The following is a 72,089-nucleotide window of genomic DNA, read 5'->3' as shown; positions in this document are numbered from 1 at the left end:
GAGGTCACTTTTCCTATGTACTTGGAGACGTTAAAGAAAAGATCTGGACATGCTCGTGAATTCCTCACAGCCGAAACGTATGAAGCAATTCTGTTAACCACCTATTCGACAGTGGCGTGCGTCAGATATCTGTTGACAGAAGAGAAGTTTTCTTTTGTGCTCACTCGAAAATTCAACAGCGATCCAATTGAATCGCTCTTTGGAAGTTTGCGAATGTCATCCGGGTGCAACGACATGTTGGACGTTCGGGCTGCACTGTCAGGCCTCGAAAAGCTACTGAAGACAGGGATTGCTGTGTCCAATGCAGCCTCCAATATTGCCCACAAAGAATGTGGTGCAATGTCGGGACACATACTGTGTGATGCACATTCCTCTGCACAACCAACTTCTGCTTCAGCTTCAATGCCTCCCCTGCCGTCGACTGTGCAAGCAGTGCCCCAGCTCTCGAGAGCAAGATTGCCGTTGCAGAGACTTAATACCACAATTTTGCCACAGCAGCTGTCATCGCTACAGATTTCGGCTACCGCCTATGTGGGGGGCTACATTGCAAGTGTTGTAGGCGAGCATATTGACTGCGAGAACTGTGTTACTTTGTGTACGAAGCCGGTGAGCAACAAGCCGCTCTTTCAGCTCACTCGGAGCCAAGATCGAGGTAGGCTGCTCTACCCGTCGGACCAACTTCTCTTTGTCCTGGACTGTTTAAGAGATTTTGCTGACCGTGCACTGCAGGAGCACCAGACCTTGCAGAAGCCACTGACTACCTTAGTGGAGTACGCCGTCCCAGCTCTTTGTTCTTTAAAGTTGCTAAAGTGCAAGAGCAATGACAGCAACGAGCACAGGCTTAAGCTCATGAACCTCATATCGGTTCGTTTCCTGAGGCCGCTCCTCTGCAACTACGCCTTCAATGTTACTGATAGGCACGACGCAGTTAAACATTTTGTAAGAAAGCCCCTTTCGCGAAAGCACGCGAAACTGTGAGTGGTATACGCTTCAATGACATGTGGTAGTTTCTTTCCGCAATAAATGCTTTTAATTCCACCATTTGTAATGGTAAAATCAATGTGAGCCATGACTCGTAACACATTGATATTGAAGACATGAACCTCCCTATTTGCGGAGTAATGTCTGCATGCAGGTTCTGCAGAGCTTCATGTGTTGCAGAACCGCGCGGCAGAACGCGCTTTTTGTTTGTTTTTGCACCGTTACGATTCAACAGCTTTTATTTCCTAAATGACACGGCACAGCTCCTCATTTTCTGACGCCAGCTGTGGCTTCCTTGCGGTGGCAACAAATGTAACTCTCAAAAACTTTAAGAAGGAAACGTGGCATCACGTTTTGTCGTAGAGCAGTCTCACGACATTACGTGCCATTTAGCGCGTGAACCCCCGGCTTGCGTGCACCCTGCTACACGAGTAGACGTTAGGGGCTCTTTCAGCGCCCAAGCGTTCCCATTATATGGTGGCAAGCACTGCTTTCCAATATCGACTTTCATATAAGCGAACATAACGGCGACAGAACATTTTTCCACGCATTGGATTTCAACTGGCGCGCGTTCTCGTATCGGCGCAGCAGACGACGCGCGAGCGCATCGGACAGCAATAGCCGCGAACGACACATGCCTCTAAAATAGGCTGGTTGCCCAGAGCGACAAGTGCTTCAGGGTTCGTGTTTACAAAGGTCTTGCTTGTACTTGAAACAATGCGAATACAGTCGAAAGCTCAACCATTTAACAACTGCGTATACAGTTGCGCCCTGCGTTTCCGTGAGCGACGATGATCCTACCACGGCGGCGGCGCGTGGCGGCGAAAAGCCGTACTAGAGCCGACGGCCGGTTCCCTTGGTTCTCCGCTCCATTTCCCAGGCGCCGAAAAATAGCGGAGGCACTGATAAAGTTTATCTATCTATCTATCTCTGAAACTAAGTCTTATTGCCCCCTAAAACAATATGTTTACAGGAAAATATGAAATGGGATCAAGTATAATTAGTCAGTACATAGGGGCATCTATAGCCATTGTTCTCATCAATTTTTTTTCATTTTTGAAGCCATGTCAGAAGCAAGTAATGACTCCATGACAAACGAATTTTTATTGTGGCTGAGATAAGCTACTAAGAGAAATACAAATGAGTATTTGGAGCAGTGAGGGTGTGGAGATTTTGAACAAAATTGAACCATGATGCTATAAGGAAGAGCTTACATCCTAGAATTTTTAAATATTCTACCCCCTTTGTTTACGGCAGAATTTCTTCAGGTATACTATAATAATAGCTTCATATGTTGTAACATCAATGTACTTTACAGTAGTTTTGAAAAAAACTGAAAAATATTTAGATTAGCAAATATTGCCTTTAGAGGAAATAAAAGAAAACGCCTTGCTTGCTTGTTTTTTAAATATGACGAGTAACCCTCCTGAGTCGTAAGGAAGTGCTAAATATAAAACATAAAACGAACATTGAGTAATTTTATCTATGCGAACGACAAACGCCAGAGCTTCGTCCTTAGCAAGATTAGGCACCTATAAAAAACAACCCTACAACCTACGCCCCCTCCCCCCCGAACCATTTTCACTGAGTAACATATGGCTCTCTCTCTGTGAAGTCTTCTTGATGTACATAGATTGTACTAAACAGAAGCACACTCGCAAAGCAAACTATAACTGACTTCGAGCATACTTCGATCTCGCCTTACTGACTGAATATTGTGTTATATGGTTCATCTTCTGCTATAAGTTATTAACCTGGTATCAGCGATCACACTCTACTTACCGTTTACTTCATTGTGGAATTCCCTTGTCTGAAATCAAAAATAATTTGAGACTTCGAAAAAGCTATTCAGAAAGTTATTATTAATGAGTTATCCACTTTCATCGACTCATTTTCTCATAATTTCGGTGACTTTTCTGTTCAATGTAAGTGGGATGTATTTGCAGCAAAAATAGATCAATCCATCAAAAAACGCATTCGTAATCGTATTATCATCACAAATTGGCAAGCACCGTGGTGCAACCCCCACACTGCGCGTTTATCTAACCGTAACAAACGGCTTAACCGATCTGCTAGGACTGTGCCATCGTACGCTCTGTGGGTGACTTATAAAACTGGACAGATCTCATGTAGCAGCCCTGAAACCTTTTAAATTAAACTTCCTTTTTTACACGCTACCAGACAAGCTGAAAACTAAAGTATGGTACATTTGGTGCGTTATGAACCCCTTGCCGGAAGACTACGTAGCTCTGCTGGCCGATTTCGGTTACTCAGTTCGTCCTAACATGGGCGCATACTGTCTGAATAACACTTTTCAGTACAACTCTTGTTTATATAGAAATGACATTTGGGTCCTTGCAGAGAGCTCAGAGTAAGTTGCCATGTCTCTAGTTGCTACTGGTATTGCTAAGTTAATAAACACGTTGCCGCTTTCCTCTTCTCCCGGTCATGATAATATTACCAGTGTATTAAAATATCCGAAACCTATAATTCAATGATACTAACAAAAACTTTCGAACAAGCTTTGGATATATTCCCCGTTCCAGCACAATACGAAATTTGGGAAGGTACTTCCACTCTACAAATCGGGCCACAAGCATACCCCGACTAAGTATCGGCCTATCTATCTTGCGAGTACTTGTTGCAAGCAACTAAAACGCGTCATATGTACTAGCTTGGTTACTTCTTTTTAAATCAAACTCACACTTCCTCACCCAATCGTGGTTTGTGTACATAATTTTCATGTTGGATCCAGCTTATATCTTTCACGCATAAGTTAAATCGCATTTTACACCGTTCATAATATGCCGACAGCATCGTTTTAGTTTTCAACTAAGACTTCGACGCCTGTCATGAACTGCTATTGTACAAGTTGAGTTTACAAATATAGACAGCAGTTAGCTTCAGTGGATTGAATGTTTCCTTACTAATGGCGTGCGATATATAACAGCTAATGATCATAAGTATTCACCTACTGTGGTACATTCGGGTATAACAGAAGGGTCCGCGCTTGGACCGCTCATCATCATCATCATCATCATCATCATCATCAGCCTGGTTACGCCCACTGCAGGGCAAAGGTCTCTCCCATACTTCTCCAACAACCCCGGTCATGTACTAATTGTGGCCATGCCATGCCTGCAAACTTCTTAATCTCATCCGCCCACCTAACTTTCTGCCGCCCCCTGCTACGCTTCCCTTCCCTTGGGATCCAGTCCGTAACCCTTAATGACCATCGGTTATCTTCCCTCCTCATTACATGTCCTGCCCATGCCCATTTCTTTTTCTTGATTTCAACTAAGATGTCATTAACTCGCGTTTGTTCCCTCACCCAATCTGCTCTTTTCTTATCCCTTAACGTTACACCTATCATTCTTCTTTCCATAGCTCGTTGCGTCGTCCTCAATTTGAGTAGAACCCTTTTCGTAAGCCTCCAGGTCTCTGCCCCGTAGGTGAGTACTGGTAAGACACAGCTATTATATACTTTTCTCTTGAGGGATAATGGCAACCTGCTGTTCATGATCTGAGAATGCCTGCCAAACGCACCCCAGCCCATTCTTATTCTTCTGATTATTTCCGTCTCATGATCCGGATCCACCGTCACTACCTGCCCTAAGTAGATGTATTCCCTTACGACTTCCAGTGCCTCGCTGCCTATTGTAAATTGCTGTCCTCTTCCGAGACTGTTAAGCATTACTTTAGTTTTCTGCAGATTAATTTTTAGACCCACTCTTCTGCTCTACCTCTGCAGTTCAGTGAGCATGCGTTGCAATTGGTCCCCTGAGTTACTAAGCAAGGCAATATAATCAGCGAACCGCAAGTTACTAAGGTATTCTCCATTAACTTTTATCCCCTATTCTTCCCAATCCAGGTCTCTGAATACCTCCTGTAAACACGCTGAGAATAGGATTGGAGATATCGTATCTCCCTGCCTGACGCCTTTCTTTATTGGGATTTTGTTGCTTGCTTTATGGAGGACTACGGTGGCTGTGGAGCCGCTATAGATATCTTTCAGTATTTTTACATACGGCTCGTCTACACCCTGATTCCGTAATGCCTCTATGACTGCTGAGGTTTCGACAGAATCAAACGCTTTTTCGTAATCAATGAAAGCTATATATAAGGGTTGGTTATATTCCGCACATTTCTCTATCACCTGATTGATAGTGTGAATATGATCTATTGTTGAGAAGGCTTTACGGAATCCTGCCTAGTCCTTTGCTTGACAGAAGTCTAAGGTGTTCCTGATTCTATTTGCGATTACCTTAGTAAATAGTTTGTAAGCAACGGACAGTAAGCTGGACCGCTCGTGTTCCTAATATTGCTATACGCGTGTGGTATCTGATTGTTTGAACGAGGCGCGTGGGCGCCATCAGTTGACAAAAGAGGAGGAAGAACGACTGGGCTCGCGCTGTGAATCTAACCGGTCAGCGCTGCAACCGCTGTTGTAAACCGCTGTTGTTGTAGGTGGGCTCGGTTGCTGTACCACAATGGAGGCAACTAACCCGTTTCTCTTCGCTGCGCAGGTGCCCGTACCTATCGTTACCCACGAGCAGCGGATACCTCCGGTTATCAAGACGCCAGTGGAATGTGCGCTGCTGTCCCTCCTCAATGAAACCGGCACGTGGTCACCTTGTACGCTATCTGGCGCCTACGCCATTGGAATCGCCTATGCAATCTCATCTGTGTCAGCGCTACCATGCGACATCTGGATGCTAGATTCCCTGTGGAAGGCCCCATCGGCACTGACACTAGGGCTCCCGCCAAGTATAAGGAAGCCGCGATTGTCGACACCGCTCTGTGGCCTCGGTTGCTGTACCACAATGCAGACAACTAACCCGTTGCTCTTCGCTACGCAGGTTGGTAACAGGTATTCTCTTTTTGCGAAGAAGTCTAGAAATCATCTTCTGGTGCAGCTGCCGAGCCCCCTGTGCTGTTCACTATTGCTGTTCAGAGAGTTTGTGCCATTCGGTCCTTGCTTCTCTTGTCAGGAGACATCGTGTCTAACCCGGGTCCCGATAGTGCTGACCTTGTACTAAAAGAGCTGCAAAGACTATCAGCCGGCCAAAAATAAATAATCACAGAAATGAAAGACATTAAGAACCAAGTACTGGCAACGAATAAGATGGTGTCCGATTTGACTTCCCGAGTGAAAGTAGTCGAAAAACTTTGCGGAAGTACCATCCCGTTGCCAAATGAAATTGAAGCCGTAAAAGCAGAAACTGCTAAAATTACTGACCTGGCCACTTGCTTGGAACGGCGTATGGGTGACGCTGAAAACCGATCACGTAGAAATAGCCTAATCTTTTATGGTGTTCCTGATACTAATCCCTCAGAACCATTCGCCCAGTCTAAAGAAGCCGTAACCCAGCTGTGCTCTCAGCACCTTAACATTAAAATAGATACAAAAGATATTGAACAAGCACATCGTCTCGGGAGGTATACCGCTGGGTGCCGTCACCCTATAATTGTTAAATTTACGTACTTTAAGACAAAATAGATTGTCCTATCAAATGGCCGTAAGCTCAAAGGCACTGAACACAGTGTCGGCGAACATTTTTCGAAGGCTGTGCACAACGCCCGCAGGCAGCTTGTTGCTTTTGCGAAAGCAAAAGCTGCTCGCTTTTCATTGCGTTGCAAAACATTGCACATAGGTACTAAACGCTATACATTTGACGAGACATCACAGACCGTCAAAGAAACAGCATAGCAGTCGCATTATCCCACGAATATAAGAACTCGCCCCCCCATCCCACGTAATAATCTGTCTTCTTCAGTAATTTTCATGAACACACGCAGCTTTCAGACAAAGCGTGAACACGTATCAAATCTTATGACATCATCCGCCAGTAACTTACTGATGCTAACAGAAATATGGCTCACAAGAGAAGTCAGTGACTCAGAAGTCCTGGCCTATCTTCCCAACTTCGACGTTTGTCGATGCGATCGGAGAGACGCACGTTGCGGAGGTGTTCTGATTACCGTGAACCAACAATTGCCGTGCATACGAATTAAAATTGACAGCCACTTGGTAACACTGTGGTTAAAATGTCAATGTTCCCCACAAACAGTACTGCTAGGCGTTTGTTATCAACCCCCTCACCATCAACCGGACTTTTGTAATCTTTTAAATAACATATTAAATGAAATTATTTCAAAGCATCGGAATGTTATTATTCTCCTTTTTTGGAGACTTTAATTTTCCCGACATTAACTGTCAGAATGGCACTGCTTTAATAACAAATCAAATTGAAGCGAGCGACTTTATGGAAATGTGTTGAAATTACAATGTAACACAGCTTGTAGTGGAGCCAACCCGTGTGTCGGGGACATCTGCCAATATTTTAGATCTTATACTAACCAGTCATCCTGAAAGCTTAACATCCCTTACATATCTTCGTGTGATTAGTGATCACAAAGTTATTCATGCTGCCTTCACTTTCGCTCCCCCACCCCGCGACATGCACGAGAAGACATTTTGTTTATATGACGAAGGTAACTATGAGGCTATAAATACTGAATTAAACGCATTCTTTTCTACCTTTGCAGATTAATTTAACAACTATTCGATTTATGATAATTGTCCGTTGTTTAAAAAGAAACTGTGTAAACTAAAGAACCAATTTATTCCCAGGCTAACTATTCGATCCAATCGACAAAAACCATGGTTTACGAGATCCTTAAAACGACTAGAAAATAAAAAAAGCGCCTTTATCGCCATGCTAAAGCTAAGGCAAGCTCAGTTGCGTGGGAGAAATATTACGCTGCTGAAGCTGCGTATTTAATCGGAATTCGTGATGCCAAGCAAGCCTTTTTTCACTATGACCTGCCAAACATTTTACTTACTAATCCAAGAAAATTCTGGCAGGTGATAAACCCCAAAGAAGCGCGTATCAATAATCTTACTAACGAGTTGGGTGAATCGGTGACAGGTTTAACCTGCGCTAATATGTTCAACAACGCATTTTCTTCAGTCTTCACTAATGAAATGGACACACTTCCTCCCCCGCCAACCACAAATATACAATGCAACATGTCAACCATCACATTTAGAGTACGCGGGCTCCTATCTGTGATAGAAAATATTAAGTTGTCTTCAACATCTGGCATCGATGACATTAACTCTAAATTACTAAAAACACGATAAACATTTCTGCAGAATTTCTCTATTTATTATTTTCACAGTCGCTTTCCACAGGCACCATGCCAGACGAGTGGAAGATGGGGAAGGTTACTCCAGTCTACAAATCGTGCAACGAAAATTCTCCCCTAAATTACCGCCCTATCTCATTGACAAGTGTTCCCTGCAAGATCACGGAGCATGTATTCTACTCTCATATTATGAAGTTTCTAGGCACTAACTTCTTTCATCCTTCACACCACGGGTTCCGCAGAGGCCGTTCTTGCGAGACCCAGCTTGCACTATTTCTTCATGACGTTCATGCTAATCTCGACCGTAACATACAAACAGACGCCGTATTTTTGGATTACGCGAAAGCGTTTGACAGAATAGCTCATCAACGCCTATTACTAAAGCTTTATCGTTTGAATTTGCATCCTGATATCCTAAAATGGCTTGAACAATTTTAACTAAACGCTCACAGTATGTCTCATTTATAACCACGCTTAAAACATCACACTCGTCACATCAGGCGTACCACAGGTGTCTGTCCTTGGCCCCCTTTTCTTTATTTACATTAGCGACTTGCCCTTGCATGTGTCCTGCCATATCCGTATGTTTGCCGATGACTGCGTTATTTATCGCGCAGTCAATACCATCACTGACCAAATAACTCATCAGTCTGACCTTAACCGCGTACAAGAGTGGTGTGATGTTTGGCGGATGACACTCAACTCTAATAAATGCGAACTTGTCTCATTTAACCGTCGTCATCATCCTCTTCATTTTTATTATCGGATTGGGGACGTCACCGTGGAATCAGTGGAATCCTACAAATACGTAGGTATCACCTTGACTAATGATCTAACCTGGAATGCGCATGTTACTAATGTTATTTCATCGGCTAACAAAACATTGGGATTTCTAAGAAGTCACCTTCGCCTCGCTCCATTGCATGTACTGTTAGCCTATAGATCATTGGTAAGAAAGAAACTCGAATACGCATCTGCCATCTGCGATCCGCATCGAGCATATCTCGCGAATGCCCTCGAGGCAGTTCAAAATTGCACCACCAGGTATATTCATTCCACATATTCTTACAATGTCAGCATATCATCTTTAAAAAAAGAATCTTCCTTATCGCTTCTATCCCTTCGTTGCTGCACTGCCACCCTCTCCCTCTTCCACAGGTTCTACTATTCGACGCTTAATCGACCACCGAACATTGTTCCTCCAACGCGCCGGTCATGACGCATTGGCCATCCCCAGCAGGTAGCACAACAACAATCACGCACAAATACATTTACAGCCTCATTTCTCTACCGAGTATCTAAAGACTGGAATGGCCTTCCTCATCAAATTGCTGCCATCACCTGCTCTTCACAATTTGTTCAAGATGTAACAACTTTTTATCAGCAGAATTGAATGTATTATAACACTTGTTTGCATATGTGGTATCAACACCCCTTATGTAATACCCCTACTACGGGTTCTTTAAGGAAATAAAATGAAATGAAAATGAAACGTAACCTGTAAATAGTTGCTCGTCTTACTGACTCGTCCTTCGCGTAACATTGTGGTGGAGGGGAACGTTCCCGGTGCTCGCCACGGAGCTCCGACGCGCACGCATTATCGCCTTCTCAGCCATGACTTCCGATGGAACCACTCTGTCGCCACCTACACCTGCGGGGCCAAACACAACGAACGATACGGTTGCTAGTCTCCGCGATCCTGTGTCATTCACCTCCCAAAATGGCATTGACGTCGACGACTGGCTCAGCATGTATGAGCCTGTTAGCCAAAGCCACCACTTGGACCCTACCAGAATGGTTACAATGTGATCTTTTATGGGGACAGTAAACTGCGTGTCGGGTTTCGCCCCCATGAAATTGACCTCTCCAGCTGGGTTATTTTAAATGATCGGCTTCGCGACCTATTTGGCAACCCGTCAGGTCGCCAACAGGCTGCGCGAAAAGAGCTTGCCACCCGTATCCAGTCGTCGATCGAATCGTATGTCTCCTACATACATTTGGCAGCCGTGACAGCGGCGGAGCAGAAGGCATAATCCCTGACTGTTGCACATTGCAGATTTGCACCTGGCGTCACTGGCGTCACTGCGACAGCTTCATCCGACGGGCAGGTGGGACTGCGCAAGAAGACAGCGCAAGTCTACAACAAAGAGCAGCTGCGCACAGGCTTCGTTCATCGAGTCCTGACTGCGCAGGCTGGACGACGGAACACGTGGCCACCCCCTGGCTATAAAGCTACCGCTGTTTCGCGGACGCATCATTTGGCAGCGGTGACAGCGGCGGAGCAGAAGGCATAATCCCTGACTGTTGCACATTGCAGGTTAGCGAACTTTTCAGATATTCTAGAAGTCTAATAAGTATAGTTTTGCTATCACCGCTGCCACAAAGTGTGACACTTTTGTTCGTTGCTGCAGTCATTGGAAATGGCTAGGGATCTTTCAAAACAGCTACATGAACTCAAAGACGAGCTAAGGAATGAATTCAAAAACTTAAAAGAATCACTTGAAAGAAACATGCGTGCGTAAGAAAGAGGGCTCCGGGCCGATATTGATGACATGAAGCAAAGCATGAATTTCATAAGTAAAAGCCTTGACGATGCTAACCAGCGACTTGATGCTACCTTGACTGAGAATAATTCTCTTAAGAAAGAGAATGAAGTGCTCCAGCAGCAGCAAGTTCGATCATTGGAGAGGGAGGGATCTGGCTGAATGTCAAACCACTCTTGTGAAATCGGAGCAGTACTCGCGCAACAGAAACCTTGAGATTAAGGGCGTTGCGGAAACTCTGAATGAGTGTTTAACCGATATCCTCGCTAAAATAGGTGCGGCCATCAGTGAACCCGTCTCCGCCAACGATATAGACGTAATTCACAGGGTGGCAACGAAAGTCTTAGAGAAGGCAAAGAAAACAAAACTTACGAACAGAAACCAGGGTTTGTCACTGGAAGCTTCCGAAACAGAGGCAAATTTGCCTGTCTTTGTAAATGAACAACTGTGCCAATTTTTGAAGAGATTGCTTGGTATGGCAGTTGCGCGCAAGCGCGAACATGGCTGGCAGTTTGTATGGGTCAAAAAAGGTGGCATTTTTGCCCGTCGCGATGAAGCGTCAGCCGTTGTGGCAATAAGACGCGAGAGCGATCTGGACAAGTTTGCTGCGACAGGATAAGAGTGCGCATGCTTGGTGCGAGCACTAAGATTTCCCAGCATGTGCAAACATGCTACCGATTGTGTGGTACCTCAGGACATACGCGGTATCACAACTCAGAATCCAGGCAGGCTTTTTAAGCTTTTTCATTTAAACGTAAGATCCATTCAGTATAAATTTGACGAAATTATCACCCTTTTAGAATCATGCAGTGTTAGATTTGATGCACTCATGTTCACTGAGACTTGGTATCGTGAAAACTCGGATCACTTTATTTTACCGTGTTACAATCATTTCTGTTTAAATCGGAAAAATTGCAGAGGCGGCGCAGTCTCCATTCAGGTCGCTGTACCAGGTTTTGAAATGCTACACGAATTTAGCACCGTTACCAGTGATATTGAAATAATTTGTATTAAGAAAAATAAGAATGTGTTCGCTGTGCTGTACAGACCGCCAAGCGGCAATCTCGTCACGTTCTTAAACTTCCTTGATTCTTTACTTTCTTGTGCCAATGAAAATGGATGGTTACTAACAATAGGCGGGGATATGAATATCGATGTTCAAAAGGTCTCAAGTCGGGTCAATGACTTTTTGTTTATGTTGCAGAGTAATGGTTTTCAGAATGTCATAGCAACGCCAACACGCGTTACTCTTTCAACTGCATCTGTGCTGGATTTATTCATTACTAACTTAAATCCTAATAACGTTTTCTCTGGTGTCATAAACAGTGACATCAGTGATCACTTACGTACATTTTGTATGCTTCAGCGTAACTGCGCATTGAAACAAAAGGAGTGGCCTGAACTCACGTACCGGGAAATATCATCTATCACGTTAGAAAATTTTAGGGATAAGATCGCTCAAACAGACTGGAAGGAAACATTTACTTTTGAAAACAGCAACAAGTGCTATGACTGATTTTTAAGAATCTTCAAGAAACATTATTTCGAGTCTTTCCCATTACGCACATACCATAAACAAAAAAGTTTGCGTAAACCATGGATCACACATGAACATATCAAGCTTATTAAGCATAAGAACAAACTTTTTGACAACTTTCTTAAGTCACGTAGCATGAAAAAATTACAAGAATTTAGAATGTTTCGAAATAGGTTGAATAAAGATATAAAAAGATCAAAAAGTGAATATTACAAGCGTGTATTTGACAACAATTGCTTGCGTGATAGCTGCAAAGTGTGGAGGAAAATTAACGAGGTTTTAAACAAGAGCACCACGATTGACAACCTTGTTATACATAACAAAAAGGTTGGTGGAAAGGAACTAGCTAACCTTTTTAACGATTTCTTTGTTGAAATTGGCACAAGTACATACTGTCATGAAGCTGCTAATCATATTCCGAGATTATTCCACACAATGTACTTACTGCATACATCCATCGCTGAAGTAACAACATTATATCAGGAGCTTAAAAGTAGCCGTAGCCGTGATGTAGATGATCTAGAAATCAAACGAATCAAATACGTCATAGATTTATTTGCACCAGCGCTTACACACATATATAACGTCTCTCTTTCAACGGGGATTTTTCCAAACAACATGCAGGTAGCAAGAGTTTCAGTAATCTACAAGAATGGTGACAAAAATTGTTTAGGTAATTATCGCCCTGTGTCAATCTTGCCTGTATTCTCTAAGGGACTCAAGAATGTGATTAATTCTCGCATTGAGAAATTTACTAGAAAATATAACCTCTTAACGGACTACCAATTTGGTTTCAGAAAGGGACGCTGCACCGAGACAGCACTTCTAGCTCAGAAGGAAGAAATATTAAACAATTTTGAAAATAAGTTAATGACATTGGGTGTACTCGTAGACATTAGCAAAGCCTTCGATCGAGTCAACCATCCAATATTGTTAGATAAATTAGATCATTATGGGTTTCGCGGCACAGCACTACAACTTATTAAATCTTACTTGAGTGCGCGCCATCAATACGTCGAACTAAATAAGCATAAATCTCACCTACGGTCTATTGAATTTGGAGTTCCACAGGGTAGTATACTGGGACCAATTCTCTTTCTTTTCAATATTATTGACATTGTAAAAATATATCAGGATTGTAGATATGTTATTTATGCTGATGATTGCTCGGTGCTCGTTAAGGGAAAAAACATTGATACTGTAAGACAAAAGGGAAGTGCGTTCTGTCACAACTTGCTGATTTGGTGCCAGAACAATAGGCTCAATCTTAATGAGTCAAAAACTAAGTGTGTGTTGTTTCGCACCCCAGGTACCTTAGAAGATATAGACGACCATATTGCTCTCGGGCCATTCAAAATTAAAATAGAAAAGTTTGTTAAAATTCTAGGTGTCATTTTTCAGAAAACATGTCTTGGAATGAACATGTGAAAACTTTATTACCAAAATTAAGTAGAGCCACGGTGTATTAAGCAAGAACCGTCGCACTTTTCCAGTCAGCATTAGAAAGATGTTATATTTTGCCCTCTTTAACTCTCACTTACAATACTGCATGCTAATATGGGGAAACACGACAGCATTCAACTTGCAGAAGCTCTTCCTTATTCAGAAAAAAGCACTTAGATCAATAGAAAATTCCTCGTTCTTAGAACACACAGAACCACTCTTTCAGAAACATGAAATTCTAAAAATGCACGATATATACAAATACAAATTATTAAGAACCTATAAGAACGCCGCATTAGGTAGGGCGGGACTATTCCAAGAATTATCAAATCTCAGGAAAAGTACAATTTCCTACCCATTCTGATATCAACCGCCATACTACGTTCCCTCCTCGTGCACCCATTATGGCAAAGAAAAACTTGACTACGCCCTGGCAACTACACTAAATGAGCTAGACCGGAAAGTTCTGGCCCTTACTAACAAGACCTTATTTGACCTGTTTGTTTGACTTTATTGAAACTGCTTATGCTTCTAATTGTTCTTGTAATTGTCATTTGTGATCGGACTGCCTGATCGTTTATTTGCTGATATGTTTATATAACTGAATCAAGATAATAAATCGTCGTGTCACTGCTGTTGTACGGGTGGCTAGAGCTTAGTGAAGCTGCACAGATGCAGCTTTTTTCTCTGGCCCCCTATTTTCGCAGTAACAATGTATTGTCTGCGGCGAAAATAAAACTTGATTGATTGATTGAAGTACTCGCGCTTTGCAGGAATGTCGACGACCACATGACCGAGTTATACTAGGAGAATGCCAGCGAACTTCAAAGTAGAAAACTAGTCGGAAAGCAGACACAGAGAAAGCGACAGGAAGGTGGCAACCGAGGTTGACAAGGTGGGCCATATCCTAAAAGGCATCGCGGACTACGCCTTCAATTTTCGAGTCTATAACGGCGTTTCTACCGTCGACGCCATCGTCAAAGACTGCCGCTGCTTCGAGGTAGCCAACAGCCGCCGCGTCGTCCCAGTTTTCCCGGCTCCCAAACACACCTGCCACGTCCTCTTTCTGCGCTCCTACCACCACACGACCATTTCAAGAGAACGTCACAGGTATCGTTCGCCGTGAGATTGAAGCGGCGAGTCCGGCCCCCCCTTCATCCCCGACACCCTGACCGGTGCCTTTGACCAAGCGGCCCCCACTCTTTCCGTTAGTCAAGCAGTTGTGCGGCAAGAAATTGCAAACCTTGGCATCCCTACCACCTGCTCTGTCTCAGGACTTGATTCGGCACCCATTCCCATGTCCAAGACCAGTAATGACCAGTTTTTCACTCCCAGACCACGCAGTCCTTCAGAATGGCGAACGCCAGACGACAAACCGTTCTGATTCCGCTGCCACCGCGTTGTTCATGCATCCCACCACTGCCGCAGTACCTGGATACCGCCGTACTAGAGCACATTCCCTGCTCCTCGCCCATACGCCAATGGTCGCCGTTATGCGCCTCGCAGTCTGTACTCTACTTCTGATGCCAGTGATAGCCGCTGCTCCGTGCGATCGCCGTCACCTCAACGCCGTCGCTCCCAATCACCCCAAACCGACGGACGGAAAACTAGGCCTTGCAGCTCTTGGAGGTAGCGCTGCGTCACGTTCGTCCTGTCGAAATCCTCTGTTGATGCTCCTCACCAGCACGAACCTAATTGAAGTAGACGTATATGGTGTTCTGTTGATGGCATTAATTGATACTGGTGCCCAAGTGTCCATAATGAGCGCTCACCTATGCCGCCACCTCAGAAAAGTTCTTACGCCTGCCATCACTCGAGCCGCACGCGTCGCCAGTGGCACCGCTGTTGCCGTCAGGGTATGTGCACCGCTCGCATCGGAATTGCTGGCCTCCAAGTTCCACTCCTGTTCACCGTGCTGACCAGTTGCCCTCATGACCTAATCTTCGGGCTCGACTTTCTGACGACGCATTCTGCCATCGTCGACCGTACCACCGGTACGCAGTGCCTCGAGCTTCCTCTTCTTTCATACGTTCGCCCCGAACAACCGAACACCCTCTGCACAATAGCGTTTGTTCGCTTACCTCCAAAAGCCGTAACTTTCCTCGATTTGGCCTCAACGGCCACCGTGCTTGATGGTGACTATGTCGTAGCACTATTCTGGATGTCGTCATGACGCGCGACGTCTCTGGGCCACACTCCGTCGTAACCCTTGCCGCTAATCGGATGTGTCTCCCCGTTATCAATTTTGTCTTGCCGAAGAAAGTGTTACCTGAAGGCATAGCGGTGGCCACGCTCCGATAACTGACAGACGACCAAGCCTGCTTCCGCAGCCGACGCGTCTCCAGATCTTCCTGATTACCCGCAGGATGCATGAACCTCGACGGCTCATTACGTCCCATGGTTGCTGCGGACTTCGTACCTGACCAAGCAGCCGCCCTATATCGCCTTTTGCTTTCCTACCACGATATATTTGACACTGAAAATCGACCACTTGGTCAGACGTCCTTTCTTAAGCAATGGATAAACGCTGGTGATGCTGTTCCCACTCACCGCCGACCGTATTGCGTGTCTACGGCAGAGCGGCAAGTTATTCAGCAGGAAGTAAACACCATGCTAGCCAGAGGCATTGTTGAGCCCCCGTCGAGTCCTTGGGCGTTGCCGGTCGTGCTCGTCAAAAAGAAAGATGGCACGTGGCGTTTCTGCGTTCACTACCGCCACCTAAACCAAATTACTAAAAAAAAAGTTTACCCATTACAACGAATCGACGACGCTCTTGATGGTTTTCACGATGCGAAATATTTTTCGTCCATCGATATTCCATCTGGTTATTGGCACATTTCCCTCGATGAGCAAGACCAAGAAAAGAGCGCTTCCTTCACTCGAGATGGCCATTACCAAATCAAGGTTATGCCGTACTGTTTACGCAATGACCCCACCACGTTCGAATGGATGATCGACTCTCTGCTTCAAGGTTTCATATGGTCAACTTGCCCTTGTTCCCTCGACGACGTCCTCGTGTTTTCTCCTACATTTGCGACGCACTTTGAGCGAGTTTCAGCTATCCTTGACGTCTTCCGCAAGGGTGCGCTCCAATTAAACTAATCGAAGTGCCACATCGGCACTGTAACACTGTGACAGATTACAGTGCTAGGTCATCACGTCGATGCTTCCGGAGTAGAACCCGACCCGGAGAAAGTTTGACCAGTAACGGCTTTTACTGTACCTCAGTCTGTCAAAGACGTCCGGAGTTTTGTGGGGCTCTGTTCTTATTTCTGACGGTTCATGAAAGATTTGGCAGCAATCGCTCGACAACTCACTGAACTTCTGACGAAAGACGTGCCTTCACGTGGAGTTCCCCTCAGGCTGCCGTATTTTCAACGCCTTATCACAATTCTTACCAACCCACCGGTCTTGGGCCACTTTGACCCGTCCGCACCTACACAGGCCGAAACGAATGCCAGTGGTTAAGGGATCGGGGCCGCCTTATCGCAACGCCAACACGGACCCGACCGCGTGATAGCCTACGCTATCGGGTTCCTGAAAACTGCAGAGCGTAACTATTCGATTACTGAGCTCGAATGTCTTGCTCTCGTCTGGGTTGTTTCAAAGTTCCACCCATATTTATATGGCAAGCCCTTCTCAGTAGCCACAGACCATCATGCGCTCTGTTGGCTTTCGTCGCTCAAGGTTCCTACTCGCCGGCTCGGTCGTTGGGCCCTCCGCCTACAAGAATATCCCTACACAGTGACTTACAAGTCGGGACGCCAACACTACGACACAGATTGCCTCCCTTGCCACCCAGTCGAAGACGGGGCCTTTATGTCTGATACTGACACCGACGCCTGTGTTCTCTATGTTTTCCACTGCTCCATGTCGCCGACGAGCAGCGCCATTACCAGTCCTTGCGTATCGTCATTGACCATCTGGAAACGTCACTTGCCGACAGTTCTCATCGCTAGTTCACACTTCAAGATGGCGTACTCTACCAACACAACGTTCACCCCTGCGGCCCTGCATTACCCCTTGTGATCTCTGAACACCACCGCTCGGCTGTTCTCCACGAACTTTACGACCTCCCCAGTGCCGGTCACCTGGGTGTGTCACGTACCTACGACCGGATGCACCGACGCTTCTTTTGGCCAGAGCTTGCTCGCTCCGTTCGAAGATACGTAGCTGCGTGTGAGAAATGCCAGCGACGCAAGACACCATCGACGCTCCCTGCTGGGTGCCTTCAACCACTCAACATTACCGCGGAACCATTCTTTCGTGTTGGTTTGGACTTACTTGGCCCTTTTCCTCCTTCTACCTCTGGGAAGAGGTGGATTGCTGTGGCCACGGATTACACCACGCGCTACGCCATCATCCGAGCGCTTCCTACAAGCTGCGCCACAAATGTCATCGATTTTCTGCTACGCGACGTGATTTTACAACATCGAGCTCCGCGACAACTTCTCACAGAGCATGGCCGGGCTTTCCTATCAAAAGTTATCGCGGACATCCTGCAGTCCTGTGCCACGAGGCACAAGCTATCCACGTCGTACCATCCGCATACAAATGGCCTCACGGAGCGTCTCAATTGCACTCAGACCACACTGACTGGGACCTCACTCTACCATTTGTGACATTTGCTTACAATACCTCGCGCCACAACGCACCCGGTTATTGCCCATTTTCCCTTCTGTTCGGCCGAGAACCAGCACTGCCCCTCGGCACAACTCTCCCTTTTCACGCGGCACCGACTAGTTAATATGCACTTGACTCCATCGCCCGCTGTGCCCACACAAGGGAAATTGCCCATTGACCACCTTCTGAAATCCAAAGAGAGTCAAAGGCACTTGCACGACCGGCGGCACCGAGAAGTGCACTTCCCGCCTGGTTCTTTGGTGCTTCTATCGTCTCCGTCGCGTCAGGTCGGCCTGTAAGAAAAACTGCTGTCTCGTTACACAGGCCCATACCGAGTGCTTCGTGCCGTGGCTCCCGTCACCTACGAGATCGCCCCCTGACGCCCCATTTGCGTCACAATCCACTGATATCGTGCACGTTACACGACTGAAGCAGTATCACCCTCCCAGTGATGACATTTAGACGGCCCGGGACGTCGCTTCTTCCGCCGGGGGATTATGCTAAACGCGTGTGGCATTTGATTGTTTGATTTGATTGTACGTTCTACGAGGAGGCATGCAGGAACATAACGCTACGGTTGTTTGCCCGGAAACGTACTCACTGGAACGCTGAATGCAGCCTAGCAAAAAACGTACTCGCGAAAGAACATTTCCAACACAAGGAGATGCTAACACTTCGCCTTCGGTCGTGTAGAAAGCTGTGCTTGCACCAGAATTTTTTGCTTCTTGGAGAGGCCGGCTCTTCGCAATGGGCTCGTACATGTAGCATGTACAAGTATGTACGTACGTGTAGTATGTACAAGTACAAACCCCTTACAAGTGATCTTGCACGCGACAGCGACAGCGCTACTAACGGCGATGCCTGTCGCGTTCACTCGTCGTCAGCAAGCCGAACTCCACGCGAGCGACGGCTTTGAGAGACGACTTCCTGGTGTGAGGGCAGGAATATACGCGCCGAAACTAGCGTGACGCATGCTTTATCAAATTAAGTTGATGTATTTTACTGAAGAAGGAGCATAAAATATTTCTGAAGGTCTTGCACTAGGTTCTTATTCTTGCACGTGTAAAATTCAATAGTTTGCTAGTTCCGTGCGACAAACAGCAGTATTTGAGTTATGTACATCCAGTTTCGGCTTCGCACAATTGGCTAGTCGCTCATAGCATTTCCGGGTGACGAGCGACGAGTTCTAGATTTCTAGAAACGAGCGATCGAGCGACAACACCGAGCGATTTGTTCAAGCGACGGCCCGTTTTGTCGCTCGAAGCCGTCGCCCGTCACCGTCGCGCGCAAAATCGCTCTCGTAGAGTTTTGACTTAACGCCGAACTCCTCAGAGAAACGCAAGCTCTCTAAATTTTTCATGACCGTCTCAGCAAAACAGCACCAAGCTACCTTGCACCGTGCTTCGTGTGTAGCGGCAGCAGTCGGTCCGGACGAACACCATTGTTGACGTCACGAGGCGCCAGACCAATCACAGGCAGAAACGAGGCGCGCGAGCTGGGCGTGTCTGCTGCTGTACTTTTCGTCGAAATAAAATATGTTTGCGCTTTCTTTCGCTCAATTTGGATGCGATATTTGAATTCAGCGGGTTGATAACCCCGGCGTACTGCTCTTCACTCATTTTTTCTGGAAAAGCTTTCAGCTTCCCTTTAAGATTGTTACCCTGTAAAGTATTAGTATGTTCCCAGCTTGAATACGCTTCATCTGGGTAGGATCCCTACCACGAAAACCTAATCATTTCGCTAATACTTCTACAGAATAACCCCGTTCGCTTCGTTCTTTATGATTATAAGCGTACTGCCAGTATAACATTAATGAAAACTCCTCTAGCGCTTCGTTCTGTTTCGTCACGCGTAAAATATCTTGAGTTTATTTCGCAATTTCTACCATAGTTATACACATTGTGACCAACTAATCCCTAGACTTCGGTAATTTTCCCATTGTGTCTACCAGCGTTATAAAGTTGGCAATGCATCTTGTAATAATCAGTAATTTCACCAATATTTCATGTCCCGTACATCTTTGCGTTGGAACCACCTCCCTGAGGACATTTTTACTATCCGTGACAATCAACTCTTTCGTCAGACTTCAGCTTACGTTGCATAACAAGGGAAAAATTTGTGTCAGAAGTATTTGCCATATGCACTTTTGTAGGTATTCTTGTACATGCGACTAATCAAAGCTAATGTTGTATAGTTAGGAGCCTTTTTTTACACAGTGTAATTTATCGCCGTAATTGTTCTTGTTGCTTTGTAACCACTCCCCTCTTTAATGCCGTAGGACCATGAGGCTAAGATAACTACATAAATAAATAGGTAAGCAAGCATGAGAATACAGATTATTGAAGTGCTGGCTATATCATAGACATCTATAATAACGACAATTTACTAAGGGTTGTTATGAGAGGTGGAGAAAAGAAAGAGGGAAGGCAGGGGGATTCGCCAAAGAAATATCGAGCTAACACATGCGTAACCGGAGATGGACGGGAGGAATACAGTGGCAATTTTGCCCGGAAAGCGAAGCACTGACAGCAATAGCAAGATTTCGCGTTCCCTTTACACTCTTTTCCCTTCGCGCATCTGCTCTAGGAGTCAGCCACATGAATGTGGGCTTGCGCAGTCCAGGCATACATTATGGTCAAGCACCGCTGTGGTTTCGAGCTGGCACACAGAGCCCCCTTGAAGACGTCGCGCGCATTGTTTAGCCGTACAAACAGAAGAAAGTGGTGACTGGCGGTACGGAGTGGGATGTACAAAAGCTTAAAAAAAACTTGGAGGTCGTTGTTATTCCTGTGTGGTTAATTGCCACAACTAGAAAAGCTGCAATATGGCCCAATCATTCTATTATTTTTCGTGAAAACTACGATGCTGAGTAACGGTGACGTTGGATTCAAGAAGATGCTATTGCATGCCGTTTCAGCTATTTCTACAGCTTCTCCGGCAAAATTTTCACGCGTATTTTATTTTATTGAAAATATATACGCATGTTTTTGATTCCAGAATACATACAACCGGTATTTTTCGACGGTGCTAAGAGTACTATTAGTGCCAGCCGGCCTATAAATGCCCACTGGTTTTACAGCGGTGGGCGGTGCCTTTCACATTGCCTGGCGGCAAAATCAAAAAGGGAGAAAAAGTTGATGTTAATCATAGAATATCACAGTGAACGTAAACGATGTCCACTTTGGTTTAACCAGATATAGCGCATTGACGCTGCACTAGCGCGTAAACCGCGACCGGTGACACGAACATTGGTTATTCTTCTATTCTAGTGAAAATAATGTCCACTAACGCAAAGTGACGCGTAATGTTCATTTTATTGAAAAGTCTCAGCTTCGCACGCAAGGCCAGGCATCGACTGCGATAACAAATTAATAGACAGCTATAGGAAGAACATCTTCAAGGGGCGGCGCAAGACGATGAAGACAGAAGGCAGGAGCACAGAGCACAGCGCTGAACCCACAACTTACTTTATTCGAAAGCATACACAAGCTTATGCACTCGTGCACAAGTCACGTACTCTCCCATCGATGGCGTCATGATCAGTGCGCAAGCAAAAACGCTAAACCCTGTAATATAATGCTACACTATGAGGCGGTTTAAAAATTCAAATTCATTGTCAAAAAAATTTAATGATGGCATGCATACACAGCGCGATCCTTTTTCCCTGATATAGCAGGCCTCAATAATCTGCTTCGTAGTCTGACTTCGATGAGCGGAAAGTATTGTGGTGTCTTCATAGATTTGAGTGCACCCATGCTCAGAGCAATGCCGCGCAACATGTGAGAAGGCATTACCTGTTAGCGAATGCGTATGCTCAGACAATCTAATGTTCAAGCATCGACCTGTTTGGCCGATATAGACGTGACCGAAAGAAAATTGAAGCTCGTAGACAACTGCCATTCTACTATGCACAGGCGGCGACGTGTGCTTAACAGTGCAGCCTTGCCCAGCATCAGAGGAGGCAGCCTGGGCGACCTTTCTGTCAATCTTACCGCGAATGTGTCAGCTTGTTAGGGGCAGAACAAAGAACCTTTACATCAAACCTGCCTGCTATATTCCTAAGGCTGGGATAGTGCACGTACATATAAAATAACAACAAGGTTTTTCTTCTTGTTGTCGGCAGGCTCTCGATTATTCATTATTGTGGGTGCTCCTAATTTTACACGCTTAACAAGCTTCTGTGCAGTCATGCCTGAACAGGTCGATGTCTGAACATTACATTATATGAGCATGGGCGCTCGCTAACGGGAAATGCCTACTCACAGGTCGTGCGGCATTTCTCTGAGCATAGACCTCAGACTCTGCCCAGGCGGCGCTGCGGAAAAAGGCGTCACCAGCGCCCCCATCGGAGCCTTGGCGCGAACTGAGTAGTGCAAGGAGAGCTGTCCGCAAGTGAAGCTGCATAGGCCACAATGGACCCTTCTCTTTCGTTTGTGTTGAGGCACGGTTTCCTAAAAATCAAGGACCTGGAAAGCTTCTTCCGCCCATCCACGCTTCGGAAAGGAAGCTTGGCAGGGCGAAGTACGTGTACAATATAAAATAAAGTCTTAAGTGTTATTTCGGCGTGGTGCAACTGGCAAGTACAGAGAGCATCAGGTTTGTCTGTATGCATATGAGCATAAAAATCTAAGCATTTCAAATTGGTTCATATTGAATATGTCCTGAACACAAGACTTAAGTATCTCCTATAGTTTTATGTATTTTATAGTAATGTTTTGTCTCGCAATTATTTAGAGAGAGTATCCTTTCATAATTTTTTCTAGGGCAGCAAACAGAAAACGTTTTCCAAGGCAGCAAACAGCGTGAGATCGTAACGAAAGAAGCTTCCTACAGTGTCTATGCGCTGCATCTTTCTTTCTCGCAGGAGCTACAGCATCGCTCATAGCTTAATTTAAACTTTGCGCAGACGCTTCGAGTAACAAGCGCGCACAAATAAATGTAAATACACGCGACATTTTTTTTGCACACGTGAATTGCTTCGCAATTACTCGTCCAGTGCTCGTACAGCAACTTCATTGCCCACATTTCAAAAACGCAGTCGAGCAGGCTCAGCACATTGCGAAGCGTGCTTGTATCGGCGCAGGACATATAAAATACCGAAAGTAGAAATGAGCTCGCGTTACAACGATGCTCTAGAACAGGATTTTCAATTCATAAACGAACCAAAATGTTTGGTTAAGCTGACCTGCCAAATCTCTCCGTTCCACTTGTTGACTCAAGCGGAGGCGGACGTCTGTTAAAATGGGAAGATATCGATGGCACATAAGCAGGATGGTTCGCAACGTTGTTTTTTCTGTTACCAACGAATTGGCGGCTGCAAATTTTTGAGTTTTCGCTTGGTTACCACGGTCCTCCGTCAGGGCTACGCAACACAATTACAGAAGAACAAAATTGTCGCACTTTCTCATGTGAGCCGCTGTGTTGTGGGGAATGCAAGTAATCCGATTACCCAACAGGTTGAACGGCCCGTATCCAGCGCTCTCGCCTTTCCCCTTCATACGATCGCGATGGAAATCGGTAAAACTGAACGTTGTTATTCCGTCCTTCACGTTCATGGCAATTTACAAGACAACAGTAGCGTCGATTGCGGCGTTTCTTCATAGCGCGCGGAGCTATCGCGGTTGCCGTCGTTTCCGCCATCGGTCTGAAGAGTGAGCCAGCAAGCGCTTTATGGCAGTTCGGCGGCGCGTCCGACTAGCGCAGAAATTCATAGCTCTCTGTCTGGGTGTCAAATGCGCAAAACACTTGCAATATGGACCAAAATCTAGTTAAATTGTTGTTTCGCCGTCGCCAGCTGCATAGGCAACTTAGCAAGGGAGTCGGGCTTCGCACTACTCAATTACTGCCTCTTCGCACCGCCAGGTGGCGCTACGCGTCTTGCAAAACTCCAGAGTGTGACGTCCATAGGTGCAATCCAATCTATGAAGACAACACAGACTTTCCGCTCATAGAACTCATGTAATCAGTGCTTGACAAGTTACCCTATGTTAGTCGAAACGTATCTACAGCTGCACTCACCAATCATATTTACTGAAGTAGATTGGCGGGAATACTTATTTTTTCCACAGACAATTTCCGAATGGAACGCTTTTCCTAAATCCATTTTTCAGGCGACCGATTTTCAAGAAGCACTTGCGCAGTTGCCGTTGCTGTAGCCGTCTTTGTTGGTTGAATTTTTCTTCCACCTGTAAACTATTTGTGAACTAGCTTTTGTGAACCCGCAGTTGCACTAATCTTTGTTTGACATTGCACCCCTGCTTGAGCCTATCAGGCTTGCAGTATTGTAAAAAAAAAGGAAAAATTCGCTGATGGTTACGGTACTCTGCTTGCGAAATTTCATCAGACCTTCACACGTGTTTCTATTTCGTTACGTATTGGGTGGCCTGGACAATCTGTCTCGTCCAACAAGTTGCAAGCAGAGCAAAGTGTGGCGCGGTGGTCTCGCTAATCAGGAGATCGCGAGATGCAGCGCGTGGACGACGCATTGGTGCAATTTACAGCAGTTGCCGCAGACACATCTCCGCTCATGCAGGGCTTTGTTTCAACGCAGACCACCCGCGCTACTCCAGCGCCATATCGTAGCCATCGTCGCTGCACAGCCCCCTCCCCCCCCCCCCCCGTCTTGCGCGGTACATGCTTTTCTTCTCACGCTTTTGCCACACCCTCCTCCTGCTCTTTCCTCCACCCGCTCTCTTTGCTATCGCCGTCTTCCACCCCCCCCCCCCCCCCCCGCTGCGCTTCTCACTCGCTTTTTTATCCGTCGCTGTGCTCGTTGGCTGGGTTACAGGGACGCGGGTCGCCGGCGACACTCGCCGCAAGGGACGGGCGGCTAAGAACACTGCTTGAAAGAATAAATAAACAAATAAAAACTAGCATAGTGACACGCGCGCACAGGCAAACATGAACACATCTCACTCGATACCTGCGGAAACTTGCTGTCAAATGCTGAATAGAGGAACCGCGGAAAAAGCAGTGAACGCACTCACCTTCACGCTGGATCTTACTTCAACGCGATATAAGCGTCGAGAACACAGAGCACACGAAGCTTTCAGCCATCCGTGCATATGGACTACCTACTCATAGCAGTTCGCTTTCAAGATTAATGATAAAGAATAAATTTCAGAATTTAGATGAACTAAGAGTTGTAGAACGGAAAATGATCTGTCCATACGGCGGGTATAGGCAGTAAAATCACTTCTTTTTTTTATTTCTTTGTCTCGTGGCTGCTAGTAGCTCCATTTCGAGCGCTCCGCGATCTCGTTCTCGTGGCTCTACCGGGCAGGTCTCAGGTCACCGGTCATGCATAAGGAGCTGCCGCTACGCACCATTGAAGTGGGGTGCTGAACGTCCGCTCGTGGCGCTGCTCCTCGTGTGAGGATTGTGAGACGCCTGCTAGCTTCTAGGGCGCCGCAGAAGTTGCTTCACGTACGGCGTCGCGACCACGCGTAGCCTCCGCGTATACTCACAAAACCGTTTGATAACTCGCAGCGCAGCACCTTGCGATCGCGTTCAATACGTTGCCCTTGTGGCGAAGCTGGCCACATTTATTGCGATAGCAATTATCTGGACATTAACAGCGCTTTTCACCCATCACCATCGCCGTAGCCATGATGTTCCGTATGAAGTCCAAGGTCGATAACACCGTCTCCGCGCGCCTTACGCTGTATGTGCGAGGGAAATAGTGTAGAGGGTGCCGACGATCGCGGCTTAATCTCGCCCGCGTGAAAGGGAAGAAAGCGGGAAGGAAGCGCGGCCTCTTCTGTCGCTCGCGACGCACAGGGGAAGGGGAGGGAGGGGGCGGCGTTCTACTCTGGCTGCAAGGACACACGTGGCGGCTGCGTTCGGTCGACCGGCTCTATCTTAAGAGTGGTCTGGGTTGGGGGCAGAGTAGAGGTACGTCGGTGGCTCGTAGTTTTGTGCGTGCTGTGTGTTCCCGGCACTCAGTTTGCGTTCACGCGATTGACAGCACGAAGGTCACTTCGCTCGCTTCTGTTGCCGCGTTTCCTCACGCCAACGTTTCGATAGCGAGTGTTCGCAACCATCGCATGTGATGTGTTCATGTTTGCTGTGCTAGCTGACACCATGTTTGTTATTTAGTTAGCAAGCGAACGTTTACAAGTAGATAGGGCCGATAAACGTAATACCTTTACTTCGTAAGGCTTTCTGCTAACTTGCTATAGCAATAGGTGCTTCGTCTTTCGACGAAACTGCGACTTTTATTTGCACATAGTGCGTTTGACCGAGAATTGTATTCGCGAGCTTGTTTTCGTAAGCACAACACTTTAGGTGCTGCCTCACCACACAGGCTCAGATTCATTATTAAAGCTTCACTTAGCTGTATACATTGCCATATGAAGGTGGCGTTCTATGAGCAGCGGTATCAATATATTTTTACGCCCAAATAAAAGGTTGTGTTATGAGGTGTCAGAAAAAAAGCGACGTAATACCTTAGTGTGCCAGCAAATATCAGCAGTGATTGTTGGCGCTCTTCCTATCGTCGTTATTGTCATAATTATTATTTGTTCTGAGCAGCCACAGTATGGGATGTTTTTTAATACGTAACGTGCCTTTCTAAGTTTATACACAAAAAACAAGTTGATCTTGCTATTCAGAAATTGCAGCTAGAAAACTGTACATGTGAAAGGAATCGATTAGAAAAAAGGAATAATCAAAAGCTTTCGCAATCACTTTGAACGAATGAAGGAAACTACATGAGTTCTATAAAAACACTACAAACATGATATGAAGTTTTCATTTCACACAAAATATGAGTAATACAGAGTCATAATATGACCCGCATATGACGGTGGGTGGCCTCGGCTTACGTTCAAATAGCTAATCCTTAAGCAAAGTCCTTAACTCGTAAACGAAAACTACATATCGCAAAACTCACGGCAACCGCGGAATTTTATGCTGGGGAGCTCAGCCGTCACAACTGGCGACAACTATGAAACAATTTGCAGGGCTATCTTAGCACCGCCAAAACATGGTCGATGCTACGCCATCTTCTTGACCTCACACAAAGCAAGGCAGTCAGCCAGCAAGGAATCCAACGTATCCTCCACAACCATCAGGGTTCTGATGACGAAATCCTGGAGCAGCTGCGGACGCGGTACAAGGCGATTTCGAACCCACACAAGGACAACCTCCAACGTACAGCGGCAGTGACAATTGCGACCTTGACAAGCCGATCACTATCACTCAGGTGCCACAAGCAATCCATGCTCTCACACGAAACACCACTCCAGGCAACGACAAAATAAATAACCAGCTCCTGCGTAATCTGGATGGTGGCACCATTCAATCTCTCACTGACCTTTTTAATCATCATTGGGAAGCGGGTTCACTGCCAGTAGACTGGAAGCATGCGGAAATCGTATTTATTCCTAAGGCAGGCAAAATCTCCAGCTTAGAAAATATGAGACCGATATCACTGACTTCATGCCTAGGCAAGCTTCTGGAACATAACATTCTGAACCGACTTCAACCTTCCCTAGAATCTAGCGACCTCTTTCCGGAAACAATGTTCGGATTCCGACCCCACCTTTCTAACCATGACATCCTTCTTCAGTTAAAGGAACAAGTTCTTGAACACATCTCACCACACAACAGAGGAGTGATTCTAGCACTCGATCTCAAAGGTGCTTTCCACAATATGGCTCACCATGCCATCCTTACAAACCTAAGCCTCAGGAACTGTGGTCGTAATACTTACAATTATATACGCGCCTTTAGAAGCAACCGCACGGCCACAATAGACATTGGCTCACTCAGAACACCGACGTTAACTACCCTCAACAAAGGAACACCACAAGGTGCTGTTCTGTCACCCACCCTTTACAACGCTGCCATGATGAAATTACCTGACAAACCCAACGCAATACCAGGAATCTGGCATGCAATATACGCTGATGACATCACTATCTGGACAACCACTGGTTCCGAAGGAGAGAAACAAGACGCCCTTCAACAATCGACCGACGTCGTCCAGCATAATGCAAAAAACAACCGGTCTGCGGTGCTCCTCCGAGAAGTCAGAACTATTAGTCGTCCGACAGAAATCACGAAGAAAACCCCACATCACACTCACCCTCGACGGCAAAGAAATACCCACAGTAAACCGCGTCCGCATTCTCGGCCTCCACAAACAACAGGACGGTTTAGGCGAATAAACCATCCAACGTCTCAAGCAGACCCCCTTCCAAGTCATGCGAATGGTCAGCCGCATCACCGCCAAACAATACGGACTGAAAGAAGACGACATAACACAACTCGCCCAGGCCTTGATAATCAGCCGCATTGCCTACTCTGCCCCGTGGTTACCCCTCACTCCCAAAGAGATAGATCAATTACATGTACTTCTTCGGAAAGCATACAAGCAAGCGCTCGGCCTACCACCGGGAACAGCGACACTCAAGCTTGATGCACTAGGAGGCCATAATAAAATAAGAGAAATTATAAACGCTCACTTCACAAGCCAACTAGAACGCCTAGCCCTCACACCAACAGGAAGAACGGTCCCAGCGCACCTAGGCTACCCCACACACGGCAAAGGCCACGAGCAAGCATCAGTCCACGAGCAATCTGGCCTCCAACTTCCGGGAGCACATCAAGGTAGCCCCTATCCTCAGAAGCATGAACCCCGAACATCACGCCAGTCGTCTACAAGCTGGCGCATAGACTCTAGAGACAACATATGGCAGTCTCCCCACCATACTATAAACAGATGCCGCGCAGTACCTCCAAAAAGAAGCCATGACGGCCAGCGTTGTCGACCATAACCTTCAAGAGGTGGTCTCGATGACGGTCCGCACTGCCAGCGCCCTCGTAGTGGAGGAGACAACCATCGCATTGGCCATCACCTCTAGTCTGACCAACGAGTGCGTCACAATTATTACTGACTCCCAGGCAGCTTGCCGTAGCTACGCGAGAAACAGAATATCTTCAATCACCCACCGTCTCCTCAAACAAGCCTCCCAATTCCCGGACGTTGAAATAGTATGAACTCCAGGACACGAGTCCCTCCGTGGTAATCAGCATGTGCACGCTGTAGCCCGAGCTCGTGCCTCCCGGGCGCCACAAGAGAGGGATACGGCCGCATCTATGGAGCCCGTACCTTTACAATACAACGCCATACTACAACACCACAGATTGAACAGATGGCAATACCCACCTCCACACAAGACCGTCTCACGTGAAGACGCCGTAACATGGTGACAATTACAGACCAATACATACCCCCATTTAAGCAGACTACACGCAATACACCCTACACTATACTCATACAAATGTCCCCTTTGTGACGACTACGCCTCCCTATTTCGCACCACGTGGGCGTGCCCCAATGTCATGGCAGCCCCAGAAATACCCAACTCCACACCCGAGCAGTGGGAGGCCGTGATGACTAGTTCGGACCCTCGCAACCAGCAACAACTGGTGCGGCGGGCCCGGGAGACAGCAAGAGCCCCAGGAACCCTGGACTAAGGGCGCCTCCCGCACAAGCAGGAAGGCACCTGCTTGTCCTCTGTTTCTTTTTTAATAAATGTTTTTCCTTCTCCTCCTCCTCGTTAAAAAGCCACTTCACGTAAACATTTATGTTGAAAGAACGTACACACATAACACAGAAAATAATTATTACTTGAGAAAATCATCAATGCGTTACCGTGAGATAAATGATACGTCATCGAAACAACCCTCTTCTCAAGTAATCATTGAATCCTCTGTTGAGAAGACAGTAGGCTAATGCTTTTACAGCCCCTTTTTCGTCTTGCTATTGAGCGGATTGTTTTTCATCATCGACCACGTTATTACGTCCTTAATGCGAATGCTTCTTATCCAGCACTCCTTGATTTGGCATGGCGGCTGCTGCTGACGCTTCGGTCAGTTCCTCGGCAAATGTATTTTCGGATATGAACAAATGTGACAAATATAAACAGGTCGAATACAAGTAGCTGCAGAGCTTATACAGTGAGCAACAAAGTAGTGTCCGTAAAGCCACCACTACTTAGGGTAATAAAAAAACTATAGATCGTACATAACAACCACACATATTTATCGGCTCATTTGTATCTCTAAAGCATACGGTCGTGTTACCGTAATGACGTATATATTCAGGGGTCCATCAATTTAAACATGCTTGATTTAGAGCTTTGGTATGTGCGACTGGGTGCGTACCCACTCTTGGTTATTCCTCCAGAATGGGTACGCGGCGATATTACCCAACACATACATATTGCCTAAATATAGCTAGATATCTGTCGTACTTTATGCACATATAAATTTCACTGCCATTCTTCCCACTACAAGCATGGTATATTGTTTTCATCGTGATGGGACCGCTGCGTAGACATCTCGAACTCTTCTTACGTGTGCATACGTGTTCATATGCCGCCTTGAAAAAAGACAAGTTGCCTTGTCGAAACGTTGGCTCCTGCTTTCATCTTGTTCTCGTTTTTCTCAGCGTCTTGAACTTCCATATCCCCCATTACATGTGTTTTCGCTGCTGATACACGTGATTTAGTGCTTTGCATTTTAGTGCAAGCATGTGGTGCTTACTTCTGAGAAGTGTATTGCATAGACATATCAATTGCAACACATATGTTATTCATGTTGTTACAATTTTGCTAGGTAAACTAAAAGCTTTCATGAGGCTGTCCACGCTGCGTAGGTCGAAAGTAAACAAAAGTATGCCCCTCTTATCTTTTTTCACAATAATTAGGCAGGGCTTCACTAAAGTTTCACTTCACATATATTTCTGCTTGTTTGTTGGAGCTGTATCATATATTTTTTTCTTAAGAGATGGTATGTAAAAAACATAACAGACGTGCAGTGAGCACCATTTTCGTGCTCATTTGTACCATTCAGGTTAAGTCAAAAGAACCGGTAAGATATGGTGGGTCAGACAAAATCAACCCTAAGACAAACCACGCCACGCCATGTAATCAAATACCGCATACAAGCCACATACACGCTTAACCACAAGAAGTAAGTTTATCCCTTAAATAAGGAGGCCAGCATGGGTAAGTGACATCCTTAAGCTGTTTATTGGCATATTCGTGGTTTATACAGATAAATGCGCGGCAGAAGCACTGAAAAAGTACTGATAATTATAGCTTTATTAGGCGAAGCATGTTAAAGTGGAGTCCGAAAGTGACCACCGTTATGAAATCCTTCTTTACGCACGACGCCCTTTATTCAAAGAAATCGGTCCTTTATCTCTTCGTGGTCTTAGCGTAGAGCAGCTTGTTCGGGGATTAACCTGAAATAAAAGATTCACATATATATTAAAGGGAATACCAAGTGTTCCTTCTTCAGGAAGAAAGCATGATCATAGGCCAAACTGACATTGGTGAAATTCAGTTGTCTTGTGAACAGTCCTAATGACGCACCCAGAGACACGCGCCGGAACGTTCCCCAACACATTTCAGCGCGTTCGGTGTCGCGTGTTGACGCGTGGTGGTCAAGCGCGTGGCATGTTCCGTTTCCGCATGATGCGAGCCCGGGTAAGCAAGGCGAGCAACTTGAATTTCTAAACACCGCTTCCCGCAAGTTTTTACTAAAGGATGCGCATGTTACGACTTGCGTGTCACGAGGGCTCTAAGGTTATTCACGGCATCTAATGCAGCAACGACAAAATGTGCTGCGAACAGCGGTGATTCGCGCATCGTGGTAGTTAAGTGTCATCTTACCGCGTCGGGAGTAGTGTGACGTTTTTGAGTGCAGCCCGGCACGCATTGACGCTTTCCGTCGCCTTTCTCTGGTTGGGGGTCAATGACAACGCACTAGAAACTGTCTGCACTTCAATATGTAACCTGAGTAAAACATTTTCGTCAAACATAAAATCTCGGTCGGATTTCACAAGTTGTGGTATCTGGTGGGAGCGTTGGCTTAGAAAATGTGGTTATATTAGAGGAAGAATACCATTTCGAGCCCTATTTATGTAAACAAGAAAGGTAACGTCAAAGGGACAATGACGACAGTACCCTGTATTTATTCGGAATAATAAGTTATGAGCTATATAAAGACAACAAATCTACTATTATCGTGTATGATCGGAATTCAGTCGCTGACGGAAAATATCTATTTTGTATTTCACCGCAGCATTTAAGCGGCACTCACATTTGTATCACATTTTCTTTGAAGGAAGGAGGTTCCAGTGTTATAGTCTACTTTATCCGATGTGTACACTTCCATTCTTCGCGTGTTGACCCGACACAGGTACCATCTTCTGTCATCGCTCCTTGCCACCCACCCATGTTCCAGCTTTTCAAGGACTCTATCGCGCCATCACAGTGTTTTGTCGTCAAGATTTGCACCTGCCTGTATTCCGAGAATACCCCCGTGGGTTCTGTCTAAACCTGTCGTTACATTTCAGATGCCTGGAATTACTAACAAATCATCCGTTGCATCTATTGGCTTCAGGCAACTCACCCTGTTGCACATTTCTGCAAAGTACGGAGATACTGTACACGTGTATACCGATGGCTCTGTCACACCATATGCCTCCACTGCAGCTTTCGTCATTCCACATATGATCATCGCTTGGCGGTTTAAACTAGACCATAGCTCAACATCAGCTGCAGCAGAACTTGTTGCCATCCGGGAGGCACTTTGATTTCTCTCCGTGGAGCCTCCTCGCACATGGACAATATTCTGCGATTGCAAGCGAGCTCTTCAAACGATTGACTGTGTCCTCAGAGGGGGCCCGTATTATTCCATGGCTATAGAAATTACAGTGTCTCGACCACGCAGCCAGAAATGGTCACAATGTCACCTCGCACTGGATACCCTCCCACTGTGGCCTGATCGGGTACAAACAGGCAGACGCTGAAGCGAAAATTGCTTTAGATAATGCATGTAAAGTACGCATTCCGTTCTGACGAACAGACACAAACGCCCTACTTCGTCGCGTAAACCGCAACTCTACGTTGGAACAATGGACCCAACCAGATCGACGACACAAGCGATTACACAAATGGGACCAAGAAATGAAATTCCCTATACCTCACAAGCTCAAAAGAAGCCACACGACCATGGTGCATATGGTGCAACACGACCATGGTGCAACCGTTATATGCATATGATATGTGCCAGTGATACCAGCCCAAACTGTGAATGCTCTGAGGTGCCAGAAACACTTGAACATATATTTGTGTGTGTCCCGCGTACGCGCAAGAACGACAGCAACCTGTCTCTTCCATTGGAAAGATCCATGAGAGACAGTTATCTGACGAAGTTCTTTCAGTTCCTTGTCCTAATGCAAACAGCGCAGCCCTGGTAACAAGAGCCGCTATAGCTTTTCTCCAAGCCACTGGGCTGGACGCATGGCTTTAAGAGATGCCACAACTCTGTGAATTTGTTTATACGCATCTCTTCCTTATACCATCTTCATTCAGCAGCCCTTTTCCTCCCCGTCCTTTTTCCCCAGTGTTGAGTAGCAGGCCAGAGCAAGTTATAGCTCAGACCGAACTCTCTGCCTTTCTGTAAATAAATTTCTCTCTCTCGCTACACTGCTATTGAACGCGTGTGACTTCATTTAAACATGAATATTTGAGGCTTCTATAGTGACTTGCAGGAACGTTGATCCCACTTATGCCTGATTGTAGCGGAGAGTTCACTTACGTCTATCAAAAAGATTATCGTGATCATCATCATCATCATGAGCCCATTTTTATGACCACTGCAGGGCAAAGACCCATCCCAGCGGTCTGCAATTACCCCCATCTTGCACTAGGTTATTGTAACTTGTCCCTGCAAATTTCCTAGTTTAATCACCTCACCTAATATTCTGTCATCCTCATTCGCAGGCATTTCGTAACTCCTGTAGTCCACCGGTCATCGGCAGTGCGCAGTACATAGCCTGCGCAGGTCCATTTTCTTTCTCTTAATATCAACTAGAATATTGGCTATACTCGTTCGCTCTCTGATTCACGCCGCTCGCTTCGGGTCGCTTAGCATTAAGCCTAACGTTTTTCGTCCCATCGCTCGTTGCGCGGTCTTTGACTTGTTGTCGACCTTCATTGTTAACGTCCAGGTTTCTGCCGTATATGTAGGACCGGTAGCATGAGATGATTGCATGCATGCTTTGCTTGATAATGACTGCGGAAAGCTTCCAGTCAGGATTTGGTAATGCCTGCTGCGTGAACTTGAACCCGCTTTTATTCATCTTTAATTTCTTTTTCATGATCAAAGTCCCCTGTGAGTAATTTACCTAGATATACGCACTCCTACATAAACTCTAGAGCCTAACTGGGGATCATGAATCCTTGTTCCCTTGCCAAACCATGGAACATTACCTGTGTTTGCTGCATATTAATTTTGAACCTCACTCTTACACTTTCGCAGTTAGAGCCATCAATAATCTGTTGTAATTGATGCCCAGTTTTACTTAGCAAGACCACGTCATCTGCAAACCGAAGCTTGTTGAGATATTCGCCATTCTTCCTCACCGCTAAGCCTTCCCCGTCTAATAGCGTGAATCCTTCTAATAACGCAGTGAATATCATTGGAGAGATTGTATCTTCTTGCCTGATCCGATTCTTGATAGGTAACTTTTTGCGTTTCTTTTGGAGAAGCAAGGTAACTGTGGCATTTTCGAAGATATTTCCCAAAATATCGGCGTCTGGCTCCTGTACTTCTTGATTACCTAATGCCTCTATAACTGCTGGTATCTCTACTGAATCAAATGCGTTTTCGTAATGTATGAAAGCCATATAGAGAGGCTCATTGTACTCTGCAGATTTATCGATTATCCGATTGATGACATCGATGTGATTCATTCTAGAGTATCCCTTCCTGAAACCAGCCTGTTTTCTTGGTTGACGGAAGTCAAGTGTTGCCCTTATTCTGTTGGAAACTATCTTGGTGAATACTTTATACAATACTGAAAGTAAGCTAAGGGGCAAATAATTCGCTCATTCCTTAATGATTCACTTCATATTAGTATAATGTTGGCATTCTTTAAAATTCTGGTACTTTTCAAGTCTCTTTTCGTAGCACTTTTGTCTTCAAGATGAGAGAAATCCTAGACTTCACTAACATATGGTCAATGCGCATTACCCCACCTAACGCCTCTACATGCTGCGCTATGCTACGATCGGTAGAGCGCATGAAAGTATAAAAAGATAAGCGCATGCTAATTTCTAACGGATACGGTAAGCTCAGTGGAACCCAAGTAGTGTATTAAATGAAGAATAAACGCATATATGTATGCCTAGTATTCGTCCTACGACGCTCTGCAGATGACAGCTTGCTGCGCAGCTTTAAGTCAATCATATCTTCTAGAACAAACCTACAGGAAATGGCATGCAACTATTGAATTGAGACATAAATAGAAACGTCAGTTACCTCAAGATGAAGAAATTTTCATGAAACTATCATTTTTTGTCCTTGCGAATGTCAGTCATTTATTGTGTTTTCTTAGTTGCAGATTGTGCGCAACGACTTATCTGGAAAGCGTTTAACCTACCCTGAGCTAAAGATAATTAGCGTGTGCCCCACACAAAGAAAAGATAAGCAGCTTCTAAGATGGTTTCGAAAACACAGTATTGTTACAGTGCGGCATTCTTGTCAGCAAAACGTAGTCCATTTTATAGCAGATTAGTCATCGTACTTTATATTTCAGGTCAAATTTGATAGGTGAAAAGTTACAGCCTAATTCATGAAACCTTAGCATAGCACCTTTTGACCTTGATGGATATAAAACAGCATGCGAAATAGCACGCGGAGCAATGAAGTATCAGACGAACGATGTCGTAAAAAGCTGCTGTGCACTTTGTCAATGGCGACATTGTAAAATATGTACGTGAATTATGAAGTTTGCATCTCTACAGACTTTGGCACACTAGTGCTTACCGTATTACAGACATATGCTGGTGTTGCTAAATGTATACGACATGAAAGGGTTTGCGCTTTATATGAGAGACATTCCACGCACCTCTGCATATCGCCGTTGGCACCACAGTGATCTCCAGCGTATGAAGACGCATGCTCGGTTTAATGTGATCTCCGGCGTGTGTCAGAGCATGCGAACGGTTTGTAGAAGCGCCACTTTGAGAGATAACTTTTTTATATGATTTTTCAAAGGGCGGCGCCGTGTAAACGCTTAAGGGAGCTGCAGCTCAGCTCGTTTTTCTTTCGACAAACAACAGAGCTACCCGTTTCCGGGGCTTCTCATCATGCGGGCGTTGTGACAGCGAGAGTTCGCGCTTGTTGACTAAACTTTGTTTGCATGTGCTTAGTAACTAAACAGGGGTAAAAAAAACGACATTGTCCAGAAAGTAAAGAGATTTTAAGTGCTAATTTTACTCCCCCCCTCCACCCCCCAAAAGAAAACAAGATGTCGCTTAGTACTCTAGCACTTAATTATCGTTGTGAATGCTTTAAGCTTCAAGGAAACCTGGAACTTTATATAACTGCCCTCTGATTCCATGCAGGCGCAAATAATTTGTGCCCCACATCACACAGAAAAAAAAAGAATCATATAGCGTTTTATGCTTCTCGTGCTCAGACAGAGGCAGTCTGTTATTTCGCCATGAGCGCATTGTGAAGCAGTGTTAGCGGTGTTTTTCTGCTTACTTACATACCAATATGAGTCTTTTGCTGACAGTATCGAATGACTATACCTCGCTTAGTAAAGGCTGCTGTACTTGTAAATCTGAGCAATTGAAGTATATGAAAAGGGAGACGATGGAATACGTCGAAACCATGCTGTAAACAATCGTGAGAATCAACCATCAAGGAACTGTGGTCTCTTTTTCAGTCATGTGGTCACAAGTAGTGCTCTGCGCAGATTACTAAAGTACCATCACGCTCATGATGTGTTGCAACATGTGCATACACCCGTCAGTCCTTTCACTAATAATTATGACAAATGCCATTTTTTTTGTAAAGAGGGTGCTACGCATATTCGGAACTTTTTCAGCAATTTTCTTGCGTAGGCGCGGCCGTGCTGTCATACGGGCACAGTATGGAAGCATGGCAGCGCCGACACACGCCAGATAGATTCCCGCGTTGCACCTCATATTGAGTGCGACAGTATTTTAAAAAATATAGCGGACTCTTAGCTGGACAGCAAATTCAAGGACTTATCATTGTTAAAGGAATTCTACCACGACAGTTTGCCTTTTATAAATTGTGCGCGCACACTTTTAAAACGTTGTAGAATAACGTTTAGACATTATGAAGATATAGAAATATAAGCTATGTTGAGTTGTTACCGAAGTAGTCCTCGTTACGCATCGTCTCGAGTCATCGACATTGTTGTGACGCTACGGCATAGAGGAACATTTCCTGATGCCCAGTAATGGGGTCAGGTATGATGACGCAGCCTATTGAAAACACTATTGTCGTAAGTGTTTCTCCTGTTAGCTTGTGGCAGAGCGGCGATCGCAGGAATGGGGCGCGCCAATGTGTTATTACTCCATGACGCATTACCTTCCTGGCACACGGAAAACCAAACTGGTTCCAAGAAACAATTACCGTATTAGGTTTCTTGGAGCCGTTCGTGAGGCTTTATGCAAAGTTTACAAGCGATGGCCTTTGTCTTAACTCTTGAAAGTGGGAGTCGTAAATAATATTTTTGTTCCTTTAGGAGTGCCACACTCTAGTGCGGCGCTTGTCAGACCGTTCTTGTTAATGCTAGCATACATGGCGATACTTGGTCTTTTAGATGCCCAAGCGCCTCCATATCTTCAATTTCCATGCTCATTGAATGGGGCTGCAATGTTACCAAATAAAATTTGCGGAGTTCCTTTACACACCTGCTCTGTGCTATGACGTCACAGAGATAGGCGCCTACCGTTGCCTACCGTGAGCCTGACTCTATTGTTCCCCCCGAATCATTTAAGTTCGTAGAGCAGCTCGCAGGACATTGCGGCCACGAGTAGAAGTGGCAGGACGAGAAATCGCGACAAGGGGTTATCTTCTATTGGTTCCGTATATCAGAGCAATAGCGGCGTCGCAGGTTTCGTGGTTACAAGCTTGAAGTCTGTCTATATGCTTCCGATGACGTGTGTATTATCTTGTCTTTGATTCATGCGAAGTCCTGAACTATATGTTCGATATTTTCGGTGTATAAAGAAAAACAAATAATAGTTGCATGCAAATGAATAATCTAGCTGTTATGAACGGCCAGCAGTAAAATTAGTGAAGGCACGGATTATAGTAGACTGACTAAAGTGTAGCAGACGTCGCGAGCGATTATACCTGGCTGTAAGAGTACATATCTGGATCGAAATTAGAAGGTTTTAAACGATAATTGCGGTATTGTGCTCGCGTCACCGTGTTGCTTGCCGCATTGTTTCTTCACATCGATGAATTTAATAGGCATTCTGCAAATAAATCTCTCACTATGCAATAGAATCAAATAGGCTTACACGTGACATTAGTAACCACACCCGTGAGAGCACGAACGAGGAACGTCAGGATGTCTATTCCAAAGTCAGCTTGTTCGGCAAGCGCGGAAATGTCGCAGACAACACCTGCGGTGATGGTGACCAGGTCTTGCTTCGATAATGCCTTCAAGAAACACTGGAATAATAAAAGAGGATGTGAACACAAAAAGAAGGACGCCTTGGCAAAAGCGCTTGGGAGCAGAAAATATCACTTAAGAAAGGCAAGAAAAAAAAATTGGGGCGGACATTGCTACGTAAACATGCAGATATTTCTGCACTCGTGAGAATAACCCACTGACCGGCAGATCAATGAACAGACCATGGCGAACACAACAAATGCTCAAGGTCTCCCTGTTAATGTTACAAAACTTTTCTCATCTATAGATGCGCTATAAGAAGACCCGATCGGACACATGTTGTTGGCCATTCGGAGGAACGAATTACGAAAACAATTTTTGTATTCTGTATAGCTGGAAACTGAGCCTAAAATACAATAAATAAATAAATAAATAACAAAGTACCACACTTTCAGCGATAACGTTTCACGGGGTTCTGGAAAAAACGTCCAACTCTGCAGTGTATTGGACTTCTTACTAGTGCACAATAATTTGTTGCACCGGTTCAAGGCAGCCAAGGCAAATGCGCACACACTCTCGCCATATATATATATATATATATGCAGAGATAAAATTAGGGAGGGATATATTAGCTAAGTTTCTAATAGAATGCTGCATACCCACCGGCCAATCATTTCATTCTTAGCCAGCGGCAGATTCTCACTGTAGTTGCTCTTTTCTTTTGTTGGCACTCCTTCAGTAGTGAATTAACACTAAGTACCACCCGCACTAAGATTTATCCAGCCAGAACTGTCTTTAATCGCCTCACAATATATATATATATATATATATATATATATATATATATATATATATATATATATACATATATAGTCCTATCATAAGAAGCCAACAAACACTGACACCAAGGACAACATAGGGGAAATTACTTGTGCTTAATAAATGAAATAAAGAAACAATATCATGGAAATTAAAGGGGATGAAAAAACAACTTGCCGCAGGTGGGAACCGAACCCACAACCTTCGCATCTCGCGTGCGATACTCTACCAATTGAGCTACCGCGGCGCTGCTTCCCCATCCACTTTCTTGGCTATTTATGTGTACTAGTAGAACCCTGGGAGTGTTAGCCACTCCCCAGGCTGCGGACGTGGAACGCCCCTTTTGCCGCCGGCGTCATGAGAACGTCATCTTTTTAAGTGAAGGCAACTGGTCAATACACCCACACATGCTACCTGAAGGCATCAATGTTGCCGTATTCGAGACCCTCGGTATGTAATAAACGAGAAGAGAGGGGGTTAACGGAGGGTCCCGATTTTTATTTATTAAGCACAAGTAATTTCCCCCTGTCGTCCTGGGTGTCAGTGTCTGTTGGCTTCTTATGATATGACTAATACAACGCTTTTAACCTACAGCTTCATTGAGAATTTCAGACAATAGGCTGAGTAAGTTACAGGCAAGCTACACTGTCAGTGGCTTCTATGTTAACGCCACCATTTCATTTCGGCTCGACAACTGCAAGCAACACACCCGGACGTTCCTGACAGTGAAAATCACAATCAGCACATTTACACGACCACCCCCTTCGCCGCTCGCCCTAAAAAAGAAACAAAGCTGGTTACATCGACTGCTTCGAATGAGTGAAACGCTGGCAAGTCCGGCTGAGCCAGGTCGACTGCAGGGCACTTATTGGTCCAGCCCGACCCTTACGAAGCGTGCTTGTAAGGGCGGGCAGGTCACGTCGGTGGTTCGCAGCCAGCAGCGATTAAACGAACGCGTTGTCATCTCTCTGGCCACGACGCCGACTGCTACAACTACCGCGAACTGTCAAGTAAGAGTTCGTGTACACGCTGTCTAGCTGGACGGTCTGAGCACCGCCTTCAAACTGGACCCGCTCCTATCGGGTTCATGTAAAGACACCCAAAGAAGAAGCCTACATTGTCGCCACGCTGTAACTTTTTCTGTCGTAACCCACATGCTTAAAGGCGCTTGTTCATAATGCTTTCGCTGGTTCTGTCCTGCTGTGATCACAGCGCGAAAGCGAGTGGTCAGGTGTCTTTTTTTTTCCCGAGCGTTCTTTATGGTACTGGAAAAAAAGATGGAAGAATAAATTTTCATATTGATCAATCGGATGCTTCTTAAAATGCTGTATAACTTGTATAACTTTCTTATTGTGGCTGATCGTAAACATTTAGAATTGCGAAGGTTCAATAATTAGGGGTGAGTATTTATAAATAATTCTCACTTGAATGAAGACTATTGTTTACTACTTACCTACAATTGCCAGTTGCATGCATTTCCTCTCAACACATTAGGGGCATCATAATCCTTCTTTTAAGCCTTAGATGAAATTAGGGAGGGGTATATTAGTTAAGTTTCCGAAAGAATGTTGCATGTCCACCGGCCTCTCATTTCATTCTTAGCCAGCGGCAGATTTTCACTGTAGTTGCTCTTTTTTTTAGTTGGCTCTCCTTCCGTGGTTAAGTAACACTAAGTAACATGCTCACTAACATTCATCCAGCCAGAACAGTTTTTAATCGCCTCACAATGAACAATGGTTAAAACACCAGTGAGGCACCAGAGAGGGTAATCATGTACACAAATGGTAATACCACGGATGCATCGGCTTAAGTCGTCCAGTCCTGCAAAACCTATTCTCCTTGAATGTGTCCCTGCTCCAACGTTAAAAAAACTCTCCGAGGATTCTTGCAGTGAATGTTCCACGCGCAACGCTATGTGTCCAGTTCTAATCCCATTTACCTACTTAAGACGCGTGCTTTGAGATGCAGTTTTCTTCTAAAGGGTAATCAAAGAACGAAGCATTGAGATGATGGCGCATTTGAAAATTTGTAAAGAAAAAGCAACGCAAAACGAAAGCCGGTTCCTTATCACAGAAATGATAGATTATCATTATCTATCACTTATTTTTGCTGATTAGGATGATGCAATATCAACACACTTGAACATTTCGCACGAAGTGCGCCTGTGAAGCTGAAGTAAACCTGGTTACTCACACGAAGAGTTTCGAATAGTTCTTCGTAGGTTGTGTCCTGCAGAAAAAAAAAATGCACGGAAATACATGTAAATTATCTGAGCGACAAAGTATGTGGTTGAGATGTAAGAATCAAATTTAATTGTTACAATAAAGAAAGCAAAACAACTTACTTCAGCCAGAGTGCCCGCTTGGCACAACACCGCTAAGTCATCCACACACTGAAATTGAAATCAAACGAATACACTATTACTGTGACAGACAGCGCCAACCCACCACCCGTACGCAACGGCCATAGATAAGAGATGCGGCGTATGACTGTATGCCTGCCAATAAATACCACAAAGTTGTTATCGATGGCACTTTAAAAGTGTCTGTTATGATAATACTTGACAAGCAAGTCATCCGAAAGAATGTGTCTTATAGTATCGATACGTAGAGGAAAACAATACGCTAGGTAAAATGCGATGCTAAAGAAAACTGTTTAACGGATTTCACAAAAAACACGAGGTGCGCAAGAACCAATACAGAAGCCTTGCTTTAATTATACATATTATTCTCAAGAAAAGATGAGGCTTGCGTAAAGGTAACACCTCAGCAAGACAATAAACATAGTTCCTTAGTTTTTTTTCAAGGAAATAAAGGACTGGAAGAACGTTATTGTCTCAGAAAGGTAATGTGTACAAGAACAAACTTGCTGCGCGTCAAAAGAGAAGTTATGTCCCATGTGATTTTTGTGCCACGTGCTTATTTCTTTTAAGCTACGGGCACACTACCCTCGACAAACGGGCCAGGGTCTGAACGATGAGCGTCCACACTCCTGAACGCAAATTCGCACTACCAACGACGTGGTTGCTGTCCACGGCAGAAGAACGCGGAGTTTGTTGGCCGTAGACAAACAAAACCAGAACGTTACATTCTGGAAGCAACGTCATTAGCGAATGTTAGACCTGAGATATGCGATAGCTTTGCTTCGGTGGTATTTTCATTGAGTTGTTGGTAGCGCTTATCTCGTCCATTTTCCTTTCGTCCGATGCTCTGTGCTGCAGCCCTGTGACAATTCCCTCGCCAACTGGTCCCGAAAAGTACCTTTCCACGATACCTAAAAGCATTCAAGGCTTCTCCACAATTGCGTAACTGGAGCACATAACTATGCAGGAATATTGGCCTAACTTAGACACATAGACACTAGGCGGATAATGAAGAAGCAAAAATTCAGCCATTTTATTTTGGCATCCAACCATTCGCATAATTTTTCTAACTTTATTCACGCTTCTTCGTAGAGGTACAAGAAGTACTGTCATATTTATTCCTTCTAAGGAATACCGTTTTGAGTAAATTATTGCTTGCTTAAGTGTTTGGGCAGCTTCTTTTTCATTCTATGAATACTTCCATCAGTTCTTGTCTGTTTCTATGCTTCTGCAAAGTTTATTGGCATCCCGCCATACATTTCCAAATATTCTACAATTCTTGCATTTCGCTGTTTCTTCTCGTTTTCATGTGTCCGCCACTTTTCTCACCATCCTGCTGCAATAAATTCTTGCCTGCTGTTTGCGAGCTGATTGACACTGCAGGAACGTGAGACTTTTATTTACGATAATCATTTGCTGTGGATTATTAGAAGTACAATATCAACAACGTATATGCTCTACTTCCTCATTAACGATTGGCATGATTGTTCCGCTAAGTTACAACTTGGAACGCAACGAATATCAGTTTAAATAAAACTAACATAAAGTGCGAAAATAGCTTTGCGGGTTCGTCGTCTGAAGACATAAGCAGCGGCACAAGCGCCTGCATGAAATCACTCGATGATGCATGCCACGTTACTCTTCACAAAATGAGCATTGCGTGAAGCATTGCGGCTAGATAACTAACGTCACACTGTAAACTGGTAACGCGCTGTAACTCTTGCCATACAGATTCAAATTGGCCTGATGAAGAGTCCTCCCCCTGTCCGGATTTGGGTGCCTTTCCATGCAATCTTGACTTTCTTTAGCTTGGCGGCGAATGTTACCGTCGAGAATTAGTAGACGGCTCCTGTATCCACTAAAGCAGTGAATGCGTGGCCGTCGAGAAGCCCGTCGACGTTGGCGGTTCTTTGTCTTGCGTTACGGTTAGGTCGTGGCATCGGATCGCAGCTGCGCGGCATTGTCCCGTTGTTTTTTCATCTCATCGTGAGGCCATGTGTAGGCGGCATAGTCTTTACATTGAGGCTTGGTCCTTATAGCGGCGTCTCCTTGCAACGTCGTCGAGTGGGATGTCAAAGCCTCGTTGTCGGTGGCTAAGAGTGTTAGACATTTCAACAAACAGCAACCGCATCTCCATTGGCTGTTGCTTTGAACTTTCCGGATATGGGCTAACTGAATGAACCCGGATAGGGCCAGTGTATTGTAGGCTCTGCGGCGAAAGCTAGCGGCCCGGTGACAGCGAGCGACATGGTCGCGGCGGTCTCCAGGTAGTCGGTGATGTCACGAGGCCCTTCACCTTGCTGCGAGCACGGCACGTTCACGGCAAAACCTAGAAGCGCGAAGCCGCGGCATGCGCAAAGGCGGTAAACATGGGAAGCTTCTTTGCAGTGATAGCAGAGCGGGCGGTCGTCTTCGGAGTACTGCATGCGCGGACAGGCGGAGGTGCCGGCGGTGTCGGTTTGCGATGGAACTGCGACACTACGGGGTCCTGGCGCCGCCATGGAGGACTGGCTTGATGGCGAGCACGCGGGCGACAGCTATGTAGCTCATTGGTTTATGCTTATGCCGAGGCAGTTCTGGTGCTTTTAGGGCTTCCTGAATTTCTTCCTGGACAATAGCAGCAATCGATGTAACCTGCGGCTTTGAGGCTGGACATGTCCTTCACAGTTCATTTGCACACAACTTCTCTTATAGTCTCCCGCACGTAGTTCGGACGCAGTCCTTGAATATCGGTGCAGACTGCCGGGAGCGTGCGGTGGTTGCATTGCCTGTTTTGCATTTCGAACGTTTTCTAGATGTCCGGACTCTTCGACGGTATTCTTCGGGGGTTCCGTATTATTCCGGCGAAAGTTTCTTGCTTCACACTACACATGAGCACGCGAACTTTCTTCTCCTCGGTCATTTCCGACGAGTACAGGCTTCCGCAGAAGAGGTCCCACGTTGTATGTGCGCAGTACCGGTTCTCCGAACACGTCTTCACAGCCTCGCCTAACGAGAAGTACACATGAAAGCATGTCTTCAGTGTTCTAGTTGTTGAAGGTTGAGAGCTTTCCGCGTGTCTCGAGCCAGGTTTCTGCGTCGATGGATGAAGCTATGACGAAGATAGGTGGTTGCCTGGATTGTTGCAATACCATGGCTGCAGGCGATGCTAGGTCAGTGATGGTAATAATTCACTTGTCAGCGATCTTCCTAGTCGTTTTAGGCAGAAGTCTCTGCTCCGGGTACAGCGTGTGAAGCCTTTGGCTTGCTGCTTGGTCAGACGCGAAGCTGGTGTTGATTTCGGTGTGCGGGTTTGATGGGGGCATCCGGGTACATGAATGCACCAGGACCGGTGCCAGTACCGGCATGCGACGTTGTAGCGACGATAAAGAGCACACTTGCAAAACTGTGAATTTCAAAAATAACTCTTTATTGGGTGAGCCTGTGCCCAGAAAAACAAGAAACAGTTAAGCACAACGATAGTCGCGAGCACAGTCGGCAATCATAGAAAATCTTGTCGGCGGGTCAAGACGAGACTCATCGAATGTTGCAGAGTAATCGCTGGTGACCGCGTGCATTTCAGAAACTACTACACAACTGGTGCCGCGTATGCAACCTGGAAGTACCAGGTTCGGGGATAGCATATACAGCAGATAAAATCGACGGTAACATTCTGGTAAGCTGGAAATCATGGAGACGCCTCTTGCTCTGAGCAATAACAAAGTGAGTGAGTGAGATACATTCCCCGAGGAAGGATAAGCCGGTATTGACAAGTGGCTATATATATATATATATATATATTGCAGCATGTATCCAACGTTACTTATGGCACAGTCAAAGGCGCCTTTTCTCGTCAAATAAAATTTTGACGATGTGCTTTGTAACGCTGCGCTCATACAGACTGGACCACGAACAAAAATTTTGGAAATTAAAATGTGTCGGTTCGTGCGCAGCTTAAATCACCGCGTCCAAGGACACAGCTAACATCATATATATATATATATATATATATATATATATATATATATATATATATATATATATATATATATATATATATATATATATATATATATATATATATATATATATATATATATATAGTACGTTAAAGCTAAAAGAAACCGTCTAGAACACTTATTACTGTAAACCGACAAGTGCCCTTAAGCGCCCTTCAGCATGCATGTCGGATTACTTATACAGGAGCGGCGTACAAACAGTTCTTTATTTTTGAGATATTCAATCTGATATTTGTTTATAGAGATGAAAGTGGAGTCATTTGTTGGTAATTATGCGTAAGCACCAGGGTCATTTTTTTTTCTACCCAGGCACCCGAATAGGCTTCATTCCCTTCGAGATTAGTATGATGGACGCTTTGCTTACCGATCCATTTCAGGCGTTGAGAGCATTTTGAATGCTTCAAAAAAACTGTCTTCGTTCTGCCTTTTACATGTGATTTAATATTTTTGGCTATCTGACGTACAGAAACAATGATTTCCACGTGCTGTCTGCATTTTTCAGTGATCTATCTCGTCACTGCTGTTAAGTTGCTCTCCGAGCATAAATTTGACACCTATTTCAGTTTTCACAATATGGCTTCCACCACGCGGCGGCACAACCAGGTAATATTTTTTCACGTTTTACAGGCTAACGTACTCATTTGCAGGGCCCGTTGAAGCCATCTCTTGCTTTCACACTTGTGTGATAAAGCATCTCATTGAAGCATCTACTATGTGCAACGAACAAGGCACAGTCGCAGAACTTCTACGGAGCACTCTTGGCGAGTTGAAAGACACGCAATGATGCTTCTTTTTTGCTGCTGGAGTTAGCTTTGAATCCTTAGCAAAATTTCCACTCTTGATCTAGTTGCGCTAGCTGGTCATAATACGGCTAACATATACGCGTATCTGTAGTTTCTACAAAGACGCGAATGCCTCGGTGCAGTTAAATATCACCAAGTGTAAATGTGCCTGGTGTTAGTAGCTTTGCCAAACTAACAGGGACAGATAATGTGACCTCTGCTGTGCATCAACATTTCTGAAGAGCGATGACTTCTCCGCCGTTGATAGGGTGCTGCAAGTACCTTTAGACGTGTAGATACGTTGCTCTATATACTATGTCACGCGTAAGAATTATGAGTACTGTTGGCATTCTGAAGAATATTTCATGATCGTTCCGTCTATTAAAAAAAGTCCCTGGAACAATTTCTGTTCGACCCACTTTCTTCTTACATAAAACTTTACCAAGCTTAATCATCCTTTCTGTCGAAAAGTAAACCGGAAGCTTTTTTTCAATGTGGATTGCGTACACCTACCTCACCAAGAAGACCAACATCGCCTATGTTCAGGTGGATGGGATCTTGGCAGACGCGGTTTGCGTCCCAGTGACCGCTCGAAGGGATATTCTTCACTAGGAAGTCTGCATGAAATGAAGCATTCCAAAAGTTATCGTGAAAAACATTATGATAGCATGTACACTTATTAAATATGAAACGCGCCATGCGAAGCAAGTTTCTATATGTATTCATTACCTTCGTAGATTACGTAATCAGAAAAGCATGCTAACACCGACTAAAGCTATGTCTTCCAAGTAAATAATGTCACCGTAGAGAAATTGCTTCGTTGTGTCTGGAGATGAAAACTGCACTACCAGATGTGAATATAATCTTACTTCAGCGCGCGCTCGCAGACCTCAGTAACTGTTGAATTATGATTATGTTGTATTTCAGGTATTTTGAAAAATTAGATATTTTCAAGAGAATGGAACCACTCAAATCGTTTAATTGTTTCGTCATGATGATATGTGATACTCGAGGCTCCTAAGCTGCGCTGGCTAGTATATGTTAAACTTGGCAATGATGTCAGATAAACCAGCGTTACAAAAGATATTGTTTGTTTGCATATGTCCACAAGCGATTGTGAGCATAGATAAATTGATTGGTTATACACCTTGAAGTACAAATGCTTTTGCAAGAGCCTAGTTTATTGTGGAAGAGCGGTGACTACGCTATTAGTAATTTTGAATTCGCCATGGTTAACACAGAAAGTTAAAATTTCTGGTATGGCTGCCTTTCTTATCGATCTGAAAAGCTTGCATCCAAAACAGGACTTCACTAAGAGCCACGTTATTTGCTTTTCCCCTGAATATGATTTCTATGTCTCTTGCTTCAGCAAGGTTCACAGCATGCATTTTGTCTGCTTAAGTTAACATACAAATTTCATCCAGATCTTTGAAGAATAAGTTGGAGTAAATTGCTGCAATCATGAAAACTTTTGTTCTGTTCACGCGTTTACTTCGATTCCATTCCTAGCGGTTCTACTGGGGCGTGCTTATTTCGATTAAAGTGCTCGAAAGACAATTTTTGCTTACGGCTGCACTGTTCTTGTAGAAATATCACTCAAATATTGCACTTTCCAGACTACATCGTTCGGTGCCACACTTGGTAAAAACTTACTAGTTTTGTTAAAGAAAATATACAGAAGATGTTTGCGTTTATGTGAGAAATGGCAGCTGCTAAGACAGCGCTAGCATAAGCTTGTGTCACTGCCTGCCTGCAGCTGCAAAAAGTAGCCATTCACGTGTGGATGCCCCATGCTTCCTGCTTCCCTGGAATACACGGCACCCGTCCCTCAACGGCTGCTTTCTGCGGCTACGAGCGTAGTGCCAAAGAAGTTTACGCTAGCGCCGTCCCCGCAGCAGCTTGCGTGCCATTAAATGAAGGCAACCTCTTATTTTTCTTTTGAATACAAAGAAATTAATTGTGGCTATTGTTATGCTGAACGATTCAAATGATAAAATGGGTTATTTCTGCGAAACTTCAAAGAGAAAGGTGCCGCAGTAAACGCAGAATATTTTAGAACATGATAGGTGAAGTATGCACGTCGCTCTAACATCTCGCTTGTGATGCCTGTTCTGTCACTAGCAACCGAAATTTACGCGTCAAATGCCTCAACATTACTTTTTTGTGTGTGCGCGCATATGTGTTAGCCTGCATCAATAAAACAATAAGATTCACTGTACTGGAAACACCGTGTGTGTTAACCTAATACCTCCCGCAATAGCCTAAATAAGATGAAACTAAATGCACTCCAATGAATGCCTTTTACCACAGCGCCTTGTTCTTTATTTCCACATCGAATAATCAGAACATTACACTACTGCAGGTATCTTATATGTGATGCTTTGATTGTAGCTATTCTTCCATCAGCTTTCACTGGGGAAATAGTTTCACGCATATGTGCTATTGCCCGGTTAGTAACAATACATTTTTTTTATTTCGATACGGCTCTGTTTCCACTTCTTCGAAGCAATGGAGGGGTAGCTTGAATGCATTTTATAAGATAGATGATGTAGTATTTGCTAGTACTGAATTGCGGGCACTTTACCGGTTAGAATGCTTGAGCGTGTCAGTTTCAAAGGCAACCACATCTGCTATATTGGTTCATCGGCATCTTTTATGCACAGCTAGTGCTGTACATTGGGTGAAATCGAATACCATCCTCTTCCGGAGACAGATTTTTGCCGCGGCAACGTTTCCACGGTAGCTAGTTGCGTTTCACAGCGACAAAATAAAAGGTCTCGAAGCAATATTTAGGAACATTAGAGAGAAAGGTCCCAAAAATTGGCAGAATAACCTCATACCTTTTGTATTACTAATCTGAATTGGAAGATCATTTTCTACTAAGGCTAATGTAATTATTCTGGCATTCCAAGTTATCTGTTTCTTTTTAAGGAAATACAAAAGAATAATTGTGCTAAGTGATTACAAAGGTCTCACATCTAACACACGCAGGTGTTTCTTTTCTCGATTCACCATTGATTGACAGCTACCTTTTAGTTTACTCAGCAGACTTTCGTTAAGAGGAACGTTACGGTACCGGGAATACATACGATGTGCACGTTAGCAGAACAGATCCACTGAATACAAAATCTTCTATTGCTAGTGCGCCCGAATATCCGCGAGGGAAAAACAGAAAAAAACAGCATTGAAAGGAAAGAACGAGAAACGAAGAGAAAAATGTTTTTTGGATTTCTACGATTTAAAATGTAGCTTCATGTCTTTTTCTTTTATTGAGTAATTGCGCTTTCCCTGCGCAGTAGTACATAACTGTGGGCTGTCAAAACACCTCCGTTTCACGTGGTTCGCACGAAAATGTTCCAGTGGCAAACTATTCGGGGCATCTCCATATGCATCACGCTCGAACATGGGTGGTTCTTTTTACTCCTGGAAAGTGTCCCCCGTTCGTCACCTATATACTCCGCAATACTGTTTGTTTGGTGTCAGACCCAAATGCTTCCACACCATCGTCGGTGCTGGCGTAGTTCCTTATGTCCACAGAAACACCACTTTCTTTTCGTGTAGCTAGCAGAGCTTCCTTATCCAACTCTGCCGGTGCAGGCCTCTCGCAGATCCGATTAGCAGGCGTCAGTGACGACTGCGGAAGCTCGGCTTTTTCCGAATCACTCGTTCGTGCTAACTGGACTTAATTTTTTTCTTTCTTTCTTCCGCGTTGAGTGGGTTGGAAAGAAATGAAATGTGGAAACATCGTCCTTCATTTCAGAAAATTTAACTTCCAGGGGTTATGCCTTACTGGTGTCTGCTTTTTACTGCCGGTAACGTTTGGTCGAAAATTATTCTTCATAGTGCCCTACCGAGCGAAATGCTTTGCGAATACAAACTATCAATTTCTCTATTGAAGTTGTTTGGAATATATGATGATACTAGCCAGTTGAAGAACCCTTAAATGGTATACTTCATACACTTACCTGGTCACAAAAACAGTTGAAGATACTAGATGTCGTAAGATCGATATTATTGCGCTAAAATAATAAAAAAGGGCAGGCGGGGAAAGGAAAGTGTTCATTTTATGCTCACAGATAAAAATCGCATGTAAGTTATAGCCCAAATCCATTTATCGAGATGAATTGCTTGAAGAGGCGGACACCACTTGCAAAAGAAATGAATATGTTGAACTGATTTTATACAGTTTGTGAACTGATGCCACTGAGTCTTCAAGGTACATCCACTAGGAAGTTTTTTTGAAACAAGCAGCAGTGAGGAGATAAGTGCGCTCAAACTTGACGTAAAATTTTACTGTTTTATCACTTCAGTTTTTTTGAAGCACGCATTTTGATCTATTGAAGCTCTTACTTCCGAGAACACCAGCGTAGTTCTTCACATATTCTGGGTGCGCTTTTGAAGAAACTATTGCCATGCGGAGAAACTATTCTGAGCGTACGTACGTGTCTTGCAAACTCAGCAGTTACTATTGGCGAATTGTAATACGCGCTGGTAAATAATATTTTTGCAAATATGAGGTAAATGTAACGGTGATTAGTCGATGATGCATTTCAATGTTTCTGTGTAGACATTGCCCATGCCTTAGAGCAATACCCCACTTGTCACGTGGGCATACTATATTGCACTTTGGGCAAGTGCACTTTGAGCGCGCTGAGTGTGATTTCCGGGGCGCCAACCGCTACATGAGGACGAGAAGTGTTGTTTCAGATTGGTGGCGATTTCAATCGGACAGTGAGAAGGCGAAGCATGCATTTGCTAACCTAAAGGTGCGTGCGAAAACCCAGTTTGTGAAGTATTCGTTTCAACCCCAATAACAAAAATAATCATCACCAGCCAAGGCAAGACAACAGGATTTGACCAGTTCGAGTGCAACCAACGCGTTCCGCCGATCAAGTACGCGGCCATTACCAGGCGTGGCCGTAAAGGGCTCCCGAGTGAGAGTAGTTTTTTCTTCTGCCTTATTGTATTCTTTCTTTTCTTCTTGGTAGCGCGGCCAATTTTAATACTTAGCAATTTAAAAATAATAATAAATAATAGCAACGTAAAAATAAAGAGTAAGTGTTACAAAGTTACTCAGGACTCTGTTGTGAATATCACTTTACATAATTTTTTACTCATTCCTAACGAGGCTACACACTTCGCCGCAGCGAAGTGCGTTTGCCGAACCCACTCGGTCACGAGTGTGTTCTGCAGTAAGCGTTGCTAAGCGCTCCCGCGTGACAGCCTGCGAATGACACTTGCGGCGCAGTGGCCCTGTTCCAGGGCGCTTAAGTTTTCCTGTGTGACCGGGGCATAATGCAGGCCAAGAAACAGAATTATGCTACATGCCGCAGACAATATTTATCACTATTGTTATGAGAGAAGATCTCAATTGCGGGATTAGGAAATCTTTATTTGAAGGGAAAAGGGAACTCACCACGGTATTTGATAATGCATGCAAGCAATAATTTTGCCCAATATTATTTCGATGACACCATAATTAAGGCTTCAACACAAACTTCGCTACCTACTTCGTTCATATTGCAGGGGCCCTATAAAGTAAAAATAGTCTACTCTGTTTTTCATTCCAATATCATGACGTCAAATTTATGCAGCCGCTGAGGGAAGCACCCGGCGGTGACTCGAACCGTTTTTTGAACCGCTCAATCAAACGTTCTCCGCGATTAGGGGAGGTCATTTTGCTTGATTTCAAAGCGAATAGCATTGCCTACTTTGCCGGGGTTATTCATGTCTAACTATCTGACAAGAGGCTAGGAGCTCGCAGATATGGAACAGGAATATTGTGGGGCCAAGTGAGCGCCGCGAGAGTAGGTAACCGTATGGGGCGGGTGGCACAGACGTGTGCAATTTACCAGCTTGCCCTTGCTTAGCATAAATTAGGTTTTCAACTTTCGACCAATAGCGGAGGCTAATGGCAAAATGGTGCCGAATCAGAAATAAATATTTTTAGTTTGCTCGGGCTAATAAAGCATAAGCAGCGAGCACAAGTCATACCAGATGGGGGGTTTGTGCGGTTTCTATTTGATCGCAGGACAAACAGGCGATACGGGGCCCCCTTGACTAATTTTGGAACTCTGATTGCATTAACAGAATGAGAACAGTTTCGAATAGCTTTACGTTCTAGCGCCCCATAACGGATACTTAGAGTGCCTAGCACAGGCACTCTAAATTTTAAGGCTTACCTGCATGTGTGCTTAAACGTGCTACCAAATAGTAACAAATATATGGTACTCACCCAAGCCAAGGCTATTCAGAAGTATTGCCACAAGTCCAGAGATTGAATTTCCAATTTCTTCTGGAGATCCATTCTCCGCTACACCTTTAAGAGTGCACTAGAAAGAGAAAAACATCGCAAAACATGACGAAACTGCCTAATGGGAAATTTAATCGCAGCTTTCTAACCTGTTTTCATCTCGCGTGTGAATATTTTGTATTATTACCATATAGGTACATGACTTATGTCAAGAGAAGGATTCTGTGAGTAGCGTAAGTGGCAGGGGCAATCTGTCTGGTGTGGCGCACTGCAAACGGAGCGGGGTGTCGCGCGACTGCCTCGCCAATCGGGAGATCACGAGAGGCAACACGTGGGCGATGCGTGGGCGTGACTCATAGCAGCCTCCGCAGACAGAGCCCCGCTCATGCAGCGCTTTGCTTCCATACAAACGACGCGCGCTACTCGCGCGTCATCGCAGCAGTGGTCGCCGAACAAGCACGTCTTCTCGCGCTTCTTCTTCTTCATTTCACGCTTTCGTTCCACCAACCACGAGAGCACTCGTTCGTCGCGAGGAAGTCCTGTCACGAGTGTCAGTGACGAGAACACCGGCGAGCGCGTCACATCGAGCCTTTCTAGTAGCGGCTCGCCGTCGCCCTTTGCAGGAGCAGTGTACTACGTCAGACGTGCTGGTACCGCGGAGTGACCTCAGTAGCTGACGCCGTCTGCAAGGGTATAGCCCTTCGTACCTCAAGCCACCCTGGCCCTCCTTCGGAAGCCCAGATCAGATCACCCACACGTTGGAGGATGCCGTGGCCGTGAACGACTCAGCGCATGCGCAGGCTCCCTCCCCTTCGCATAACATAATGCCGACCCACAGCGCAGGAACGTGCGCCTAAGAGCTCAATCGCTTCACCTGTGTGCGCTACTTTTTTCATTAGAGTTTAGTTGCAGAAATTGGTTGGCTATCGCTGCTGATGCTTTCTCGTCTTGAATAACACAATATGCAAACATCTGAAGATCACTGACCTTTATATCACGTCAATAAACTCGTATCTATGAAATAATTTTTTTATTTACGAGGACGTCCACTTTATTTCGCAGAATATATACATACCACTGCGCTTTTCAAGAACTTTTTTGCCAACGAATTCCCACTTTGTTATTTGGCTTAGCAATAACGCACCGCAAACTGCCTCGTGTATGTCGAATCTTCGACTCGGTAACATACATAAATCTTTTAAATCCAGTATAGCACACCGAATCATCCAAAGCCGGAGTTAACTAAAACAAAATCACCATGGCGAAACAAGTGTTCTGATTTACTCGCTACCTACAGTCCTTTCCCAAAGCCTTCGATCGGGACGTCCTTAATTTCTTTTTATCCTGGCTTTTGTCAGAAATGTGGTCCTATTAGGCGCAGCCAATATACCAACATAAAACAGAACAGAAATTAAACTTAGAATCTATTTCTTTTTAAAAATTCAACTGTTACAATGGAGGTGCTAATGAAACCAGAATGCTTGTGGGACTTTTACTAGCCTGCTTGGTGTATATTGCTCAGAGGAACGATGCAGCTTATAATTGGTGTTTTCACATTTCGGCCCCATCGAAACACGGCGGTCGCATTTGGATGAGGCCAAAATTCGAAAGCACCCGTGTACTCAGGTTTAGGTGCACGTTAAACAACCTCTGGTGGTCCAAATTATTTCGGAGTCTCCCACTAAAGCGTGGATCCTAATCGGACCGTGATTTCGGCAAGTAATTCCTCATAAACAAGTTTTTAAACTTCAAGTCAGTCAAGAAATAAACGCGGATTTAAAACTGGAGGAATAATTAGTCATATATGCGACCGCGTGGGGGGTGACACATCCAATATGATGCCTCGCAATATGTTACGTTCGTTTTTGCGTGCTTTTACCAGAGTGTAGCACAGAAAGCTTTTCCTTTGTTACGGTTTTCGTATCAGTTTGACCAAAACGATTAAGATGCGGTTCAACCTCGGGACGATAAAATAACGGTTTGAACCGATTCAAGCTCACCTGCGTAACTGAAGAATGGCTGCAGGAGAGCAGGACTAATTAATTTTCTACAACAGCTTGGCGCTGCATCTACACGACATTGAAAAATTACGGTTGTTGTTTCTTCTTCCAGCCGCACGAAGTTATAAAATAATTATGCAGATCCTACGCTGAAATTTATGCGCACCGAAGTTTTGTTTAGAGAAAGACAGAGGGGGATCAATATATTGAGGAAATACAGAGAGTTCTCCAGCCTGCTACTTTGCTCCGACGGAAACGGAAGAGGAGAGGCAGTCGGATGCGAGTATACACTCGTTTGGCTTCGAAGGTCCCTTTCCCAACCTTGAATGTAGGCCTGTGTTGACTAAATATTCTAAGGGGACCTTGAGGGCTCGCTTCAGTAATATGTTCGGCAACACTATTAACGGTATTAACGCTAACGGTAACTCTATTTTACCAACCACATGTTGGTAATTGACGATACCGTAGAGATAAATGTCTGCCATTGACACTCATACTGACGACAAGCCACAAGTATATGTGCCGCACTGTCTCAGGTATTTTGCACGCATCACGGTTTGACGAGTTCGTGCGTCGGACGCCTTGCAAATATTGTGGCGCTAAGAAGACACCTAGTCTGCCCCTTGACACAATACGCTGAAATCAGCGCTAATGGTACTGCTTCATTAAACATTCTAAGACCATCATGCGTATTTACAAATGAGCTGCCACAGTGGAGCCTCAAGTATACAGCCAATGCACGACTCAAAAGCCTCAGGAAAGGTGGCCAACGTGAAATGAAAAGCACCCTTTCCTTTCTTTTTTTTTTTGGTTTTGCTCTGCAGTGAAACAAAATCGTAACATTACGGTTCAGTTCCGGTTCGAGCAAGAATAACCATTTTTTTGCTATTTTCAATTTTTGGTTTAGTTCTCGTTTTATGCTCTAGTTCTTGCATTGTTTTTCTTGTACGAATGCAATTTTTAAGCACCATGACACGTTTGGCCAAAGCTCAAAGTTTTACTCTAGCCTCTGTGACTACATTAGATTACCAAAAATGAGAAGTTTTGGCTGATGAAGCCCTTCACGCCTTGAGAAGGGCGAATTCTTAGACGTCGTTTGTGGAAATGGAGAGAAGACAGCACGAGGCCAATCCTATTTAACCACATGACTTGCGCTTCGCTGACAAAAATTTACATGTTTGCTAATCTCGTCAGTATTTGTTGTTCGGTTAATTCATCTTTTTACTCCTCTAGATAATCTGTTTGTCTCCCTAAGGATAAAAAGAACTCGCGCCTACGTCCGCATAGTCGTAGCGCACCTAGAGCATCGAATGGCTACAGCGGCAGCTTGCACCTGTCCGTCACTGCATCCACCTGAACGCTTGCGCATAGACAGTCATCTGCCTACGCCAAAACATGCTGTTTCTTCTGATTACAAACTTAAAGTGTAAGGTTATACTCCTCTCGCCAAATTTTGTTATTTTTTTGTGTGATTGGTCTGCCACAGGGCATCCGCGTTCGGTAATTACATGTACGATGTCACTGTTATCTGGCGCGTGCTTTTAAGAACAGCACTGGACTAAGTCCTTTTTGTGATTATGAGTCCTGATCCGCCAATGTGCATACATTGTTCTGTGAATAAATACTGCCGTTTTTGACAAATGGTCTTAGAGATTCTGGTACACCCTATTACGGACCGGGCCACGTACTTGGTTACGCGCTGTCTTGTTCGCGAAGGTGGTTATGATACTGCAAGGAGATAATGCGATAGTGTGATTGTTCCCTTCGCGACAGCGGCAACAAATATACAAATGAGGCCATTCCATTTATGCCAGAATAGAAATGAGCGCTTAACTTAAGTTCGAAGTCGTGGCGATATTCACAAGAAGAAGAGAGTTATTAGACTGCTTCAATTAACTCGTACGATAAGCCACTAGCGCGGCCCTAATATGTTCCCGCAATACGTAATTTTATAATGATACGGAGCTACAGTGGCACCGTATTATTAAAATGATAGCTATTTTTAGGAGAACCAAGTGTCATTCATCTTGAGCGTTTACATATCCATACGTCTCTTTTTGTGCACACCGTCGGGCATCTAAATTATTCTGGGACTAGGAAGCATCATAAGGACGCAATCAGATTAAAGTCGGTTCTTATCACCAGCTGCATATTACGAACGCGAAAAACCATATCCTATATTTCAGCGGGGTGGTTAGTTTCTGCCAGCAGCATCTTCGCGGACAAACAAAATGTATCTTGTGTTTGTTCTTCAAGAACAGCGTTTCGTCGACTAAACACAGAGATCAATACGTAGCATCGCGTGGAGTGTAGGCTTGTTGAAACTACATCCTACATTTTCATGTCGACTCATTGCATTCTAAACTCACGTCATGGTTGCGCTAGCTGTGTCCCATGGGGCACAGTGTGTTCAATGTGTTCCCACTGGCATGCGTTTCATATTCGTCATTAAGAATTTTACGTTGTCGTTTTTGAGGTAACGCATTATCGCACAGCGTACTTTTACAAGAACAGGGGCGCTATAACGTAAAACTATTCCAAACTTTTCTATTCCAATTCTGCTATCAGCCCTTCGCGATTGGTCAAAAACTTTTTTTCGACCACCCCCCACTTCACCTGTCTGTCACGCGACGCCACAAAAACCGTGATACCTCCCCATCTGATATGATGTGTACACACTGATTATGCATGATTTGACAGAAAAAAGAAAAACAGTTATTTCTGATTCGACCCCGTTTCGCCATTAGCTCTTGGTTATTGGTAAAAAGTTTTCGGGCTGCACCCACTTCACCTGCCTGTCCCGCGACGTCACAAAACCGTACGAGCTCACCGCGTCAAAGTGACGTGTACGCGATAAAGATGCAATAATATGCCGAACAAAACCGAGTTTATTTTCGGAACAGCCGCAGGCTGCCCCGTTCCGAAAGGAATAAAAGATGGCTGCCGCCGATCGCTGAGACGGTGGCTACTCGCACCTGCCGGAGAGCATGGGTGTATTTGCGTATAATAAAACTTCTTGCGTGGCCGTGTGACGTTTTCAAGCACTTTCGGCAAGTTTACTACGTCATTCTGCCAACTCTTCTTTGCTGAGGTTCAGTTTTAGCACCATTCTTAAGCTTCCGCTGCATGCCACAGCAATTTTCGAGCAGCCACCACGAGCTAATTAAGGGAAAGCCGACCAATCGCGCAAGCCGGCAGCACCCTCTTCATCCGGTAATCGATTTTCAGTGCACTGGCTCTGCCCCAGTGAATCCCTCTCCACTTGAGCGTTCTCCTCGCCTCTTGTCAGCCAATTAGATACGACAAGCCGCTCACTGTAGGCAATGTTATTCGTTTTTCAAGCAAACAAAAGTGACCTCGTAAGAACGAGGAGAGCGTTTGATTGGTCTGTTCAGACAACCCTGCGGGTGACCGCCCGGTGCTTGCGTCGCTGGTTACGCAAGTTTGACGTCAGGAATTGGAATAGAAACATATTGGAATAGTTTATATTATAGGGCCCCAGTACCATTTTCATTTGTAAATTATTCAACAAAATACACACAGTGTTCTTTGGTACTCCATTATACTTAGAAAGGTCCTAGGAAGACGACTGCATTGTAGTTTTTTGTCAGCTGCAAGATATGTTTGATGTATTCATCGCAAAACTTGAAAAAGTGCTGAACATAGCATGTGCTTCTGTACACCCAGCTTCTTTGTATTTTGTCAAGCATAGCATACGCTTCTCGGAACTCAAGTTTTTAGGTAAGTTTTAGAAAAGTGAGGGTATAGGCGATGAACGCCTTGACATTCCATATGCAATACATACCTTTACCGTAGCAAGAAAATTAATGCAAGTGTACATCGTAAAGTACGCTGGGCCAATGTGTACGCCAAATCTCGAAGCATACGCAATGGTTTTATTACCTGTATTTCGCCAAAATACCTTTTTGCTTGAAACAAGAACTTCAGGGACTGTTGCAGGAAAGAAATGCATTTAGAATTACGTCAAGGCTGCCATTTTTCCTCCTGGTTCTTTTCTTGCTGCGACAAAGCTGTCTTCTTAGTGAACAAATTCGCGAGCAGTGTTAGAGTTAGTATAGATTAATAGAAACAATATAGATATCATATTAGGAATACTTAAGAAAGAAAGATGATTCACTGATGCTTCAATACAAATTGGAAAATGAGTGCAAAGGAACACAAAACAATGAAGACTGTGTATATTCCTAGCCACTTGAGATGATTCATGAATTAAAAATAGGGCAACTCCGATTGCTGAACCACATATAGACCCTGTCTTTTGAAATGACAGAAAATTCTAACGAAAATGATAGCTAGCAATCATAGAACAGGATTGCAATGCAAGAACCGACTGTCATTGGAGGGGATGTCACCATTCTCTTGAATGTCACCAGTCTCTTGAAGAAAGCTTTATTCACAGAAAGGCAGAGAGGTCGGCCTGAGCTATAACTTGCTCGGGCCTACTACTTTTGGGAAAAGGGACGGGGAAGAAAAAGGATGATGAATAGTGATGATGCTATTAGGAAGACATGCGTATATACAAGTTCACAGGGTTGTAGAATCTCAAAAGCCGTGCGTCCAGCGCAGTGGCTTGGAGAGAGGCTATAGCGGCACGCGTTATCAGGGCTGCGCTGTTTGCATTAGGCCAACGGCCTAAAAGAAACTTGTCTGATAGGGGCCTCTTATCCACGTTTTCAATCGACGTTATCAATGTTTCTCGTTCTGGCGCGTACGCGGAACACACGCAAAAGATATGATCAAGTGCTTCCAGTACCTCACAGTATTCGCAGTTTGCAACCTATCCAAGGTCCATAACGGTTGGCGAATGCGACACGAAGGCGAATCCGGTGCACCATGCTCGTGTGGCTTTTTGAACTTGTGAGGCATACGAAATTTCATTTCTTGGTCCAATCTGTGTATTAGATTGTGTTGTCGATCTGATTGGGTCCAGTTTTCCAACGTAAGGTTGCGTATTACGCGATGAAATAGGATGTTTGTGTCTGTTCGTGAGAACGGAATTCGCACTTCGCAAGCATTATTTAAAGCAGTTTTCGCTTCAGCGTCTGCGTGTTTGTTCCCTATCACGCAACAGTGCGAAGGTATCCACTAAAAGGTGACATTGTGGCCATTTCTATTTGCGCGGTCGAGATGCTCTGTAATCTATATCATCATCATCATCATCATCATCATCATCATCATCATCATCATCATCATCATCATCATCATCAGCCTGGTTACGCCCACTGCAGGGCAAAGGCCTCTCCCACACTTCTCCAACAACCCCGGTCATGTACTAATTGTGGCCATGCCGTCGCTGCAAACTTCTTAATCTCATCCGCCCACCTAACTTTCTGCCGCCCCCTGCTACGCTTCCCTTCCCTTGGGATCCAGTCCGTAACCCTTAATGACCATCGGTTATCTTCCCTCCTCATTACATGTCCTGCCCATGCCCATTTCTTTTTCTTGATTTCAACTAAGATGTCATTAACTCGCGTTTGTTCCCTCACCCAATCTGCTCTTTTCTTATCCCTTAACGTTACACCTATCATTCTTCTTTCCATAGCTCGTTGTGTCGTCCTCAATTTGAGTAGAACCCTTTTAGTAAGCCTCCAGGTTTCTGCCCCGTAGGTGAGTACTGGTAAGACACAGCTGTTATATACTTTTCTCTTGAGGGATAATGGCAACCTGCTGTTCATGATTTGGGAATGCCTGCCAAACGCACCCCAGCCCATTCTTATTCTTCTGATTATTTCCGTCTCATGATCCGGATCCGCCGTCACTACCTGCCCTAAGTAGATGTATTCCCTTACGACTTCCAGTGCCTCGCTGCCTATTGTAAATTGCTGTTCTCTCCCGAGACTGTTAAGCATTAATTTAGTTTTCTGCAGATTAATTTTTAGACCCACTCTTCTGCTTTGCCTCTCCAGGTCAGTGAGCATGCATTGCAATTGGTCCCCTGAGTTACTAAGCAAGGCAATATCATCAGCGAATCGCAAGTTACTAAGGTATTCTCCATTAACTTTTATCCCCAATTCTTCCCAATCCAGGTCTCTGAATACCTCCTGTAAACACGCTGTGAATAGCATTGGAGATATCGTATCTCCCTGCCTGACGCCTTTCTTTATTGGGATTTTGTTGCTTGCTTTATGGAGGACTACGGTGGCTGTGGAGCCGCTATAGATATCTTCCAGTATTTTTACATATGGCTCATCTACACCCTTATTCCGTAATGCCTCCATGACTGCTGAGGTTTCGACTGAATCAAACGCTTTCTCGTAATCAATGAAAGCTATATATAAGGGTTGGTTATATTCTGCACATTTCTCTATCACTTGATTGATAGTGTGAATATGGTCTATTGTTGAGTAGCCTTTACGGAATCCTGCCTGGTCCTTTGGTTGACAGAAGTCTAAGGTGTTCCTGATTCTATTTGCAATTACCTTAGTAAATACTTTGTAGGCAATGGACAGTAAGCTGATCGGTCTATAATTTTTCAAGTCTTTGGCGTCCCCTTTCTTATGGATTAGGATTATGTTAGCGTTCTTCCAAGATTCCGGTACGCTCGAGGTCATGAGGCATTGCGTATACAGGGTGGCCAGTTTCTCTAAAACAATCTGTCCACCATCCTTCAACAAATCTGCTGTTACCTGATCCTCCCCAGCTGCCTTCCCCCTTTGCATATCTCCTAAGGCTTTCTTTACTTCTTCCGGCGTTACCTTCGGGATTTCGAATTCCTCTAGACTATTTTCTCTTCCATTATCGTCGTGGATGCCACTGGTACTGTATAAATCTCTTAGAACTCCTCAGCAACTTGAACTATCTCATCCATATTAGTAATGATATTGCCGGCTTTGTCTCTTAACGCATACATCTGATTCTTGCCAATTCCTAGTTTATTCTTCACTGTTTTTAGGCTTCCTCCGTTCCTAAGAGCATGTTCAATTCTATCCATATTATACTTCCTTATGTCAGCTGTCTTACGCTTGTTGATTAACTTCGAAAGTTCTGCAAGTTCTATTCTAGCTGTAGGGTTAGATGCTTTCATACATTGGCGTTTCTTGATCAGATCTTTCGTCTCCTGCGATAGTTTGCTGGTATCCTGCCTAACGGAGTTACCACCGACTTCCATTGCACACTCCTTAATGATGCCCACAAGATTGTCGTTCATTGCTTCAACACTAAGGTCCTCTTCCTGAGTTAAAGCTGAATACCTGTTCTGTAGCTTGATCTGGAATTCCTCTATTTTCCCTCTTACCGCTAACTCATTGATCGGCTTCTTATGTACCAGTTTCCTCCGTTCCCTCCTCAGGTCTAGGCTAATTCGAGTTCGTACCATCCTGTGGTCACTGCAGCGCACCTTGCCGAGCACGTCCACATCTTGTATGATGCCAGGGTTAGCGCAATGTATGAAGTCTATTTCATTTCTAGTCTCGCCGTTCGGGCTCCTCCACGTCCACTTTCGGCTATCGCGCTTGCGGAAGAAGGTATTCATTATCCTCATATTATTCTGTTCCGCAAACTCTACTAATAACTCTCCCCTGCTATTCCTAGTGCCTATGCCATATTCCCCCACTGCCTTGTCTCCAGCCTGCTTGTTGCCTACCTTGGCATTAAAGTCGCCCATTAGTATAGTGTATTTAGTTTTCACTCTGCCCATCGCCGTTTCCACGTCTTCATAGAAGCTTTCGACTTCCTGGTCATCATGACTGGATGTAGGGGCGTAGACCTGTACAATCTTCATTTTGTACCTCTTATTAAGTTTCACAACAAGACCTGCCACCCTCTCGTTAATGCTGTAGAATTCCTGTATGTTACCAGCTATATTCTTATTAACCAGGAATCCGACTCCTAGTTCTCTTCTCTCCGCTAAGCCCCGGTAGCACAGGACGTGCCCGCTATTTAGCACTGTATATGCTTCCTTTGGCCTCCTAACTTCACTGAGCCCTATTATATCCCATTTACTGCCCTCTAATTCCTCCAATAGCACTGCTAGACTCGCCTCACTAGATAACGTTCTAGCGTTAAACGTTGCCAGGTTCATATTCCAATGGCGGCCTGTCCGGAGCCAGTGATTCTTAGCACCCTCTGCTGCGTCGCAGGTCTGACCGCCGCTGTGGTCAGTTGCTTCACAGCTGCTGGGGACTGAGGACCGGGGTTTGATTGTTGTGTTCATAGGAGGTTGTGGCCAAGTACTGCACCAGGGTGGCCAATCCTGCTCTGGTGAGGGAGTGCGTTACCGGTTCTGGTCACCGGGATCAGGCCATACTCCAGGCCTGTTTGTGCAATTTTATCAACACGCGGTTTTTTTTAAAATCCGGTGGAAAATTGCCGGCACCGGGATTCGAACCACGGACCTCTTGCACGCGAGGCGGGTGTTCTACCTCTACGCCACCGCTGCATGTTTGTAATTTATATAACCACTGAATAATGCTGGCCCCGTCGGAGGACACAGTCAATCGTCTGGAGAGCTGGCTTTCATTCGCAGAATATCGTCCATGCGCGAGGGGGCTCCTCGGAGAGAAATCGAAAGACCTCCTGAATAGCAACATGTTCTGCGGCAATGAATGTTGATCTATGGTCTAGTTTAAACCGCTGAGCGATGATCATCTGTGAGATGACGAAGGCTTCAGTGGAGGCATATGGTGGGACAGAGCCATCGGTATTCACGTGCACTGTATCTCCGTACTCTGCAGAAATGTGAAACAGGTTAGGTTGCTTGAGGCCAATAGATGCAACGGATGACTTTTTAGTAATTCCAGGGTTCTCCAATGTAACGACAGGTTTAGGCAGAAGCCACGAAGGTGGTCGCGTAATGCAGGCGGGAGAACATCTTGACGGCAGAGCACTCTGATGACGCGATAGAGTCCTTGAAAGCTAGAGCCTTGGTGGGTGGCAGAAAGCGATGACAGAGGATGGTGCCTGTGTGGGGTCAACACGCGAAGGTGCATTCGAAGAGGCTCGCAGATCAAGTATACATCAACAGGAAAAGCTCGAGCTTCCTCTATTGTTCTATTACTTGAGGTTCGTCGTGGGAGGCCCAAAAATTTGCGCAATGCGTGAACTTGTATGCTCTCCATCGAGTGCACATAGCTAAGTCGCATGCTTGAGAGCTCCGGCATGCCGCACCATATATAGTATACGAATAGCGCTTGGTATAATTGGGGTGATGACTACTCCGAGGGGGCCCATCTTGCTCCAGTAACGACCCGAAGGACGTGAACAAAACTGTTCAGCTTTGACTTCAGTGCGGCGAGGTGTCTTGACCAAGATAATCCCTGGTCTATGACTAAGCCAAAGAATCTGTGGTGTGTTACCGCAGGTATCGCTACTCCGTTAACGACTATCGGATACCTGGTAATTCGTTTTCGCGTGAATGCAATCACTGAACATTTTTCTGTAGAGAGCTGGAGGCCATGACGGCGCAGATACTTAGCTGTGATTGTCACCGCACGTTGAAGCCTAGCACGCATTCGGGTACGGGTGGCTCCAGATGCCCATATGCATATGTCGTCCGCATACGTGCTAATCTTCACCATGCTAGGAAGCTCAGATGCGAGGCCCATCAATGCAACATTGAAAAGAGATGGACTGCTCTCTCCCCCTTGTGGAACACCTCGATGGATATTGTACTGTTCGATGTCGCCATCACTTGTCGACATATACGCCGTGCGGTCACTGAGGTAGCTAGCAATTCATGTATATATCCGCCCACCGACGTTTAAATCTTCCAGCGCATGAAGGATTGCATATTGGAGTACATTTACGTATGCACCCTTAATGTCCAGAATAACAGCTCCAACAAACCGACGGAGACTTCTTTCTTGTTGAACAGTGCATACTAAGCCGACAACACCGTCAATGGAAGAACGGTCTCTTTCGAACCCATGCATAAAATCAGGAAAACAATTATTGCTCTCTTGGAACCATTCCATCCTTGACAAGACCATTCTTTCCATTACTTTGCCGACGCAACTGGCTAAGGTGATCAGTCTGTAGGAGGAAAGCTCGTTAGGGCACTTCCCCGGTTTAAGCAGCGCTACAATGCGACTGCATTTCCAACTACCTGGAACATTTCCTGTCTCCCACGTCGTAATATCAAAAAGATAGAAGGGTACGGTTCTGTGCCAAGATGGCAGAGTGCAGCGTGCGAGATTCCATCAAGTCCTGGTGCAGATGAGCGTCGGGAAACCGGAGTTGCTTCGTCATGCTCTTGCATCGTGAAAAGGTAGTTCTAGTTGCTCCTCAGATGACGGGGGAGCAATGGTGACAAGGGGTGAAGTGACTTCATTAGATGCTTCCACAATGAGTTTACAGTAGTCCTCTACTACCTACAATTCGGTCCGGCGTTCATGTTGAGCCACCGCATGGAATGGCTGTCTTTGTTGTGGAGTTGCCCGGAGACTTCGTATGACCGGCCAGACCTTAAATAGACGCTGTCTTGGACCTGGGGATCCACAGAATGTCCTCCAACGCTGTCTTCAAGCTCGTTCAGATGTCGAAGAACCTGTCGTTGAGCTCGGCGACTGTTCGAAAGATCTGACGGTCACTTCGTTCTTCTGTATCACCGTTCAGCGAGGCGACTGACGGCACGAAGGGCTTCATATTGTGTGTCGATCGATGATCTGTGCCTAGCTACGCTAACTTCTATGGTTTTGTCCAGCAAGGTAGATGTGATCTATTTCGGATGGAGATGTCATTCTCTGAAAGGCGGCGTCAACAGAGGTCTTAAATAATATCCAGTCTGTTTGACGAATCCAAAGTGACGCTGAACGACCAAACCAGCTAAGCTGAACGTAAGTGGCAGGAGGTCACTGTCATGGTTATGTAGATCCGTCAACTAGTATGCTGAAGACAGAAGACTCGTTGATACAAATATTAGCTCAAGACAACAGCTGTAGTACGTGCCACACATAAATGTACGAGATTCGTCATTGAGCACATTTAGTCCCTGACTACACATGAATTCGGCCAAATGTTTGCCACGAGAAGTCATCAAATTGCTACGCCACAGGGGATAGTGTGCGTCAATGTCACCAATCACAATATGAAGACGTTGCGATGCTTGTAGCAGAGACATCAGGTGCGAGTAATAGATCCTCGTTTTTGGGTGGATGTATCCTCCAGTCACTGTGAACGTGTGCCATCTGTGTTTTATGGTAATGCGCACGTAATCATTAGTAGTATGCGATGGTATGTCATGTCTGAAGTACACCAGATTGTGACGTATTCAAACTAACACATTGCTTGAGGTTTGGTCTTTCCAAGACCATATCTGGACATATCCAGAAATACGGAAAGAATCTACATTAGGTTCATGGATAACAATAACTGGAAATTGGTACTTAAGTACCCGCTGTCGGAAATCCGACAGATGACCACGTAGGCATCGAGCATTCCATTGCATAACAAGCGATTGACGCATCCGTTCTTCAAACATCATCGCCATACTTCTTTAGTGAAAAAGCACTAGGAGTACTTTTAACACTTCAAGTAGCTGCATGGCAGCCTTGGCAGCCGGGGTATTTAGGCTGGAAAGAATCCTGCGCATGGAGCCCATCAAAATTTTCAACATACTCGTTTCAATGTTTCAATTACCACTGAACCAAATACTGAATGCTTTAGTTTTGAAAGTCTGCATTCATCGTCAATTATCGCGTATAGATTTGCATGAATAATATATTTGCGCTGCTCGCGCCTCTGAAAGCAACAGCAAAGCCCTTCCTTGTTACTTGATGAAGTCATGTTATACACTTGATAAGTGAAAACACCTCCATAAGATACAATATTTAGCACCAAAATGCTGATTTGGTGCTAATTGGTGCAAGCTTATTTGTTTTGGGGGGCTCGAAGATAAGCATATGCATTTGGAGAACTACATCAGGTTCGCTCCCATAAAGGCCCAGCGTACTTTATAAAGTTCACTATCGTTGCGTTTCAAAGAATAAAGCGCCACTCACAAATCTTTTGACAGTATATTTAGAGTGTGAGAAGATCGTCTGACACGAAAAATCACTAATGTAACTGGTATATTTTTCTGGGGCCTTACTGAATTGCGCAAACCGACAATATTCCGCCAGTCGCAGCCATGAAAGGTGGCAAGACCTTGCAAGCTGATAGTAGGAATAATTTTGGTCGGGTGCTGAATAAGCTATGGTGAATGTTTTGCGCGGAATGACACTCTAGTTCCCCGAAGTAGTGCTGATATGATGCTCAAGTGAATAAGGAGCAGTTCTAAATTATTCGCTAAAGCTAAGAGGCTCCTTCACAATCTCAAAAAGTCATGCAGTGGTATTCGTTTCATTCTCACCTATGAAATGCAAGAGACGGCGCTGTTGGCGATAACACCGCCTGGTCGCCATAGTGAGTCTGCGTTTGTTCCTGTCGCTTATTTTAGTTTTTTGGAGCTTTGTATCAAGAGACTACGGCTCCTGGTGAAAGCACGTCCCGCGCAATGTGCATATCTGTAGCGCACACTTTCCTACTGAAATTACAAGACGTAGAGCTGAAATTATTCAATATGCTGTTTTCTTTGCGAAAATTTGTGCCACTACCTGAACGCGGCAAGGCAATAAGTATGTGAGAACGTTCTTATGCATTGCAATTTTTTTTTCATTTAACGCGCACTATCATGCCACATAGGATAAATTGGCAAAATCACAAAGCAAAATGTAAATGGTATATTGTTCTCGGGCCTTACTGAATTAAATAGACTGATATACTCCAATACACGTTCTAGCGCCAAACTAGTGATTTTTATAAGAAACGATAGCTCGTAACACAAAGAAAAACGGTCTTGCTTAGCACGCGCATTATGGTCCAACGGCCGCGTCTCCACAACGAATTATGGGTGGCATTGTTGCTTCGTGGTGCATGGCATAGGCCCGTCGACAAACCATCTCTGTGGTCTGTTCCCATTGTAGGCGATACTTGCGAAACTGTACACTTGCGAGATAGTTGTGACTTCCTTTTCAAAACGGCTCCATTCGACACGCTTCGCACGAGAAAGCCTGTCTTCGTTTCATGTGCTTCATGCGCAGCCATTTCAAAAGTAGGCACTACCTGTTCACTTCAGCGAAGCAGCTGTAGCGTCGCAGGTTTAGTGCTCGGCAGGTAGACATAAGGCTAGTGTTCTGTTCAACTTGGAATCTACTCAAGTTACGACTTGTCTTACGCGAACCATATATTGACAGAATAAATAGGGCACTAAGTGAACTGGTTCATTTCCGAATCGCTACATCTAAGGCCAGATAATAAGAAAGTAATCCTGGCATTAGTAGCTGCTAACGTCGTATACTATATAGATAATTGACGCAGACTGGGGAAGACATATTTGTTATATTGTGAGATTTGCGGCAGAGAGAAGGTATGAGAGCGTTTCTACTTGAATATTTACGAAACCATTGCTTCACTTACCCCCACCAGCTTCGTCAGGGCTTCGGTGATAGGAATCTGCAGGGAGAAAACGAAAAAAAAAAACAATTTGCAAGGAAAAATTTCTCGGCAACATTTTGTGTCAGAAGCATCATTGAAGGCAAAATAAAACACTCTCACAAAGTAACTCAGTCGGTTACTTACCGATGGATCCGTACAGTAGTCAGCATTCCCTCCGAGACACTAGAAATGCAGTGAATTATAGATTATTATAGAGTGAAACCCGAATTAAAAAGTACAGTCGTATTTTAACTATATGAAGATAAAAAAGTGTCACAAACAAACCAAGTGTCACAAGCTTCAACGTTTACATTTTGCAATGCATTTATTTGATGAAGTTGCCAATGTTATTAGCTTTTTGATGCAATCTTTCCTGTTATTTGATCGAGATGTCCGAAGACAACGCTCGCTTCTTTGAACATGTGGAGGAACTTCGCACATTGCCCCTGTGGCTATCTGCCGTACTTCGCCACAGTGCACCACCGTAACTTAAGAGGCGTCATTTTCAAAAATACATATATGAGAAGGCTCGACGAAATTCAACCATTTTCAGTTAGCAATGTTGAGAACGTGCGTCTTTGTAATAGTATGCGTATTTGCGACAGTTAGTCGCGATGTCGTTGCCGCCTTATTACAGAATTTTCCTCAGTATTAAAACTCGGTTATAACACAGCAGGAAAGTTACACAAACGCTTATTATTAGAAGGGCGTACACCGTCGATGTTGCTAACTGAAAGATGTTTTAATGTACCAATTCTAAAAATTCGTCCAATTGAGTTACGCGGGTGAATTGTGGTCAAGCTCAACACGTGGCTGCAGAAGGAATGTTCGAAATTCACGTAGGTAACATGTGACGACAACCAAATGTGCAATTCTGAGTGAGACTTGAAGGACGTCGCATGTTTTTAACAATGTTTGCTGCCCTCTGTCACTATTAACGTCCCTAACGGCCAAGCAGAAATGGACGTTGTTTTGCTTCGCCAATACAGGTTATGTTATTCCTATAGTTATTAGGTACATGGCATACACCTAACACGCCGGTTTCTGTTCAAAAGTGAAGAGAAAAGGCAAGCACTTACATCTCCGATATCGAACACATTGTTGAGGGTTATATTAATGCATCCGCCTGCAGAAACAAAACCATAGCAAAAGCGCTTAATTAAGACATGTTACTATTGCACGTTGTAAATTACAACACAAATAGACTGGTCAGTCAAGCAATGTGCCCGCAAAAGATAAACATTATGATGAAGATAAGTGACTGGTCCGTAAAGAATGTACAGGGAAGCAAACGTGTTAAACACCAGCAGCCTCCTAGGCTTGACATGAGCCAGAGCTTTATAAACAAAGTAGATGCTCGAGGTAGGTGAACTTTATTCCCATAAGCTCAATGGGGAACCAGCAACACAAGGGGAGAATAGGTGTGCCACAGGAAGGAGGAGTAGACCGGATGATTTCGCCATGCCCCCATCCAGCGCCGTTTTGTATGCCTGTCGTATGTGTGGTCCACTTTCATTTCTTGTTCCGCTCAACAAAAAGTGCATCCGGCCAAGTTTGCTACAATAATGAGGATGGTCCATTCCCTAACCTTATACTTAATATAGTCCACAATGGGTGCTGAGGTATGTAGCAGTAACAAGGTTGGCTCCGTCTATGGTGCTGTCCTTTAATTAAGTAAATTCCAGTCATGCGCTGTTCAGAACATGGGTCAGGTAAAAGACCTTCGCTAACAAGAAATCATTTTTCTTAGAAAACGTTGGAATAAGAATTGCACTGGCGTACAAAGGAAGCTTTTTAACTCGGAACATTTAGGACCATGAACCTTTTCCAGCAGATTTATGGATATGTGTAAGTCTGAATTCCCAGTATCTGTAGGGAAATAGAAATAAATGTAAAGAGGAGCAGGATATAACTTCGTACCACCTAACTATACAAGTACGTATTGAAGTGAATGGTGTTACTTAGTAAGCGAAACAGTGCAAACTTCATAAGTAAGGTGTGATTTGTGAAATGGTATAACCTATAAAAATTGAAGTATAAACGTAGACAAAATAATGGGCCACACGAGTGAACGTAGCGTGCAGAAGTATTTGAGATATCAACCAGCTTTACGAGAACTTGTGTGCCTAATAGCACAGTGAGAAATTTTTCTATTAAAACACATCTTAACTTACAACGTTACTTTGCACGTCTGTTCGTTGGGCTCAGCGAACAGTTCATATTCCTGGTACCAGCTAGTTAGCGAGTTACATAAGAATACTTTCGGCTGTTGGGCTATGTAAACCGCCCGTCTCGTTAGAGGTAGGTGCGTTTGTAATAAACCTGGTCAACGTGTCTTCATCTTACTTGTGGTTGAAGCAGACGAGCGTCCTGCCCACGACTGAAGAAGAAGCACGACCGAAAGCCATAATAACGCCATGGCTGTGGGTAACTGATTGCTGCAGCAAGATAGAGCGGCAAATGAGGAATTCGCACTCAGTTACCGTTGCTGCATTGAAGTGGGTGGGTCAACATCAAATGCGAAGTTATATACCAGTGCGCCTGCAGGCAACCTTGCCGTGTTGTCGATTTTATTGCTCACATGGAGCTGTTTTGAACCGCACGTGTCAAGGTTTCCTCGAGTGTAGTGGATGTGCGCATGTTTTTTCCGCCCATAACACATGCGGTTCGAGTTTCATTGACGTGTAAGGCTTTGAAGTGCTTCAATGCGTTCAATATATTCATCTGCGTCCCTGCCCCTGAGCAGTCCTCTCGCACTTCGCCATATTAAAACCTTTCTGTACCTTATTCCTTTAAACTTATTTATTTTGTCAACTTTACGCAATTGCAAATTGCGCAAGCATAAGAAAACTTTCTGCATAGAAAACTGTAGTTGAGCACGCACACGCTTGGTACTTGAATACCCCTCCCTAAAATCTCACGGCACAATGTTGAGAATTCTCCTTGACTGTCGCAGAACGTGAGAGTTGCTAGAGTCACTGAGATATTAGAGGCTTATTGCATGGTCTTGAATGAAGGAATGAATGTGTGGTGTTTATTGGCGCAAGGGCCAGGAATGGCCAAAGAGCGCCAAGCCAGTGTTGATGAGATTGCAGTGGAGTTATGACTTCTACAAAGTTGGTGTGACGTGGCTGTAAAGGGGCCTTAAAGAATGGTCGCTCTAATGTGCATAAAGTATATGTGTAATAAGATTACGGCAATGAAAAAAGAAGTGTGCTATGAGCATTAAGGTGCACTGTGAAATAATGATACCATTTGAAAGACGTAAAAGAATCTAAAATTCACTAGAGCATCATGGCCTCGTTAGAGGCCTTGAGACACAAGGGTCTAGAGGCATGTGCTATACAAAACTATCACAGCGGCATCCTCTGGAAAAAGGAAGCGCTACGGAGTTATGAGACTAATAACCGGTAAGACCACATCTCTGAGGAAGCCTAGGACTGTGACTGCATTAAAAAGCGGTTCTGGACCGAGAAACATTGCAGGATGAAGAGGAATCTGCTGCCGGTATGCTAAGGAAAAATATATATTTCGCTCAGATTCGGCATCCCGACACTCCAGGAGGACGTGGAGTACGCTCAGCCTCTCCCCGCATCTACGACAGGTTGGAGGCTCACTTCCGGTGAGTAGAAAATTATGGGCGCCAAATGTGTGTCCTATTCTGAGACGACAGAATAGAACATCTGTCCGGCGTG

General features: G+C 44.8%; 1 protein-coding gene across 1 annotated transcript; it reads right to left on the bottom strand.

Moving 5' to 3' along the window:
- Window positions 1-31,312: 31,312 nt before the first annotated feature.
- On the bottom strand, window positions 31,313-70,873 carry LOC142589072 (uncharacterized). The gene is made up of 10 exons (XM_075700856.1): window positions 70,741-70,873; window positions 69,474-69,520; window positions 68,539-68,577; window positions 68,377-68,412; window positions 52,946-53,042; window positions 47,224-47,327; window positions 41,913-41,960; window positions 41,762-41,797; window positions 38,655-38,808; window positions 31,313-31,537 (listed from the first exon to the last, which is right to left on the bottom strand). The coding sequence occupies exons 1-10, from the start codon at window positions 70,811-70,813 to the stop codon at window positions 31,533-31,535; spliced, it is 639 nt and encodes a 212-aa protein (XP_075556971.1). The 5' UTR covers window positions 70,814-70,873; the 3' UTR covers window positions 31,313-31,532.
- Between the last annotated feature and the right edge of the window lie 1,216 nt (window positions 70,874-72,089).

This window comes from Dermacentor variabilis, chromosome 7 (genome assembly GCF_050947875.1).
Source record: "Dermacentor variabilis isolate Ectoservices chromosome 7, ASM5094787v1, whole genome shotgun sequence".
In the NCBI taxonomy this organism is placed as follows: domain Eukaryota; kingdom Metazoa; phylum Arthropoda; class Arachnida; order Ixodida; family Ixodidae; genus Dermacentor; species Dermacentor variabilis.
The sequence above is the reverse complement of the archived record's forward strand: the minus strand, read 5'-3'. Positions and strand labels throughout refer to the sequence as shown.

What these genes read in the sequence shown, in the direction of transcription:
- LOC142589072 (XM_075700856.1), bottom strand. Translation starts at nt 70,813, where the DNA reads ATGGCGTTATTATGGCTTTCGGTCGTGCTTCTTCTTCAGTCGTGGGCA. An exon ending in ACTACTGTACGGATCCATCG is followed by an intron (nt 68,413 to 68,538) that starts GTAAGTAACCGA and finishes TTCTCCCTGCAG; the next exon opens with ATTCCTATCACCGAAGCCCT. An exon ending in AAGCGGGCACTCTGGCTGAA is followed by an intron (nt 41,798 to 41,912) that starts GTAAGTTGTTTT and finishes TTTTTTCTGCAG; the next exon opens with GACACAACCTACGAAGAACT.